Genomic DNA, 71,221 nt, shown 5'->3' with positions numbered 1-71,221 from the left:
ATCTGTACCAGCCGTGATAGGTGTAACTATAGATTTAAGTGAGAAAGAAATAAACTTCTGCCTTGTTTAAGCCACTTTGTTCAGACATTAATTTCATATGCATATAGAGAATATATGCTCCTTATGAGTAGGAAAAATGTTTATGCCATATGGTCATAATGGCTGTTCAGCAATGTAGGATGATGCTGATTATGATGACAATGATGACAAACAGCATGAAATAATAAGTAATGAAAAAAAGTGGTTTAATAGTTGTATATGTTTACTTTATTTAAAGATTCTGCTGCTAATATCATTCAATGTATTTGTATGCCGGTGGGAGTTTTATCAGATGTAGACTAAGAAAGTTTACATTATTTAATGAAAAATACTAGATCAATTTTAAAAAACAGTAAAAATATCATGAGATGGAACTAAGCATCTGTATTACAAAGCAACTGTCCCAGTTGATTTTATGCATAGTAACGATTGAGAATCCCCTGATCTAGATCCAACAGATCTCAACCTTTATAGGTGCTATCAAGGAAGCACCTAAGGAAGACAATTTTCCTGACTATATCCATACCTCCAGTTAGTAATAGATCTAGAGATCTAGAACCCAAATCCAGACCTCTTGCTTCCATGTGCAGTGGTCTTTCGCTGTTCTGTTTTGTTCCACTTGGTGAAGAGGATTTGAGAATAAATGGCCGCATGATTCAACTCCCTCCTCTGCTCTGAGGAATATAACCTTGTCCTAGCAAGCAAGAAGCTCATACAGTAGTGGAAGAGGCAAATATACATTCACTAATCTAACATACAAGGCAGTAAGCACTGTAACATCAACAAAGCACTTCGGGGTTTCAGACCAGGAGCAAGTGGGGTGATTAATTCTTAGCAAGGCTAGTAAAGTCTGGGAAGTGTTCACTAACAAAATGTCTGGTCATTAACGAAAGCAACTGGTTTCTCAACACAGTCTAATTTATTGTAACAATATAAATGGTTGTTTGTTCATAAACTTTCATCTTTTGCCAAAATGTTTGTAGCTTATGTTCCCATTTAACAAGGTTTTCTGGCCAAAACTGTGCATCCACATCAGTGCTCCCATGAAAGCAATTGTGCATGCATAGAACACCTCTATCTATGAATATCCCCAATGAGGTACAGAAAGGCTCTTCTTGTCCAAACAGAGACATTCCACTGGTGCTAGAGAGCCATGGACGGAAGTTTTCTCTGCCTCCTAGAAATGAAGCCAAACTTTCTTCTTTCTTCAGCCATGAGGATTCCTGTCCTCCTCTTCACCATTTTCTTCTTTATGAGCCAAGTCCTACCAGGTAATAAAATAAACTTGGTAAGAATGGAGCGCCTGACACCTTACAGGGATTCAGAGCAATCACCATCATCTATGACCAGATAGGGGATCTCATAGGAAATCTGGAAGACACATCAGTCTCTGGCTCCCTGGTTAGGCCCAGTTCTGTCCAACCCACCTATAGAGGCCACACACAGCCAGTGCCCACCAGGTCCTGTCAGCCAGGAGGACCCGTGCTCATCTCCTGAAGTATCCGTGGGAGCCTGCATCCCACAGGGACCCACATCTCGGGGCCAACCTCTATGGGGGCCTCTTGGTTATGGTGGCGGGGGAGGGTAGTTGACCTCCAGCCCTCCCATCCTGGACACTGTATTTTGTGGGGATCATTCAGTCCTGGAAATTTCCTGGGGACCCCAGAAGGTAGAGAACAGGGTGGTCATGGCAGCCTCAGCTCCAGGCTCTGGGCCAGAAGTTGATAACGACCAATTGAGAGCAACCACTGAATTCGATCCTCTTACAGATACACGAGAAGTTGGCGAAAAACTGAATGTCGACCATTCTATGGTCATCCAGCATTTGAAACCAATTGGAAAGCTGAAAAATCTTGATAAGTGGGTGCCTCATGAGCTGACCAAATATTTTAAAAATCATCCTTTTGAAGTGTCATCTTCTCTTATTCTATGAAACAACAATGAACCATTTCTCGATCAGATTGTGACATGTATAAAATCGAGAAAAGTGGATTTTATACAACAGCCAGCTCACAGGTTGGACTGAGAAGAAGCTCCAAACCACTTCCCAAAGTCAAACTTGTACCAAAAAAGGGTCATGGTCACGGTTTGGTGGTCAGCTGCCGGTCTTCTGATCCACTACACTTTTTGAATCCTGGTGAAATCATTACATCTGAGAAGTATGCCAAGTTGATCGATGAGATGCATGGAAAACTGCAGCACCTGGAGCTGGCACTGGTCAACATGAAGGGCCCAGTTCTCCACAACGCGTGACCACATGTCATACAACCAGGACTTCAAAAGTTGAATAAACTGGGCTATGAAGTTTTGTCTCATCTGCCATATTCACCTGAACTCTCACTAACCAACTACCACTTCTTTAAGCATCTTGACAACTTTTTGCAGGGAAAACACTTACACAACCAGCAGGGTGCAGAAAATGCTTTCCAAGAGTTCATCGAACCCTGAAAGCATGGAATAAACAAGTTTATTTCTCATTGGCAAAAATGTATTCAATGTAATGGTTTCTTCTTTTCTTTTTTAAGACCTAGTCTCACTCTGCCGCCCAGGCCAGAGTGCAAAGGTGCAATCTTGGCTCACTGCAACCTCTGCCTCCTGGGTTCAAGAGATTCTCCTACCTCAGCCTCTTGAGTAGCTGGGATTACAGGCACTTGCCACCACACAGGCTACTTTTTGTAATTTTAGTAGAGACGGGATTTCACCACGTTGGTCAGGCTGGTCTCAAACTCCTGACCTCCTGATTCACCCGACTCAGTCTCCCAAAGTGCTGGGATTACAGGCGTAAGCCACTGTGCCCAGTCCATTGTAATGGGTTCTATTTTGATTAATAAAGATGTGCTGCAGCCTAGTTATAAAAATTTAAAATTCACGGTCCAAAACCACAATTACTTTGGCACCAACCTAATAATAGAAGAATTAAAAGAGGCCTTTATATTAAAGAGCCCATGGATCATAAAATAATAAAGAATATTACAATCTCCATAACCCACAAACTTGGCAAGTTAGACCAACTGGATGAATTAAAAGACACAATCTGTTAATACTAAAACATAGGAGAAATAGGTAATCTAAAAATATTGATATCTACTTTAAAAATGGAATCAATACCTAATAACCTTACAGAAAACCTATATATTCCAAAAACCTGACATTCTGTCATGTTATTCTAACTGGTGGTATTTGGGGATTTCCATTTTGATAAGAACATAGGTGAGTCGCACACAATTACTTTTAGTGCTCATTGGTCAGGAAACCTATGTCCACTATAGGATACTGCAGAGTGATGCGTTTTGGAGAATTTAGGCAAGATAATATTATTTACAGAGTTAAAGGAAGACAACCTGTTTTATGTACAGTAATTCCTCATAATATCACAGGGGATACCATATTTAAACTTTGGGGTATCCCCAGGTATAATGCTTATTTGAGCCACATGTGAATTTCAGATACGGAGGCTTCCCGACTTTGGTGGCTTTCAACAGATGTAGAAGTTAATTCACAACCTACTTTGTGGAGGCATAAAATTCAATGAGCACTCATTTAGCATTTTATTTTAAATATTATTTTTGTAAACTTTGCATTTCCAATTAGGTGAAATTTTAAACCTGCTTCAGTTCTTATCCACTTTTTTTTTTTTTTCCCTGAGACAGAGTCTTGCCCTCTCACCCAGACTGGAGTGCAGTGCCATGGTCTTGACTCACTTCAACCTCCACCTCCCAGGTTCAAGCAATTCTCCTGCCTCAGCCTCCCAAGTAGCTAGGATTACAGGTGCCCACCACCACGCCCGGTTAATTTTTGTATTTTTAGTAGAGATGTGGCTTCCCCATGTTGGTCAGGCTGGTCTTGAACCCCTGATCTTGTGATCTGCCCCCTCGGCCTCCCAAAGTGCTCGGATTACAGGCCTGAGCCACCGTGCCTGCCCTCTCCACTCTTTTTAGGCAGAGGGGAGTAAGGTTTGCTTTAAGTTAGGAGGGACTCCCGTGTACCCAATCCATTTGTGTAAATTTCTTCCTTCAGAGTTCTTCAAATCAGCATCACCATTGTTGAAGGCCTCCCACATGGTAATAATTGTGCTACAGGGTTTTTCGAACATGAAGTTTATGTTTGGCTGAATTAACCTCCTTGCTGTGGTACAAGGGGGGCCATAGGTGTTTTCACCAATTATGAAGCGGGTTCACTGTGTAATGGCTACCAACTTTTCTGAGTACAATGAGACCAAACACATTCATACATAAATTCCATAAAGTGAATTTATTACTTACAAATAGCAAACAAAAGACAACAGAAGCCTAGGATTCAATATGAACCGCTACCACAAGATCAGGAAGGCTACCCAGAGCAGATGGATGGAGTTTTGACTGTAAATGCTTCACTTGCACTACAACTGAGGGACCCCAGAAAGCAGCCCACCTTGGGTTTTCTCCCACGATGTGGTTTGCTGGACACAAACGTTAAAGGCCACTCTGTTTCGAGCAGGGACTCTAACAGAGCCTGGGCTGTTCTGACCAATGTCACCTGATTATCAGGATATTGCCTTCCCAGCATATCATACAGTTATCTTGAGAACTACCAGTAGGAAAGGGAGGAAAATGGCCCTGCACCCTTCAAACTGAAGGATCAGGATATTTGTTGTGACAGAGGCACAGACAGTAGTGACAGAGTGTTCTTGTGAGCCATCTACTAGCTCTCTTGAACCATGAGGCACCATGGATGTACACCTCATCAGGAGGGTGTAGGGGACAGCGGCAAGGGGAGCAGCAGCACAAGAAACAAACAAGGCCACTACATCTGCCTACATAATTACTATTGTCTTGGAGTGTACAGTAATTGATAATGTTCACATGGCTGCCCTCAGCATACAGAGATGGTGACCAGAGTAGATGCAGGGACTACAGAAATACAGCCTGATTCTTGCTAATTAGGACTGAAGTGTCGGCTTATGTGCTGTGCTTCTGTGCATTAATAATCCAGGGCCTCAAAACTGCCTGTTAAGCACAGGTCAAATGTCATGCTGGGGTGCAATTAAACATTCATGTCTAGGAGATGAGAGCATTTTAGTGTGGGAGAAGATGACAACACCTGAAGACCACAAAACACTGTGCAGAACAAAGGGAAGGCCCATCGTCAGCTCATGGTTCTGACTCAGGTGACTGCTGATGTGTTACGGAACCATCAGCCGACAGCAGGTAGGTCAAGTTGAGCAGGTGTCCTGCATGAGGGCTGGTCCATTCCATTCATGTTGCGTTGCCAATTGTTTCAATAGCGTCTCATGCACCCCACTGGTGAGGAAGGAATGAGCACCCTACGTTTACTGGCACCGTTAAACACGTATCTATTACTAAACAGATAAGCCAGACATCAGTTATTAATTACATACAGAAAGATGGCATAAGCTCCCACAGGCCCAAACAGGGATTAACTTGGGAGCAGGGAGTGGTATCACATTAAAAAAGTGAGGATGTTCCTTTTTTTTTTTTTCCTTTTTTTTGAGACAGAATCTTGCTCTATCACCCTTGCTGGAGTGCAGTGGTGTGATCTCGGCTCACTGCAAGCTCCATCTCCCATGTTCATGCCATTCTCCTGCCTCAGCCTCCCTAGAAGCTGGGACTACAGGTGCCCACCACCATGCGTGGCTGATTTTTGTAGTTTTAGTAGAGACGGGGTTTCACCGTGTTAGCCAGGATGGTCTCAATCTCCTGACCTCGTGATCCGCCCGCCTCGACCTCCCTAAGTGCTGGGATTACAGGCGTGAGTCACTGTGCCCGGTCGAGGATGTTCCTTTGTTCCTACAGGAGTACGTGATTGGTTTGTCTGTTGGCTGGTAGGGAACTGAATCATGTGACACTTACTGGTAAGACTGTAATACTCTAAAATACAATATATAAACTATCATACCTTAATGGTGTAATACGATCTACTACAATACCAAAGACATCGATGAAAAGCCCAACGCTATCATATGTGACTGAGAGACTGAATGCTTCCTCCCTCAGATTGGTTACAACGTATCGTCCTATGACAGTCCTCTCTCCTTCATTCAAAGTGAACGATCCAAATAACAGACAGAAATAATAAAGAATAAAGGGCAACAGATGCAAAGAACTCACGAGATGATACTCCATGATAAACTTTATGTACTTAGGAATTAATACCAACTCAGTATTAGCAAAAAATAAACATCTTTACATCAAGAGTAATTTTACCTTTAATAAAGAAAGGTGGAATGTGTATAATGAACAAGGTATAATCGAAGTTTACCAAATGAGGCTAGTAAGACTATCTCAACAATTCATAATCATTATTCACTGGTCTATTAATCACAGGGCAATACATACAAATGAAACTTACCTGGCCGGGCACGGTGGCTCATGTCTGTAATCCCAGCACATTAGGAGGCCGAGGCAGGCAAACCATGAGGTCAGAAGTTCAAGACCAGCCTAGCTAACATGGCGAAACCCTGTCTCTACTAAAAAGACAGAGAATTAGCTGGATGTAGTGGCGGGCGCTTGTAGTCTCAAGTACTCAGGAGGCTGAGGCAGGAGAATCGCTTAAACCTAGGAGGTGGAGGTTGCTGTGAGCCGAGATTGCACCACTGCCCTCCAGCCTGGGCAACAGAGTGAGACTCCATCTCAAAAAAAGATAATAATGAAATAAAAAAATTGAACTTACCTACATATTAGAAAAACATCAAACTTCAACCATGAATCCAGCAAATTATCAAATGAATAGACAAAAATTCTACCAACAAACTTAATATCATTATCTATGAAACTCAAGTACTACTGCTTAAAGAGCATCTACAGAACTCTCACCTCAAGATTTCCCTGCAAAACAACGTGAAATGCATACTCAAGAATCTTTAAGAATGAGTCACTGATAAAAACAATATATTTGTAACTTGTGTAACATTTCATACACTTTTTTCAAACACTGCACGATAATTAATTTGCATCAGGCTTTCCAAATTAGAAAAGCTTCACTTATAGAGCTTCTTTCCCATGGGAGTTTTCACATGACTTTTCAAGTAAATGTGAAAACTGAAAATATTCTTGCAGTTTCTAAACTATTAGAGTTTTAATCCTGTGTACGTTCTTGTATTTACAAGGTCCAGCCAGCTACAGTGTGCATTTTCATATGTCCTTGAGTGGGGATGAGAGAAATGAAACATTCCCACATTCTGGACATTCATAGGGTTTTTCTCAGGAATGAGCTGATGTCTTCAAATGGAACTAACACAACTGAAGGCCTTACCACAAATTTAAATTCAAAAGGCTTTTCTCCACTCTGAGTCCTCCCAAATCTTCCAAAACAGGAAAATCTGAAGGCTTGACCACATTTCCTACATTCTTAAGGTTTCTCTGCAGTGTGAGCCTTTTCATGTTTATGAGAGAATGGGAAAGAGTAAATGTCTTACCACATTTCTTACATTCAAGGGGCTTTATTTATTTATTTGTTTGTTTATTGATTTATTTATTTAGAGATGGAGTCTCACTCTGTCACCAGGCTGGAGTGCAGTGGCACAGTCTCGGCTCACTGAAACCTCCGCCTCCTGGGTTCAAGTGATTCTCCTGCCTCAGCCTCCTGAGTAGCTGGGATTACAACCATATGCTACCACACCCAGCTACTTTTTGTATTTTTAGTAGAGACAAGGTTTCACCATGTTGGCCAGGATGGTCTCGATCTCCTGACCTGGTGATCCGCATGCACAGGGCTTTCCCCCAACCCTCTGTTGCTTTTTATGTCCTTGTAAAGGAACTAAGACCACTGAAATGTGCCACCATGCCCAGCTAATTATTTTTATTTATTTATTTATTTATTTGTTTGTTTTGAGACAGAGTCTCGCTGTGTCGCCCAGGCTGGAGTGCACTGGTGCGATCTCGGCTCACTGCAAGCTCCGCCTCCTGGGTTTACGTCATTCTCCTGCCTCAGCCTCTCGAGTAGCTGGCGTGAGCCACCGCGCCTGGCATTATTTTATTTTTTGTAGAGACAGGGTTTCACCATGATGCCCAGGTTGTTTCACATTGTTTTAATCCAAGCTGGTTATAAACTCCTGGGCTCAAGCAATACACACTCCTTGGCCTCCCAAAGTGCTGGGATTATAGGCTGAGTCACTACACCCAGCCTCTATATCATGACTTCTTTCATGGCGAGTAAGGTGACTGGAACGAATGTAGGCTTTACCGCATCTCTGACATTCATAGAGTTTTTCTTCAGTATGAATTCTTTCATGGAGGTGAAGGGAACTGAGGCGACTGAAGGCTTGGTCACATGGTTTACATTCATAGGCTTTCTCTCCAGTATGAGTACTTCCATGGTTACAAAGGGAACTCAAAAGACTAAAGGCTTTGCCATGTTGTTTACATTCATAAGGTCTCTCTCCAGTATGAATGCTTCCATGGTCACGAAGGGAAGTGGAACAGCTGAAGGCTTTATCACATTTGGTACATGTATAGGGTCTTTCTCCAGTGTGAGTCCTTTCATGCGTCTTAAAGGAACAAGAAAATCTGAATGTTTTTCTACATTCCTTACATTCGTGGGGTTTCTCTCTAGTGTGAGTTCGTTCATCTATTAGACAACAACCGGAAACAGTGAACGCTTTACCACATTGTTTACGTTTATAGGATTTTTCTCCTGTGTGAGTTCTCTGATGTCTTTCAATTGAATTGAGAACATAAAAAGCTTTCCCACATATAGCAAATGTATAACTGGATTTCCACTGTGCATTATCAGGTGTCTTCTAACACCTGGAACAGAAACGAAGAGTTTCCCACACTGTTCACATTTATATTGCTTCTCTCCATATAGTTTGTATCCTGAGTGAGCTAGGATGTGCCTATTAAGGAGGGAATGACGCACAAAGACTTTTCCACAAATACTTCATTCACATTGTTTTAATCCAGGAGAAATGCTCTCATTCAGATCAAGCTTTGGAATTTGGCTGACAACTGTCCATACTGACTACCTTCTTTGCTTTCACACAGTCTCTGTATCATATGATTTCTGTAAAAAAAAAATGACAAGCACATTATTATTGCTTGGTTTAATAACTTTCTACTTATTAATAGGTCTTTGACTTACACTGCTACCAATACCAAGGAAAATGCTTTTTTTTGTTGTTGCCATGACTGAATTATTTGAAAGTAAATGGGTTACTACTGAAAACACAGCTACCACCTGCATGGCTATGACCAAATTAGGAACATTCATGTACACAATTTTGTAGTACTATTTTCAAGTAAACTGTTTTCCAAACACTGACTGCTACGCTGAAGTACATTACATTTTGGGTGAAATTTTTCTAAAAAGAAATAAATTTCAAGTGACTCTTATTTGTTTTGATCGCTTGTTTTTAAGTTCATGACAAGCTAAGATTCCTTCAGAGGACTTTATTTCCTCTTCTCAGTGCAAATTATCTTATCTCTTTCCCAGATTTTTCAAAGTGATCTTCAAATTTCTGGCCTTTCCATTTGCTTCCTAAAATACAGACCCACAAAATTATCACAAATTATTACAAACTATAGAAACATTACTAGATTTCATGTTCATTGTACATAGTGCCCATGCCTGATTTCTTCACCAAATCATTCCCTTGCCACATTCCAAATCACAAATAGCACTGATGATAGGGAAATAATTCTGTAATTAAGTGAAATGTGTTGTCATTCTCACCTACAGAAACCAGGTTCCTGCAAGTGTCCTGCATCACTTCTCTGCAGAGAATCTTCTGAGAAGAATCTAGCAAAGCCCATTCCTCCTGGGTAAAGTTCACAGCCACATCCTCAAAAGCCACGGAGTCCTAGAACATCCCACACATGTGGATAGAAGGATGGGTGGGACTGACAGCACTGGGAATCTATAGTCAATCCATAAGCTGTTTACATGATTCTAAAATTTCCAAGCATTTATTCTGTGACTTGATTGTCACAACTCTTACTCTGTTCACACATACTCCCTCCCACACAGCAGTACTAATGCTAGAATTGAACTATTCAAAAAGGCAACAGCAAAGTAGAAACACCCATCTTATTAGAGAATCCAGGAAGTAAGATGTGCTGCTAGGAGTTACCTTTTAACTTCACTTTGTACATTTCTAGTATCTGTCATAATAAAGTCCTACCTGATGTGCATAACGGAGTTAATATTATCAGTCCTGAGACTACTTATTCTTAAAAACGCCTGCTCACAAAGTTTCATCTTTGTTTGTATTAGTAACTTACATTTTGAAAGGGATTCCACCAACCCAAGTAATAAGAATGACTCACTGCATCTAAATGGCTTATGCAATATATTTGCTAAAACTTTTTCTGCTGAAGGTCCATTATATTGTGTCACTGCAGTGGTGCTTAGGGAACCAGACACCAAAACACAGTCTGAACACTAAGTGTTCAATGAGTTTCCCTGGTAGACAATATTTTACACGTGCTGTCACTTGTTAACTGAGGAATTGAGCCCATTCCATGTGATTACACCAAGACAGAGTAGGCTCACTAAATTTAACTGAGTAGTAAATTAAACCAATAATTGATATTTGGTAATACTAATGCCACAATTTTAAAAATTTCCATTGCACAATATCAAGGTAGAAAAGAATAAGAGGAAATGTGACTCATGTTTTTTAAAATGACATTTATATCACCACTTCCAGATGTTATTCCTATGAAATCACATAAATTCCCAACTCAGGTTGTTTTTAGGCAAGAAAAACTACTTTTTCTTACGTAGTAAAAATGACAAATGTCTAATGATTTTTAGTCATCTAAAAAAAGAGTGATGGCTTGTCTAACATACTTCTAAGATTTTCAAACGAAAATATTCAGGACAGCACAGTATTAGCAGAGAGATGAGCAAGCAGATCAAAGGGAAAAAAAGTGTTAATGACCCAGCATTCATATGGAAAGTTGATGAATGATAGAGTAGGCACTATAGAAGAGAAAAAGAAATCACATGCGTTTTAAAATATGAGACAAACCAGGCTGGCATCTACTTGGGAAAATGCATTGCATTCTTCTCTATTCCATGAACCATAATCAACTTATTATATATTCAAATATGAAAAATAAAACCAGAACACTTTCAGAAGTCACAGGAAGATTTTTTTTTTTTTACGAAGGATTAGGAAGAATTTCTTTTATGTAAGAAAACAGTAATAAAGGAACAGACAAACTCAAACATATTAAAATTTAGGGAATAAAAAGAAAATAGAGTGGGCAGGGCATGGTGGCTCACGCCTGTAATCCCAGCAGCTTGGGAGGCTGAGGAGGGCGATCACCTGCGGTCCGGAGGTTGAGACCAGCCTGACCAACATATGAAAACCCTGTCATTTTGTTGTTTGTTCGTTTGTTTGTTTTTTGAGACGGAGTCTCACATTGTCGCTTGGGCTGGGGTGCAGTGGCAACATCTTGGCTCACTGCAACCTCCACCTCCCGAGTTCAAGCAATTCTCTTGCCTCAGCCTCCCGAGTAGCTGGGATTACAGGTGCCTGCCACCAGGTTCAGCTAATTTTTTTGTATTTTTAATAGAGACAGGGTTTCATCATGTTGGTCAGGCTGCTGTGGAACTCCTGACCTCATGATCGGCCCACCTTGGCCTCCCAAAGTGCTGGGATTACAGACCTGAGCCACTGTGCCAGGCCTAATACCCCGTGTTTACTAAAAATACAAAAATTAGCTGGGTGTGGTGGTGGCTGCCTATAATCCCAGTTAATCGGGAGGCTGACACAGGAGAATCACTTGAACCTGGGAGGCGGAGGTTGCAGTAAGCAGAGATGGCGCCGTTGCACTCCAGTTGAGCTACAGAGCAAGACAGTGTCTCCAAAAAAAAAAACAACAACAACAACAAAACAAAACCCTCAGATATCCAGAGAAGAGGATACAGATGTGTCCACTGTCATTAATTCTTCACCATGCTAAAGAGGGAAACTGACATTTTGGTGAATCTTTGTAAATCATCAATTTATCTATCACACTTTTATTTCACCGGTAGCATTGACAAAGCTAAGTCTTACAATTCCATTTGAAATCACCCTTGAGGCCGGGCGCGGTGGCTCAAGCCTGTAATCCCAGCACTTTGGGAGGCCGAGACGGGCGGATCACGAGGTCAGGAGATCGAGACCATCCTGGCTAACACAGTGAAACCCCGTCTCTACAAAAATACAAAAACTTAGCCCGGCGAGGTGGCAGGCGCCTGTAGTCCCAGCTACTCGGGAGGCTGAGGCAGGAGAATGGCGTGAACCCGGGAGGCGGAGCTTGCAGTGAGCTGAGATCCGGCCACTGCACTCCAGCCTGGGCGACAGAGCGAGACTCCGTCTCAAAAAAAAAAAAAAAAAAAAAAAGAAATCACCCTTGAAAAGAACAGACCTTTAAAACTTACTACACTCACTCCGGGGAAGAAATAAATACGAATTTTTAGAAAATAAAATACATCATTTTACTTTGCCTCTTTGGAAATAGTATGTTTATCTTTCAAGCTGTACAAGTAAAATGTATCTTACAGTCAATGAAAAACTGAAACTCAAATCAGCGGACAAGCCTTTTCAAGGTAACAAATTCAGGGAGAGGCAGTGCTGACTCCAACACAGACCTTTGTAAGTGTCACGGCAGGCCATTCTATCCCTCGGGATACCCATCCTGTTCAGTAAAGTACTCAGTGACCACCTAGGAGGCACTGGCACTGCTCTTTGTCCTCCTGTGTGCCTTCAGTGCATTTTCATGTTCAAGTTGTTGCACATCCTCTCTGTTGTGGGTTTTCCTTGTCCTTTGGGACAGTTTTTCTCTCTTCACAAGTCTGAGACAATCTAGAGAGCAGAAATCATTTCTGCCTTTTCCTCTCAATATCAGCATCCCATTGGCAGACCATCAATGTGTCTCCGAGGAATAAAAACTCTGGCTGGAGGAACAGTTTTAATGACCTAGCTTTAATGACATTACGTTGTATTGTCCATTAATTTTAAGGTCCTAAAATTTTAATAACCCTAAGGGGTCACCATTTTAGATGAAATTATACCAGGAGATTCCTCTAAGGCCAAGAGCATCCAGCTACTCCCCTGAGAGACTCTACCCCCTACCTCAGGCTGTCCTTGGCGATGAGATGACCCCGGGGCTGATAGTCACTAGACCCTCCAATAGACATGGCCACTGTGGGTATCCTGGGTCATCCCCAGACAGTTCTAAAATACCAGGACTAGGAAAAGACAGGAGGGTGGCTGAGAACACAGCACCCTGTAAAGTTTTCACAGGGGGACCTCAACCTAAAGACACTTTGGTAATATGTACACTTAGGAAAGATGAAAAGAAGAGAGGCACAAAGATTTTTTTTTTTACAGTAGAGTGTCAGATGATTTATTCTCCGCTTTCCTCTCCTGTAAAGTGCTTGGAAACAGAAAAATATTTTGGCCAAGGTGGTTCGTGCCTGTATTCCCAGCACTTTGTGAGGCCGAGGTGGGAGATAAATTAAAGTCAGGAGTTCGAAACCCACCTAGCCAACATGGCAAAACCCTGTCTCTACTAAAAATACAAAAATTAGTTGGACGTGGTGGTGGAAGCCTATAAGCCCAGCTACTTGGGAAGCTGAGGCAGGAGAATCGCTTGAACCCGGGAGTTAGAGGTTGCAGTGATCTGAGACTGCGTCATTGCACTCCAGCCTGGCTACAGGGCGAGACTCCGTCTCAAAAAAGAAAAAAAAAAATATATATATATATATATATAAAAATATACATTTAAAAGTATTACATGTAGATAGTATTTGAAGTTATGGGACTGACTGTAGGTAGAAACAAGAGAAGGCAAGGAAAGTTTTTATATTTATATTTATATATAATTATATAAAATTAATATACATAATTATAATATATAAATATATCATATAGGCTGGGCACAGTGGCTTACACCTGTAATCCCAGCAATTTGGGAGGCCGAGGTGGGCAGATCACTTGAGGTCAGGAGTTCGAGACTAGCCTGACCAACATGGAGAAACCCCATCTCTACTAAAGATACAAAAATTAGCCAGGCATGGTGGTGTGTGCCTGTAATCCCAGCTACTCAGGAGACTGAGGCAGGAAAATCACTTGAACCCGGAAGGTGGAGGTTGTGGTGAGCCCAGATTGCGTCATTGCACTCCAGCCTGGGTGACAAGGGTTAAACTCCGTCTCAAAATAAATGAATAAATAAAACAAGAAATATATATTTACATCTAAATATATAATTGTAATACATAAATGTATATATAAATATACATTTATTATAAATTTATTGATATATGAAATATGTTTATTTCTGAGATAGTGTCTGGCTCTGTCACCCAGGCTGGAGTGCAGTGGCACTATCATAGCTCATTGGAGCCTTGAACAGATGGCTGAAGCGATCCTCCCACCTCAGCCTCCTGAGTGGCTAGGATTGCATGCACACACCACCATGCGTAGCTAATTTTAAAATTTTTTGTGGAGACAGGGTCTTCCTTTTTTGCCTAAGCTGGTCTTGAACTCCTGAGCTCAAGTGATCTTCCTGCCTCAGGCTTCCAATGTGTTAGATGTGGGCCACTGCATCTGGTCTAATGCATTTTTTAATTTGCGAGTTTATATTATTTGATATTTTGAAGTATTGAATGTGTTGAACAACCAACTTGCAGAATTCTCGAACAATGGATGGTCAGCTCTCATGTCCTGGTTCAAATCGCCCCAGCACACCATGGCTAGAAACCTTTCAGCCAACTTCCACTTATGTGTCCTGGGGCAGGACAATGTCACTTGGCCAATCCCCACTAAGAGGGACTCCAGAAAGGCAAGAAACTATTCTGTTCTCTATAATGGAACCTGACCAGGGAGAAGGCAGCTGGGAGGGCCAGCTGGGTCCTCCAACCAGCAGCGTCCACCATCGACCCACTGCCCTAGAACTACACCGTGCTGGGCATTTGGGGCGCTGTTATGAGCAAGAGTTTCCATTTTTCTTCTCATGGGACCTTCATGCTAGTGGCAAGAGACAATTTTTTTTTTTTTTGAGAGAGAGTTTTGTTCTTGTCACTCAGGCTGGAGTGCAATGGTGTCATCTCGGCTCGCTGCAACCTCTGCCTTCTGGATTCAAGCAATTCTCCTGCTTCAGCCTTCAGAGTAGCTGGGATTACAGGATTGCACCACCACGTCTAGCTAATTTTTGTATTTTTAGTAGAGATGGGGTTTCACCATGTTGGCCAGGCTGGTCTGGAACTCCTGAGCCACTGCACCCAGTCAAGAGGGAGATTTTCAATCAATAACTATAATTGTGATGAATGCCAGAAAGAAGAATGTGTGTGATGGGGAAGGGACCTAAGTTATTGTCTCATATTTTAACACTTTCACAGGCAATAACTAAAAACTTAGAAGCTTAAAACAACACACACTTTTAAGCCAATTTTGGCAAACTAGGAGTTGAGCATATTTTAGTGGGTCCTGTGCTTGGGATCTCACGCTAAGCAGCTGGGCTGCATCCTCATCTGAGGCTCCACCAGGGCAGAATCCATTTCCTGGGACCCAGTTGACAAGGGCCCAGCTTTTTGCTTCCTTGCCTACCGGGCCCCTCTAAAGGTCTTTTCTCAGCACATTATCTCCCTTCGGCAGCGCCTGCAGGCGGAACATTTCTCTCAAGTGTGAGAAGATGACGCACTGTGACAGTGACATCCGATTGCTTTTGCCAGGCTCTATGGGTTAGAAGCCAGTCACCGGTTTTGCTCGTACCCAAGGTCAGGAAGACTATACAAGGGCATAGGTTATTGGGGGGTCAGCCACTTTAGGGTGTGGCTGCCACCACAGAACTTGGTGAGAATTTAAGGGTTGGTAGGAGCTGGCCAGGTACAGGGGTGAGGGTGTGTCAGGCAGGAGTGAGGGCATGGAGGGGGATGCAGAGGCCTGCACCCTGGAATGTCCTTTCACTCCCTGAGGTTTTGTTCTCCTGATCTCTGAGTACATCCCAGAACACGGTGGGGCCCTAGCAGGGGAGAGGTAGGGAAGCATGTGTTGTTCATCTGGGGAGCTTGTTAGGCAAATCAGATTAGGGGCCAGGCTTTCAGTGGTGGGTGCGAGCGTGGGAGTGATGAGTGTTCAGGTGTGTGTGGGAAGAGCGATGGGGATAGGGTCAGCCCCAGCCACCATGAAGACCTTAACTGTGCATCCACCCATCCCAGCAGCATCCCTGAGTGAGTGCCTTCAGGGTGCAGGTCCTGTTTTACACAGGTCCCAGTAGCTGGGACCACAAGTATGCGCCACCACGATCGACTAAGTTTTTGTATTTTTAGCAGAGAAGGGGTTTCATCTTGTTGGCCAGGCTGGTTTCGAACTCCTGGCGTCAAGTGATCCACCTGCCTCGGCCCCACAAAGTACTGGGATTACAGGCGCGAGCCACCGCGCCCGGCCCTTCTTCAGTCCTAACGCCCACCATACGTGCTTCCAAATGTTTGCTGAATGACAATGGAACGAGTGAATGGGACTACGTGACTTTGGGCAGCAGGCAATCCTATTCCCTGGACCTCAGTTTCACTTTTTGTAAAGCAAGCCTGTCTCTCGCTCTCTGCCCTAAAAGCCTGAGTTCTGGGCTTGAGATGAACGCGTCCTGTAGAGCAGACTGCAGGTGGACGTTGAGCTGGGTCTTCTAGGAGGCCAGGATCCGGCCAGCTCTTGGGTCCGGTCCTCCCGCGGAACCCTGTACGCCCAATCGCAGCGCCGCCCCGCCCAGCCTCCATTTGTTCCCCTAGGCCCCGCCCTCTCCGCGCGGCTCGCTCCGCATTGGCCGGGGGACGGGCCCTGGGCGCCAGGCTCCGCTGGAGGCGGTGCGGCGGGCGGCAGGCGGGGCCCTGTTCCCCAGCGTAGTGTGTGTTCCGGCCGCAGCCTCGCGCCAGCTGCAGCTCCTTGATCCGAGCCGGATCCTGAGCGTGGAACACGGGCTGAACCCGCGGCAGCGGCCCCGCCCCGGCTCTCCATTGTTGAGGCTGCCACGGCTCTGTCGGCTGCTCAGCTGCGCTCCAGTCGGCGCAGGCGCCGCGGCTAGGAGCGAGCACTCGGAGGCGGCGGTCTGAGGTGAAAACGGGTAACGAGGTCTCTGGACCGGGCGGCGGTCTCTGCCCCGGGCGTGGCGGCTCAGAACTGGGCTCCGCAGGGTCCGAGGTCGGGATCCGGGGTCCTTGCGCCTGGGCTTTGTCTCGGCCTCGGGTGGCATCGGGGGCTTTGCCCCTGCTACGATACCACGTGGGCCTGCGCGGGGGTCCCGGTCGCCCTGCCGGTAGGGGCCGGTCCCCACTGCTCCCCGGCTCCCCGCGTCTGCCGCGGAGGGGGCTGCATGGATCCGGGTGCTGGCTTCTGAGCCGAGATGACGTCACTGCACTCCAGCGTGGGCGACCGAGTGAAACTCTGTCTCGGAAAAAAAAAAACCTGGTCAAGTGTTTTACCCAGCCTAGGTACGTGTGGTAGAGCCGAATGAAAGCTTAGAAAAAGATGACTTGAGAACTAGCCCAGCAGAGGAATCAGGCGGGATGTGTTGTTACTAAGTGAAATTTGCACCTGTTTTCTCCCAGGCCTCGTTGAGTTGTGTACAACAGAGAGCTCAGGTGTTGGGGGCAGTTGACCGGTTGAAGAATGCATTGCTATTATGTGAGGAACACTGGCCTTTGAAAAAGCAGAACTGGATCCACGTTCTTGCCTGGTAACTCGAACTATCATCTAGTTTGTAAAGGGGAATGCAGTTCACTGAAAAATTCTTAGGACAGTGGGGAAAGGATTGGTGTGTCTGCATTGGTTTGTGTAATATAGGTCATATGAAAGAGCTTTTAGGCTGGAGAGAGACTTTTCACCTCTCTAACTTTACTTTCACAGGACAATTCCATCATGATTTGAAGATTTTTGAGTGAAAACTACATTGTTCTGCTATGTGTTTCGGGGCAAATTTATACATACAATTTGCTTAAATATTTCAGATGATACAAGAATATATGTGTGGGGTAAAAAGCTGAAATTTGCATTCCCCCTTCTCTAGAAGTAACCATTGTGAATAGTTAAGTCTGTTTTCCAGCTATTTTGTATACTATACATACACTGTGAACATTTGAGTGTATATAGACATGTATGTTACACACAGTTTTAGAGATGGAATATTTCTCTGTTGCCCATGCTAGTCTCAAACTCCTGGGCTCAAGTGACCCTCTCGCCTCAGCCTCCCAAAGTTTTGGAATAACAGGCATGAGCCACCGCGCCTGGCCTGCATGAGTATATTTAGTAATTGCTAAGTTACTCTGTTCAGTACGTGTCTATTGAAGTCCCCCATGTACCAAGCATTATTCTGAATACCTTATATGCACCAATTGACTTAATTTTTAGAGCAGCTCTATTATTGTGGCCCTTTTACAGTGAGGAAACTGAACCACAGAGAGGCTGGGGACGTTGTCTAACATCACACAGCCGGTGCTGTTGGAATTGAGGTTTGAACCCAGACAGCTGGCTTCAGATCTCTTTTCTGTTATCATAGATGGCACACCCAAACCGTAGGGCCGCCTCCCAAGCCTTGCCTGAGCTCTGTCTGAGCTCTGCCTGAGCTCTGCGAGAGCAGTGTATGTGAGGTTTCTTTCCTCTTTAAGAACACAAGTCTTGGAATTGTCCCAGACCCTGGTAGGACCTCTTGAGGACCAAAAACAGGGATTCTTCAAGCCTGCCCCAAGGGCTAGATCTCTGATTTAGCTACTTGGAAGGTAGATGTAGAAGAGAGTAATTTTACCAGAACAAAAAGTCAGGATGGCTGGGCTGACTCGGCCAGATGCAGTGGCTCATGCCTGTAATCCCAGCACTTTGGGAGGCCGAGACAGGTGGATCACCTGAGGTCGGGAGTTCGAGAGCAGCCTGACCAACAAGTTGAAACTATGTCTCTACTGAAAATATGAAAATTAGCTGGGCGTTTTGGCGGGTGCCTGTAATCCCAGGTACTTGGGAGGCTGAGGCAAGAGAACTGCCTGAACCCGGGATGCAGAGGTGGCAGTGAGCTAAGAATATGCCACCACTCCAGCTTGGGTGACAGAGCGAGACTTCGTCTCAAAAAAACAGAAGGAAGGGCAAGGGGAATGCCTAGGCTGACTCACAGGGAAGAGGCCCTACAGCAGCCGTAGGACCTTGGCCACTTGGGTGGAAAAGAAAGAAGGAAGAGCTTCACCCATGGCGGTGACCTGGACTGCAGAAACCACACTAAACAGTCCACATCCTGGAGCCTGGCCACCCCATTTGCTTCTCTTCTTGGGTAGAGGGCGTGGGGAGCTTTCTTGCCCGGAGGCTGAGCAGCGCAGCTTCTAACCAGGGTAGGTGTTTGTCTGTCCCTGGGAATACAGACAGCATTCTCATAAGCAGCCCAAATCCTCCTGAACAGCTTTTTGTAGGGTGCGGCGGGGCGGGGCAGAGGGTCATTTTGACTCCTAGGTACCTTTTCCACTTTCACTGCTGATAACTGTGTTACAGATTAAAGTTTTGTTTTTGACACTGAAGAGGGCTTAAGAGAGTGAGCTATTATGGCACATCTAAGTCTGCTAAAATAGAACCACGGGGTAGTGTAGGAAAATCTCTTCTAAATTATGGATCATATATGGTGAACGTTAGAAGCCATGTGTACCTAAGTTGAAAAATCAAAACATGTCTTCTATTTGGGTGACCCCGGTAAGTCTGGATGTCACTGCGCCTTGTGTGAACACAGGATGCTGAGGTGTAGGGATCAACAGGCTTTTTCTGGACATCTTGCGCTTGTCCCTTGGGGTAAAGTGGGGCGGCAGTAGCAGCGCACAGCTGTTGGGGCCCTGATATTTGTCAGTTGGTTTACATGTGGGATTCCATTTAATGCAATCTTGGAGGTAAAATTATGTTATTGAAGATGAAGATAGAGGCTTAGAGAAGTTAAGAAAATTGTTCAAGGTCACATCATTTGTTTTGTTTCGTTTTGTTTTTGAGATAGTTTTGCTCTTCTTGCCCAGGCTGGAGTGCAATGGTGCGATCTCGGCTCACCACAACCTCTGCTTCCCAGGTTCAAGTGATTCTCCTGCCTCAGCCTCCCGAGTAGCTGGGATGACAGACATGCGCCACCATACCAGGCTGATTTTGTATTTTTAGTAGGGATGGGGTTTTTCCATGTTGGTTACGCTGGCCTTGAACTCGCAACTTTGGGTGATCCACCCAACTCAGCCTCCCCAAGTGCTGGGATTACAGATGTGAGCCACCACGCCTGGCCAAGGCCATGTAATTTCTTAAGTTGAAAGATGAAGTACTGGATGAACTCAGAAGTTTGACTTCAAGGCCCTCGATCTTTCCATAACACTTGGTTCTTTCCCTGGTTGGTGGGAGTGACTGAAGAAGTGAAGGAATCTGTGTTTTTGGAAAGAGGACCTGAGGGGTGTATGGTCTTTCCAGGCTTGGAATCTGCCATGCTGGGCTTCTGAATTGTATAGCTTGACCATATAGAGAAGCCCCTCATTTAAGACTTATTCTTTGGGGAAAATGAAGGAAAGCCGCCCACATGAGACAGGCAGAGGCGACTTTCTCAGAGCTGCTGTGGCAAGAGAGTCGGCACCGTCACTTGCGTGTGGCAGAGACTGACGTGCAAGTGAGTGGCGGATGAGGAGTGGGGAAGCTTCAGGATGGAAAGAACGGCCCCCAGTGGAGGCTGTTGTGGGGGCTGGAGGCGGCTGTACAGAAGTGGGGTGTCCTATGTGATTGGGTAGGGGCATATTTGGCTTTCTCTGAATGATCCTAACTGGAAACACTGGGCCAAAATTAGGGTGTCTGTCAGTTTTAAGTCAAGTCCTGGTCACCTGGGACAGAGTTGTGGTTTAGTCTCTGGGTTGTGGAGAGAGAGCAGTCTGGCTTCCTGTCTGATGTGCTAGCCTGGCTGGCCTCCTGGCTGTTGACTGTAGATAGGGGATTGGTTTCCTGGGTGGGCAGCTACAGGTTGTGATCTGAGTTCTGTCTTTCTACATATGATCAGGCATGGTCTGTTTGTATATTCAGTCCCTCATTTTTCTTGTCAGTAAAAATATCAAGTGACAAATTGGATACATTGGGAAGATTTTAGATGTCTGTGTCCCCTGGAGGAAGTTTTCACATTCACATTGAATCAGAATGAATATAAACAATGGGGCCATTTATCTTGAAGATTTAAAAGAGGAAATCTTCAACAATACTACCTCGGCGTCTATCGTTAGGGAATGTGTTTTTATGCACCGCCAGCTCATCGTCCACCAGTTTGTGGTTGATCCAGTTCTCTATACGTCTTACCTTGTGTGTATCTCATTGTTTGCTAGTGTTACCTTTCCTCTTCGTCAGTGTAGTTTATTTGTGTAGCGTCTGTTGGTAGGAAGTTATTAGTGGAATTTGTGAATGGAAGGGACCTTGGAGGTCTGCTAAGTCAACCAAGTGATTTTAGAGATAAACGGAAATACAGGGAAATGTTCCAGCTTTTTTGGTGGCAAAACCAGGAATAGAAAGCAGTGTTCTTTGTGCCACAATGTCATTGGAAGACAGCTCAATGTGGGCCTAAAATGCAGAGTAACTAACTTTCATTTATCTCTGCTTCTGACTCTTGTTATCAGACATTTTAAATTGACCTAAATGTGTTAGCAGAAATATGAAAAGTCCTGAGTTGTTTACATATAAGGTACTTTGTCGCCTACTCATTTGGTTGTTTTTTTCAACAGGATTGAAAAGACATTGTTATAAACTGAATGTTTATGTCTCCCCCAGATTCTTGTACTGGAGCTCTAACTGCCTGTGTGATGGTATTAGGGGGTAGGACCTTTGGGAGGTGATTAGGGTTAGATGAGGTCATGAGCATGGGCCCTGGTCTGACAGGATTAGTGCCCTTAGAAGAAGAGAAACTAGGCCGGGTGTGGTGGCTCACACCTGTAATCCCAGCACTTTGGGAGTCTGAGGTGGGCAGATCACGAGGTCAGGAGATTGAGACCATCCTGAAATCCTGTTTCTACTAAAAATACAAAAATTAGTTGGGTGTGGTGGCATGTGCCTGTAATCCCAGCTACTCGGCAGGCTGAGGCAGGAGAGTTGCTCGAACCAGGGAGTCGGACGTGGCAGTGAGCTGAGATTGTGCCACCGCACTCCAGCCTGGTGACAGAGTGAGACACTTTCTCAAAAATAAAAAGAGAAAGCAGAGAGCTCGCACTGCCCTGGTGTGAGGAAACAAGAAGAAAGGTGGCTGTCTGCAAGCCAGGAAGAGGTCCCTGTCCTGGAACTGAGTTGGCCGACACTTTGATCTTGGACTTCCAGCCTCCAGAGCTGTGAGAAATAAACTAATGTTTAAACCACACAGCCTATGGTGTTTTTGATGGTATTTGCCTACGGTATTATGGCCATCTGATTTGACTGATACAGAGATGGTTCCAGAATACTGTAGCCTGTATCTTAGTTGGTGATGCCATGAAAATAAATGTGGTAGTTCATTCCTTTATATAAAGATAACGCTGTGAGCCCAGGGCCTTTGCTCATGTCTTAGTTGAGCCTTGTTTTCTTATGATAGCTTCCTAATTTCTCTTTTGCCCTTCTAATTTATATTATATATCTGGATTAAATCATATATGGTATGATTTTATACTTTATGTCTATACAAACTTGTAGTGATTTTATTTCATTTTATTTGATTTTTGAGGCATGCCCCTGCTCTGTTGCTCAGGCTGGAATGCAGGCGTGCCATGACAGCTCACTGTAACCCTAAATTCCTGGGCTCAAGTGATCCTCCCGCCTCAGCCTCCTGAGTAGCTGGGACTACAGGTGTGCTATCCTGCCTAGCTAATTTTTAAATTTTTTGTAAGGATAGAGTCTTGCCGTGTTGTCCAGAGTGGTTTCAAACTCCTGGCCTCAAGCAGTCCTCTCGCCTCAGCCTCTCAAAGCACCGGATTACAGGCATGTGCCGCCACACCCGGCCCAGTGATTTTTCATTGTTAAGATCAAGGATGGGTTCCCTGGCTTGGCATTCAAGGCTCATGATCAGGGCGTGATATGCAAGTTTGGGTTTCAGTGGTTCCATTCCCGCCATGAGCCTTGCACTCCAGCTTGTTGCTTAAGCCCTGTTCTGAAGCCCAGCCTGAGAGCTGCACTTAGAATTTATACCTTCTCATCTCTTCATCGTCTTCGCCTATGTTCTTATCTCCATCTGGGCCATGGTCTTCGCCTATGTTCTTATCTCCATCTGGGACATCATCTCCACACTTCTGCCTCTTTAAATCTTCTCCATCCTTCAAGACTTGAAATACTCACTTCCTTTACATGATCCCCGCTCTGACATCCAAGCTAGAATTAATCTTTCTTCCTTTGAACTCTGATAGTGCCTGTTTTTCATCCTTTAATTATACAGCAGTTCTGTGTGTTAGATATTATTTTCCCAGTTTTTCATAGTTACTTTGAAAATATTTGCTGTAGTCATATATTTTGAATATGTAATATGAGCGACATTCAAAACGTACTGGAGAGTGAAAGGCAGTCCTACTCCCATCACTGCCCTGTGACCACTGTTGCCAGTTTTTGTTTGTTTGTTTGTTTTTCCAAGGCAGAGTCTTGCTCTGTCACCAGGCTGGCGTGATCTCGGCTCACTGCAACCTCCGCCTCCCGGGTTCAAGCGATTCTCCTGCCTCAACCTCCTGAGTAGCTGGGACTACAGGTGTGCGCCACCACGCCCAGATAATTTTTGTATTTTCAGTATAGACGAGGTTTCACCATGTTGGCCAGGATGGTTTGGATATCTTGGCCTCGTGATCCACCTGTCTCAGCCTCTCAAAGTGCTGGGATTACACGCATGAGCCACTGTGCCCAGCCTGTGTCTTGTTTTTAAAAACACAGATGTTGGCATAAGATAAACACGGTTCTCCACCAGTTCCCCACTGGTAAGTATTTAGGTTGTTCCCAACCGTTTGGATTAATCAGTGCTGAGTTGTACATAATTCTTGCATATTTGCGTGAATATGTTCATAGGATGCATTGCTAGAAATGGAATTGTGGGATCCAGGGTTCTGCGCATTTTAAATCTTGATGGGTGTTGCCGGATTCCCTTCCGTTAGGGCCATACCGTTATCTCACTGTCAATGTGTAAGGGCGCCTGTTTCTATTTCCTTGCCAACAGTTTCTTCTCAGCTGTTTTCTTTGACACCACACACACACACACACACAAATAGCCCGCTTGTTCCAAAAATATGGGTATTTTACATTTCTACTTAAAGTGTGCGCACACTGACTGAAGCTCTGTGTTGCATTGATGTGTGCTGCTAGGATTGTGGCTCTGTTTCGAATTTGCTAGCCAGGCTATGGCTTTCCAGTCAGGTATTTCTTGTTTTGTTCATGCTGTTGCTGTCCTTGGGCTGTGTGAATTTCCCTCCACTGCCCAGCCAGATTTCCTTTCCGGTGGACGGGCTTAGTGTCTCATCCGGCAGCCCTGTTTCCTAGTGACCTGGGCCGAGTGTCTCATCTGGCAGCCCCGTTTCCTGGTGACCTGGGCCGAGTGTCTCATCCAGCAGCCCTGTTTCCTGGTGATCTGGGCCGAGTGTCTCATCTGGCAGCCCTGTTTCCTGATGACCTGGGCCGAGAGTCTCATCCGGCAGCCCTGTTTCCTGGTGATCTGGGCTGAGTGCCTCCATGAGAACTTGCACCCATCTTCTCCAGTAGGGCATCTTTTCACAGCAAGCAAAACATTTTCATCACTTTTCTAGTGGGAGAGGCACTAGTTCTTTTCTGGGCATCAGAAGACCTGAGTTTGTTCTGGTTCAAGCAACAGCTGATGAGTTACCAAAGAGAAGTCGCATCTGGTCCCTGGTCCTTTGCTTTATAAGCAGAATCACAGTCCGAGTGGACATCACTGCCCTGGTCTCTATGCGGTGCTGAGTGTTGTGGGGATGATGGCTGAGTGTCAGGGTGCATTTCCACCACTAGGGGATTACAGGCCAGCAAAGACACAGGAGGAAAGCTAACAGCCCTGGGCAGGTACACAGAACCAGAGGAGTTTGGAAGGGTGGTTCCAAGCTCCGTGGTGTGATTGATGTGATCACAATAAACATTTTATCTCTGAGTCTTGGGCCATTGGATCAAGAGAAGAGAGAGCTGGTGTTGAGTTGTAGTGAGAGGTGCGTGGTTCGTGTGCCTGCTGAGCCTGGCTTGGACTCAATTCCATTGAGTCCCATTCCATTTTACCTTCTGTTTCCACCTTTTTCATGCTTCTGCTTGTTTCTCCAGAAAAAAATGCAATAAATTCCTTTCAAAAACTTTACAAAAGCCATAGATGCTTATTGAAAATAGTTCAAATGATATGGAAGGCAGAAAGATAGTGTTTTTCTGTTGTGTGTTTGGATGAATGTGTCTTTGGGGTAGTCACTATTAACACTGGGTGTATTTCCTTCCAGATCTTTTCCAGTGTACCTACAAATATATATGTACACGTTGTAAAAAACAAAATAGTACCTGATAAACACTGAGTCCCCCTACTCCCACTGCGCAGTCTACATGGACATCCTTTCATGGTGATACGATGAGACCTGATCGACTCCTTTCGTTCGCTGGAGTGCTAGGTACTAATAGCTACAGATAACTCACCTTCAGTGGACGTTTGCCGTGTGACAGGGTCTGTGCTCCAGGCAGACTACATGAAGTGGATCTTAAGGCTTTTTGCAACAATGCTATGGGTGAACACAGTAATTGTTAACATGTTGCAAATGATAGAATTGCAGTAAAGAGAAGCAAAGCTGCTTGCTCAAACTCATGGCACGATTCCCAACAGAGAGAGAGAACACTTTTAAAACAATTGTTGTTATAGTCAGATGATTTATGATCATTTGAAGAAATAGTGCATTCAGTGAATACATTTCAGGGTCTGGTAGAGTCTGGGAGCTGTTCCTGAAAATGCACTGGGCTAGAGGTAAGCGAGCGGTCCCTTGGCCCTGGGCCCCTAGTGCAAGGAGGGAGGTCTCAGGAAGAGAGGGCATGGAGAGGAGGTCTCTGAACAAACCTTGCAACGTCCATTTCTGCTGAGTCTGGTTCGAGGTGTGGCTCTTCACATGTACACTTTTCAGAGATACTTGGTTTCAATTTTTATCATGGCTCACCTGAGCAGCCATGGTTTCAAACTGCCTGGAGATGTGGTCTGGCAGGCCAGTGCTATGGCCATCCTTCCCGCTCCTGCAGGAGGGGAGTCATCCTGGGACTAGGGGGCTTCGCCTGTAACCAGCTATCTCATAATAAGTGGATTTGATGCTGGTTTTGCTAGGTCAGGAAATTTCCCATTTGGAAGGAAAATGGATACTTGTTTTTGGGTTTTGCTGAGGATCCACAGGGTTTAGAGCAGGGACTGGAAGTTTGTTGAGACACATGTGAGTGCACTCAAACATCTTCCATGAAACATGGAAATAAAGGCAGTGTTCCAGAGAGGTCCTTGGCTTTGGGATATAAATATTTCTGTAACAGAATGGCACTGGATGTCTGCTGTATTTTTTTCTCTGCTATTTTTGCAAGTTTTATTTGGGTGTGTGTCTCCTGTACAGAAAGTATCGCATCAGTTTTTGCCACCAAGTGTTTACAGTCGTTGGTAGCTCCTATGTGGGTCACTTTTGTGCCGTGGTTTCTTTGCGGAAATTGTAGGTCTCCTACCCAAAGCACATTGCCCATTTCAAGGTGCTCCTGGTTTCTGAACACCTGTGGCAGTGCCTTCCACGTGGGTGAAGCCTGCCGAGAAAGTACCCCTCCCCAGGAGGTGGGGACTGGTGATTGCCTGAGTGAGGAGGCCGGGGATGAGCCCTGGACTAGAACTTGTGACCGGCTGCTTTTTCTTCCCCTCGTCTCCCTCCTATTTTTCTACCACCCCCACTCTTTAAAAATTTCTTACTAAAAATTAAGCAAGTATTTTGGTTTCCTTTATTGGCTAGTCCTTGCTAATCGTATGCAGCATGAGCCTGAGAAAGTGGAAAGGAAAGTTGTACTTAGCTTTAGATGATCCTACCAGCCCCGCATTGAGGGGCTTCCGCCAGGTGGCATTGTCAAGTGGTGTTGTGGAGGTTCTCCTTTCAGTCCTCAGCGTTAACCAGCAGAGGCAGATGGCACTTATTCCTGGTTAATGTTGAGGAAGTTGAGCTCAAAGTGGCTAAGGGAACTTCCCAAAGTCAAATAGGAAGTTGCAGAGTAGAACCAAACAGTTTGTCTCTGAATCAGGCAGGTCGCCAGATTCCAAAATGGGCTCTTAATTTTTGGAGGTCAAAAAGCTGAACAGACAAAGATATTTCTTTCTTCTTCCTCTTCTTTTTTTTTTTTTTTTTTTTTTTTTGAGCTAGGGTTTCGCTATGCTGCCTAGGCTGGTCTAAGCTCAAGCTGTCCTCCTGCCTTAGCGTTCTGAGTGCTGGGCTTACAGGTTTGTGTCACCACACCCAACAGAACAGACATTTCTTTAAAGAAGACATATAAATGGCCAAAAAATATGTGAGAAAAATGCTTAGTATCACTTTTAATCAGAGAAATGTAAATCAAAACCACAGTGAGGTATCATCTCACCTGTCAGGATGAGTATTATCAAAAAGACAAAAAATAACAAGTGATGGCGAGGATATGGAGACAAGGAAGCTCTTACACACTGTAGGGGGGTGTACACTAGAGCAGCTGGCTGGGCGTGGGGCGCACGCTGACATCCCAGCACTTTGGGAGGCCAAGGCGGGCAGATCACCTGAGGTCAGGAGTTTGAAACCAGTCTGACCAACATAGTGAAACCCCATCTCTACTAAAAACACAAAAAATTAGCTGGGAGCAGTGGATCACACCTGTAATCCCAGCACTGTTGGGCGGCTGAGGTGGGTGGGTCACTTGAGTCCAGGAGTTCAAGACCAGCCTGGCCAACGTGGTGAAACCCCATCTCTACTAAAAAATACAAAAATTTGCCAGGTGCAGTGGTGGGTGCGCGTAATCCCAGCTACTCAGGAGGCTGAGGCATGAGAACCACTGGAACCCGGGAGGCGGATGCTACAGTGAGCAAGCCGAGATTACACCACTATACTCCAGCCTGGGCAACAGTGAGACTCTGTCTCGAAGAGAAAAAAGAGAAAGAGTAAGAGTAAGCTAAGGCGCCCACTATGGCAAACAGTATGGAGGTTCCTCAGAAAACTGCAAATGAAATTACAGTGTGATCCAGCAGTCCCACTACAGTGTAGATACCCAAAGAAAAGGAAATCAGTGTCAGAGGGGCATCCACACCTCCGTTTCCTACAGCACTGTTCACCATAGCCAAGATATGGAATCAGCCTCGGTGTCCAACAGCAGATGATGGATAGAGAAAATGTGGTCTTTATACACAGTAGCATACTATTCAGCCATAACACAGGATGAAGTCCTGTTATTCTCAGCAATGTGGATGGAACTGGAAGATATTATGAAATAAGCCAGGGACAGATAGTTACACAGCACATGTTCTCTTATGTGGAAGGCAAAAAAGAGTGGATCTCATGGAAGTTGAAAGTAGACAGAGGATCCTAGAGGGTGAGAAGGGTGGGGGAAGAGGGAGATAGGGAGAAATTTGTTAAAGGATACAAAATTATAGCTGGATAGGAATAAGTTCTAGTGTTCTATAACATAGGATGACTATAGTTAACAAGAATATATAGTTTCAGACTGGGAGCGGTGGCTCATGCCTGTAATCCTAGCACTTTGGGAGGCTGAGGTGGGTGGATCACCTGAGGTCAGGAGTTTGAGACCAGTCTGGCCAACGTGTTGAAACCCCGTCTCTACTAAAAATACAAAAATTAGCCGGCATAGTGGTGGGTGCCTGTTATCCCAGCTACCAGGGAGGCCGAGGCAGGAGAATAGCTTGAACCTGGGAAGGAGATGTTGCAGTGAGCTGAGATCACACCACTGCCCTCTAGCCTGGGCAACGGAGCAACACTTTGTCTGAAAAAAAAAAAAAAAAAAAAAAGAAAGAAAAATATAGTTCCAGATAACTGGAGGAAGGGTATTGAACGTTACCAACACAAAGAAATGATAAATGTTTGAGATGGTGGATATGCTAATTATGCTGATCACCTACAATACATGTATTATAACATCACCATGTGTACTCCATACATATGTACAGTACACAATTATGTGTCAATTAAAGAAAAAACTGAACTTAGATTGGAGTGGCTATGAAGTAGCTAGCTTTTCCATATTTTTTATATAGACCCTAGGCATTTATTTTAAGTAAACTACCCTTGGCTTCAGGAAATGTGTAGTATTTGAATTTTAGCTTTGCATTTTATAATACAGAGAAGTAAAACTGTAGGCTTGCTTTAGATACAGTCACAGGGATTTGCCGTGATGACCTTTTTATGTAATAAGAGGGAAATATACCTTAATAGGCATACATGCTCATTTTTCTCCCTCGTACACATTTTTAGTTGTTGTCCCGGCATTGTGATACTTATGTAAACAGTATGTGATATCTTAGGAATCAGAATTTTAAGGTAAGAATACTTAAAGTTATATATTTTTCAAACTTTCAAACTGGATATTTTACATGTCCATTATATAACTGTAATTAAATTATCAGAAAGACAATACCTGTCTTTAATATGGGTGATGCTCTAGCTCTTTTTTTTTTTTTTTTTTTTTTTGAGACAGGGTCTCACTTTCTCCCAGGCTGGAGTGTAGTGGTGCGATCATGGCTCACTGCAGCCTCAGTCTCATAGGCTCGAGAGATCCTCCCACCTCAGCCTCCCAAGTAGCTGGGACCACAGGTGTACAACACCATGCCCAGCTAATGTTTAAAATTTTTTGCAGAGACAGAGCCTCCCTCTGTTGCTCAGGCTGGTCTGGAATTCCTGGATTCAAGTGATTCTCCTGCTTCATCCTCCCAAAGTGCTGTGATTACAGGCATGTGCCAGTGCCTGGCCCCATATAAGTGGGATGATGACTTGAGCCTAGGAGTTCCACACCAGCCTGGGTAACAAGGCACAAGACCCTGTCTCTACAAAAACTAAAAAAATGAACTGGTCATGGTGGCACCTGCCTGTGGTCCCAGCTACTCCAGGAGGCTGAGGCGGGAGGATAACTTGAGCCCAGGAGTCAAGGCTGCAGTGAGCTCTGATCTTGTCATTGCATTCTAGCCTAGGTGACAGAGTGAGACCTTGTCTCTTAAAAAAAGTTACTGACTACCTGATTATTCATAGGAAAAAAACCTGAACTCTGCTCTAAACCTCATACCTAGTACAAAAATTAACTCAAAATGGATCATGGACTAAAATGTAAAATGCAAAATAAAGATGAAAAGAGGAGCTAGAGACTGGGAGAAACTATTTGCAAACCACATGTCTGATAAAGGACTCATATCTATAATATATAAAGAACTATCAAAATTCAGCAGTGAAACCGAAACATCTAGTTTGAAAATGAATAAAAAACCTGAAGAGACATTTCAGATAACATATAAGCACATGAAAAGCTGTTCAACATCATGAGCAATCAGAAAAATGCACACTAAAGCCACGTCACTATACACCTATCAGAATGCCTAAAATAAAAAGTAGTAACAAGACCAATGCTGGTGAGGACGCAGGGAAACGGGATCACTCACACTTGGTTGATGGGAATGGAAGATGGTACAGCCATTCTGGAAAACAGCTTGACAGTTTCTTAAAAATCTCAATGTGCAATTGCCACAGGATGCAGCACTCACATTCATGGGCAGTTATCCCAGAGAAATGAAGACTTATGTTCACACAAAAGCCTATATGTATCTGTTCATAGCAGCATTATTTATAAAGGCTAGAAACTGGAAACAACCTGGAGACTGCTCAGCAGGTGAATGGTTAAACAAACTGGTGCACCCAGGCCCCAGATACCACTCTGTAGTAGTTAATGACATCCCTGTTCATCAGTCTTTCAAACTAGAAACCACCATTGTGTTTACTCCCCTTGTTTCCATCCTGGGTCTGAGTGGACTTCATTTTGCATTTCTTTCCAATGCATTTTCCCTCTGTCCTTTCTGGTTGCACCTCATGCCTCATTTGAACCGTTGTAAGAGCCACTGAATTGTTTCTCTGCCTCATCATGGAATCCTTTCTACACTTCATGCCCTGCATTGCCATTGAGCAATCTTTCCAAAACATGAACAAACTAACTTAAAAGAAATATCCCAGGTAGCCTTCCAAATAAGTATAAGCTTTCTGTTAGAAGTTTGACTTCTTGTCTATAGGGAACCCCAGGACTGTAGAGAGACGGATTTGCTGTCTGCATTTTCAGATCAGGCAGAAATCCCTGGAGCGGCCCATGTGGAATAGTGGCACAAATACCGGTTCTAGAATCAGAAGCCCTCATATCCTGGTTCTAACACTAGCTGGATGTTCTTGGGAAAGTTTTGATTTCATAACCTCAGAAACTCCATTTCTTAAGAAATGGAGATGGGAAAACATACTCGAGGGATCACAAAGTTTGAAAAACTGGGAGGAGCAGATGAGGGGCATGGTGAACATGATGTGTAATCCGTGAAGTACGTCGTATGTGTGAGAAGTGGAACTGTGTGGATAACGGTTCTGGAATCCTTGTATGAAAACGATGGAAAGCACATTCGTAGTTCTGCCTGATGATACCACTGGGCTCCTGTGTTGTACGTGACTGCAACATGGGTGAGGCCCGGGTCAGTACAGCTCACAGTTTGGTTTTCATGCAGTTAGAAAGGCCCGAGAGGACCCTTCCCCCCCCTCCCAGCTGTAGGAAGGAGGCGGCTGTCTCCTGCCTCTATTTGGTGGGATTGTCTGTGGCTCCTTAGGGACAGGAATGCAGGGAGTGGGGGAAGAAAGGCGGCCTGACTGCTAACTGGTCACCCTTCCCCCAGGAAGGAGTGGAGGGGTCATTTCGTGGTAACTTGCCAAGTCTTTCTTAACCCATCTGCTCTTTGAAATGACGAGCATGACAAGTAAAAGACCCGTTAGAGACAGATGGGCTGTGTGTCCCGTGCGTTTATGGCTTTGTGGCCTCAGAGCTGCCAGAAATCGATAGCTTTCTGGGGAATGCTGGGTCAGCCAAGGGGCTGAAAATAGTGAGAGGAAGAAAATCCACCCTCGCTGCTCTGGTCTGGGAGTGATTACTGAGGAGAGCGGCATGGAGGGCCCAGCCGTGGGGTCCCTCTCAAGCACACCCTCACCGCAGTGGGAATGCGGGTCTCAACCTCCCTAGGCCTCCGTGATTTTCGTCTGTCACATACTCACCTCCAGCAGGGACGTCTATGGTGATGAGATGAGGGAGCATCATAGCACATGTGGCACTTAGTAGGCTTGTGGTGAGTGGACGCTGGCGTCAGTGGGACAGGAGACTGGGAGCTGCATGTGGACGCACTCACGTGCTGGTTGCATGAGTGGACAGAGGAGAGAGGGACGCTCTGCCGTTCTCCTTTTGGTCTGTCACCCCCGCTGTTGTGAACAGAATCCGTGAGTGTATTCTGTTGCCCCAGTCAACTTGGTAGGCTGATTGCTCAATTTTTGCTTCCACTTTTGATTTCTTAAGAATGGGAAAAGGAATACTTCAGTTACTTTTCTGGTTGATGGCATAGATTCCTTGATATCACCTTAATGCTTTTTAATTTCGATGTATTTTGGATGCTGGAGCTTGTCTGACATCTGTGTTTTTATGCCTCACCCTCGTGCATAACTGTTGGCCACACCAGGACCAGAGAGAAGTGACCAGACTGATTGGTAGCAGGGCTAGGACTGGAATTCTCCAGCCTTTTGATGCCCAGCAGGCTCTGTTTTCTGTATTGCACTGCTCTTCCCTATTTCGATCCCTGTTAGGACAGTGGATGTGAAATGTAGCTGGGCGCTTTTGGGGGTGTGCTAGGAGTGTGGCAGATGCCTCAAACTGGCATTTTTCCCTGATTCTGAATTCTCGTGGCTCAGAGTCAGTCTCTAGGCTACTGACCAGGAAGATACAGGAAGTTGTTTTGTATGACAAACTATGCCAGGGCATTTTTTTCACCCGGCAATTTGTTTGGTTTGGACTGGAATAAATCTCTGATGTTGGTTTCTTTGCCAATATTATTAGGGAGTGGAGCCTGACTTGTTAACTTGGTCCGATTCATAGTGCTTAGAATCTCAGTGAGTGTGTGTTGAAGTGAACGAAAGTGTGAGAGCATCTTGGACAGTGGTTTGCAAACCTAGCTGCATCTGGGGGGCTGTGAAAAACACATGCATGCTTACTCCAGACCAGTTGAAACAGAATCTGCAGGAATGGAGCCTGGGCAGCTCTAGTGCTGTTAAAAACCCCCAGGTGGTTCTGATATACCCTAAAGGTTGAGTAAAGGTTGAGATCCACTGATCCACAGTGAATTGGAGTCCTGGATCATAGACATGCCTTACGCTTTCAGCAGCTTAGAATGGTTCTTGTGCTTTAGAACTGTTAAAAATGAAACTAGGCCGCATAAAACTTAGAAACTAGGCCTCATAAAAAAGAACTTAAAAAAATTAACACCAGGTGGCTCTGGATAGGGTCCCACCCTGCCTCGATAGGGTCCCACTCTGATAGGGTCCCACCCTGCCAATTCCGGGAAACAACCTCATGGGGTCCCACCCTGCCAATTCCGGGGGTCCCACCCTGCCTCGAAGTTCCCGGAATCAACAACTCCAGGAAAAAAACCTCATAAGGTCCTGCTCTAACCAATTAGAACAAGACAGCTTGCTCAGGCCATAGACAGACCCAATTACCACGCGCCTAAAACTTTGTTTGAATTTCGCGCCCTAAGCTGTGTTTGAACTTGTGTTTGCCTATATAAACAGCCTGTAACAAGCAGTCGGGGTCCCAGGGCCAACTTAGAGCTTGGGACCCTAGTGCGCTAGTAATAAATAACTCTCTGCTGTGAATCTCGTGTTGGTGATCCTTTGCGGTGACCCCTGCCCAGGAGGGAATCGACAATTCGGTTCCAACATTTGGTGCGTTGGCCGGGAAGTGGGGTCGTCCGAGGACCCCCGACCCATCCAGCGGAGACCCATCTGGCCCGGGCCACGGACTGCTGACTGAACGGACCTACCAGGTACTTTCGTTTTGTTCTGTCTTGCCGGCTAACTCTGAACTCTGGGGAGTACTCCTTCTTAATTAAGTGGAGAAGGGGGACAGACGTGTCCGGCACCTTCCCACTTACGCCCCGGGGGATGCCCTGGCGGTAGTCTGGGAGAAGGCTGACGACTCAGTCAGCCTCCTTAAATCTGTAGGCAGGTCGCCCCTGCTGTCTGAGTATTTTATGATCTTGTGGCACCACTCTCTGGCCACGCGGCTTCTCCTTACTTGTCTGGTCTTTGTTTTTGTTACTTTCGTTTTGTCCTTGTTATAGGTGGATGAAATAAGACAGACGTTGACGACTCCTTTGTCTCTGGCCCTGACTCACTTCCCTGACGTTCGGGCTCGAGCCCACAACCTCTCCATAGAAGTCCATAAGGGACGATGGCGAAAATTCTGCTCGTCCGAGTGGCCTACCCTCCATGTTGGGTGGCCCCGGGACGGAACATTTGACCTCCCAATTATCTTACAGGTTAAAGCAACAGTGATGGATCCTGGGCCACATGGACACCCAGACCAGGTGGCCTACATAATTACTTAGGAGGATCTGGTCCGAAACCCTCCCTCTTAGGTGAAACCCTTCCTCCATTCCCCTTCCCCACCCCAGTCTACCCTTCTTGCCTTAGAAGCCCCCCCAAAAAAATCGGAAACCGGACCTGCATAAGCCAGTCCTCCCAGATGAACCCCAGAGGGATTTCCTCCTTCTTGACCCCCTGCCTCCTCCACCTCAAAACCCCCTTCTGAGACCTCCACCTTACGCTTCACCCTTGCCCCCTGTCTTGTCCCCAGCTCTTTCCTCTACTGCCTCGGCCCCTACCCTTTCTCCAACTTCTCCCTCGGCCCCTCCCTCCACCCCGTCTCCTTCTCCAGCCCCGCCCAAACTCACCCCTCGGACGCCGCCACCGACATCTCGTCTCCGCTTGCGGTGGACTGAGGACCCAGATGGCCCTTCCACTTGGCAATCCTCCCTTTTTCCCCTCTGTACCGTCAATCGCACGGTCCAGTACTGGCCCTTCTCTGCCTCTGACCTCTACAACTAGAAAACCCATAATCCTTCCTTTTCCCAAGACCCCCAGGCCCTAACCTCGTTAATAAAATCCATTCTCCTCACTCACCAGCCCACTTGGGATGATTGCCAGCAACTCTTGCAGGTCCTCCTAACCACTGAAGAAAGGCAGCAAGTCCTCCTGGAGGCCCGGAAAAATGTGCCAGGACCAGGAGACCTCCCAACCCAACTTCCAATGAAATAGACGAGGGATTTCCCCTCACCCGCCCAGACTGGGACTATGAAACGGCACCGGGTAAGGAGAGTCTCCAAATCTATCGCCAGGCTCTGTTGGCGGGTCTCAAAGGGGCAGGAAAGCACCCCACAAATTTGGCCAAGGTAAGGACCATAACTCAGGAAAGGAATGAAAGCCCGGCAGCCTTCATGGAAAGGCTTCTGGAAGGGTTCCAAATGTATACCCCATTAGACCCAGAGGCCCTAGAACATAAGGCTACCATAGCTATGGCATTCATAGACCAAGCTGCATTAGATATCAAAGGAAAACTCCAAAGACTAGATGGAATCCAAACCTATGGATTACAGGAATTGGTTAAGGAGGCAGAAAAAGTGTATAATAAGAGAGAAACCCCTGAGGAAAGGGAAGCCAGGTTAGTGAAGGAACAGATGGAGCGAAAGGATCGTAAGGACAGAGTGAGGGATAAGCATTTAACAAAAATCCTGGCGGCAGTTGTGAGAGAAAAAGGACCAGGGAGAGAGGGAGAGAAGTGGAGGCGGCCGGCTGGCCCCCGTGTCTTCGCATCATGGCAGCCACCGCTATGCTGGTCAAGGACTCTGCTAAGTTAACCCTTGGGCAGCCACTAACTATTATTACCCCACATGCTCTAGAGGCCATAGTGCAGCAGCCCCCGGACCGGTGGATAACCAACGCACGCCTAACCCACTACCAGGCCCTCCTACTGGACACGGACCGCGTCCAGTTTGGCCCTCCAGTCACCCTAAACCCTGCTACGCTGCTGCCGGTACCAGAAGACCAACCAAGCCCACACGATTGTCGGCAAGTACTGGCTGAGACCCATGGAACACGGGAAGACCTTAAAGACCAAGAACTCCCAGACGCGGATCACACCTGGTACACAGACGGCAGCAGTTACCTTGACTCAGGTACCCGGAGGGCGGGAGCGGCGGTAGTAGATGGCCACAACACCATTTAAGCACAATCACTACCTCCTGGCATGTCTGCACAGAAGGCTGAGTTAATAGCACTAACCAAGGCCCTAGAGCTGTCCAAGGGAAAGAAAGCTAACATTTATACTGATAGCCGGTATGCCTTTGCAACGGCTCATACTTATGGAAGTATCTATGAAAGAAGAGGTCTCCCAACCTCAGAAGGAAAGGAAATCAAGAACAAAGTTGAAATAATTGCCTTATTAAAAGGCCTTTTTCTTCCTCAAGAAGTGGCTATAATTCACTGCCCCGGGCATCAAAAAGGACAAGATCCAGTCGCAGTAAGAAACAGACAGGCCGACCAAGTGGCCAGGCAAGCCGCCATGGCGGAAGTACTAACCCTAGCCACAGAACCTGACGAAACCAGCCACATAACTATTAAACATACTTAAACCCCGGGAGACCAGGAAGAAGCAAAAGCCATAGGGGCTATAGAGAACAAAGACACTAAAAACTGAGAAAAAGGAGGAAAAATAGTCCTTCCCCAAAAGGAGGCCCTGGCAATGATCCAGCAGATGCATGCCTGGACACACTTGAGTAGTCAAAAAGCTAAAATTACTGATTGAAAAAAAACTGACTTTCTAATCCCAAAGGCAAGTACCCTCGTAGAACAAGTGACATCTGCCTGTAAGGTCTGTCAGCAGCTAAACGCTGGGGCTACCCGAGTGCCAGAAAGGAAACGAACTCGTGGTAATCGCCCAGGAGTCTATTGGGAAATAGACTTCACTGAAGTAAAACCTCACTATGCTGGATATAAGTACTTACTAGTGTTTATAGATATCTTTTCAGGATGGGTAGAAGCCTACCCCACCCGGCAAGAAACGGCACACATAGTAGCCAAGAAAATTCTGGAAGAAATCTTTCCTAGATTCAGACTTCCCAAGGTAATTAGGTCAGATAACGGGCCGGCCTCCGTTTCTCAGGTAAGTCAGGGGCTCGCCAGGATATTGGGGATTAATTGGAAATTACATTGTGCCTATAGACCCCAGAGCTCAGGACAGGTAGAAAGAATGAATAGAACAATAAAAGAGACCCTTACTAAATTGACCTTAGAGACTGGTTTAAAAGATTGGAGACGCCTCCTATCCTTAGCTCTGTTAAGGGCCCGAAATACGCCTAACCGTTTTAGGCTCACTCCATATGAAATCCTCTACGGAGGACCTCCCCCTTTGTCAACCTTGCTTAACTCCTTCTCCCCCTCCGATCCTAAAACTGACCTACAGGCTCGGCTAAAAGGACTCCAAGCAGTACAGGCCCAAATCTGGGCCCCCTTGGCAGAACTGTACCAACCAGGACATCCACAGACCAGTCACCCCTTCCAGGTGGGAGACTCTGTCTACGTTAGACGGCACCGCACTCAAGGACTAGATCCTCGGTGGAAAGGACCCTACATTGTTCTCCTGACCACGCCCACAGCCATAAAGGTTGACGGAATCTCCACTTGGATCCACGCATCCCACGCCAAGGCTGCTCCAGAGACGTCCGGACCAACACCACTTGAGACATGGAAACTCCGACGCTCCGCGGACCCGCTCAAGATAAGACTCTCTCGTATCTAACTCCTTGCTTATTGTTTGCCCTTCTTCCCTGCGCCGTCTCTAGTGTAGTTTTTGACGCTAACCCCCACCGGCCATTTAGCCTGACCTGACAGATAATTAATTTTAATAATCAAGAGGTCTTAAATAAGACCTCCGAGAATACTCCTATAAAGACCTATAAATAGGTTTCCAGACCTCTATTTCAACCTAAAAAAAAAAAAAAAAATAGCAGGAAAGATAAAAAACACAGGCCCCCGGTTTACTGGTCCCACAGGAGTCCTATTAAGGACTCCTCAGGATGGACAAGAATGGAAAGGACAGGCTAGAAAGGTGTCTATCAGCCGGAACAGGTTTTATGCCTGTCCCGGATTCAGGACAGGACAAATAAGAAAAACTTGTGAAAATCTGACTCACTTGTATTGCAAAAGCTGGTCCTGTGTGACTACTAATAATGGAAAGTAAAAATAGGCCACAAAACCTTGGTATATAACCATGTCCTTTGTCCAGCCCTGTACCACAACCCGATATTCGGAAAATTGCAACCTGGTTCGCATCAAGTTTGAAGATGCGGCAAAATCTGATAGCAGATAGATAACAACAAGGTTAATATAGGGTCTCTATTTATACCAGCACAACCCGCCCAAAATTCCCCTCCAAATCAGACTATTAGTCAATCCAGACACTGCCCCTGTTGCAGTAAGGCCAAACCAGGTTTTATTAGAAGCTAGAAAGCCCCCGGTTTCCATATCGGAGAAGCCCCAACTAAAAGCTCCTCAAAGCACCTCCCCGCCCTTAATCTCCCTCACCCTCGCCGACATGTTAGGAATTAAGGTAGCGGCTAGAGTTGAGACCGGGACAGCAGCCCTAGTGCATGGTAACCATCATCTGCAACAACTTAAAGTAGCCATAGATGAAGACCTTAGAGCCATAGAACAATCTATCACAAAACTTGAAGAGTCCTTGACTTCTCTGTCTGAAGTTGTATTACAAAACCGACAAGGACTAGAAATTGTCTTTCTGAAAGAGGGCGGACTCTGTGCAGCCCTGAAAGAGCAATGTTGTTTTTATGCAGATCATTCAGGAATAGTTAAAGATTCTATGGCAAAACTAAGAAAAAGGTTAGACAAGAGAAAAAAAGAGAGAAAATCTCAACAAAATTAGTTTAAAAATTGGTACAACCAATCCCCTTGGCTTAGCACCCTAATCTTCACCATCTTAGGACCCCTCATCCTGCTCACGCTCATCCTGACTTTCGGGTCATGCATACTCAACCGCTTACTCACCCTTATTAAAAATAGATTAAACATAGTACATGCTGTGGTTCTGACCCAACAATACCAGAACCTCAGGACTGAAGAAGAGGCTCAAGATTGAGCCTCTGACACAAAAAGAGGAGGGAATGAAACTAGGCCGCATAAAACTTAGAAACTAGGCCTCATAAAAAAGAACTTAAAAAAATTAACACCAGGTGGCTCTGGATAGGGTCCCACCCTGCCTCGATAGGGTCCCACTCTGATAGGGTCCCACCCTGCCAATTCCGGGAAACAACCTCATGGGGTCCTACCCTGCCAATTCCGGGGGTCCCACCCTGCCTCGAAGTTCCCGGAATCAACAACTCCAGGAAAAAAACCTCATAAGGTCCTGCTCTAACCAATTAGAACAAGACACCTTGCTCAGGCCATAGACAGACCCAATTACCACGCGCCTAAAGCTTTGTTTGAATTTCGCGCCCTAAGCTGTGTTTGAACTTGTGTTTGCCTATATAAACAGCCTGTAACAAGCAGTCGGGGTCCCAGGGCCAACTTAGAGCTTGGGACCCTAGTGCGCTAGTAATAAATAACTCTCTGCTGTGAATCTCGTGTCGGTGATCCTTTGCGGTGACCCCTGCCCAGGAGAGAATCGACAGTTCGGTTCCAACAAAAAGTGTTATGCAAACAAGTGTGAAAATAGCCTAAATGCCACATCCTGTTACTACCTGTCATGAAGTACATTGACCAGTTATTCACTCTGTTCTGATCTCTACCCATTCCACCTTTTCTTCATGGAACAATAATTTGACAGTTGGTTATGCAGAACCAGAGTAAGTCCAGTTTGATTGGCAGGAAACGATTTTGGGTATGAAGAACACTTTAGGCATTTATTGAACTCTTGTTTGTACCACCGCTGTGCTGGACAGTTTATAAATATTACTTCTTTAAACAAGGCCTATGGAGTCAGGCTGCCTGGGTTTTGCTAACTAGCTGTGTCATTTGGGACAAGTTTTTAAGCATATGTAAACCTGACTTTCATCTATGAAATGGGATGACAAGGGGTCATTATCATCTCACAGGATCGTGCAAATGTGTGTGTAAAGTGCCTAGTTTGGTGCCTAACACATAGTAACTACTCAGTAAAGTTATTATTACACCATCATCATCATATTTAAATGTAAATATTAAGAGCTAATAAATTTGTAAAAGGTACTATACCTTTACCCCTTGAATCAAAGACTACTTTAGTTTTAAGCGGTTGGGTGAATTTATCACTTAAATATTGGCCTCTTGAATACCTTGAATTTCAATTAAACGTAGCCAGAGGATTTCATAATTGGACCGTTGCCTCTGGAACTTGGAGCTTTGTTTGTTTGTTTGGTTTCACTTCCTACACTAAACATGTGGCTGTGCACACCTTTATGGTGACTTCTGGTACTGGGGAATCAAAGCTTCGTTTGCTTCTTTGGAGGAGATGATCTTATGCTATATGAAGCACTCAGACTTTGTTAACTGTGTACCATCCAGACAAGACCAGGTGCTTCCCATGGCAGCCTGTCCTTTTCTTAGCTCTCTCATCAATCTAGCCTGTTCCTTCTATTCCTCTTTATACTAGAACTTCTCTTTGAACAAGGAATGTTGTTTTGTCACTACTAGGTCCCCAGCAATTAGTAATGCCTAGCACATACTAGGTGCTTCCTGAATGTTAATAGGTGATAATCTAGCAGAACACAAGATAAATCCGCAGGTTGAGATTTAAGCTGAGTGGTATGAACGCTGCATTGGCAAACTTATTCAATCAATTTTGTTAATGCAAGTTTAACATATCTTAGTAACTGACTTAGTTCAGGAATCATTTACTGAGTGTCTTCTAGGCCAGACATTGGGGACAGAAAGGTAATAATATATGATCCCTGCCTCATGCGCAGGAAGTCTAGTGAGATGGACAGACACGTGTCAATGGCTGCCATGGAATATGGTGAGCATTAAGATAAAGGGGCACCCTGTGTGCCCTTGGAGCATAGAGCAGGGCTTGTGTTCTGGGAACATGGGCTCCATGTGAAAACACAATTTAAATTTTCTTTTTTTTTTTTTTGAGATAGAGTCTTGCTTTGTGGTCCAGGCTGGAGCACAGTGGTGTGATCTCGGCTAACTGCAACGTGCTTCCCTGAAGTTCAAGCGATTCTCGTGCCTCAGCCTCCCGAGTAGCTGGGATAACAGGTGTGCGCCACCATGCCTGGCTAATTTTTGCATTTATAGTAGAGATGGAGTTTCACCATGCTGGTCGGGTTGGTCTTGGACTCCTGACATCAGGTGATCCTCCCGCCTCGGCCTTCCAAAGTTCTGGGATTATAGGCATGTAAGTATTCATCCTTTTAAATATCTGCGGGTAGCACTTAACTTTAAATGGGTACTAATTAAACTATTGAATGACTTTAGTATGGATTGAATGACTTTGCTTGGGCCTCGTTTTTAATTTCCTTCATTAGAGAAAAAAAAAAAAATGCAGGTTGAATATCCCTCATTCAAACTGCTTGGAACCAGAAGTGTCTCAGATTTTTTTACATTTTTGGATTTTTGAATATTTGTATTATACTTGCTGGTTGAGCCTCCTGAATTCAAAAATCCAGAGTCTGAGCTGTTCCAATGAACATTTCGTTGAGCGTCACGTCGGCACTCAAAAGTTGTGGATTTTGGAGTTTCTGGTTAGGGAGACTCATCCTGTATGGGTGCTGGATTGTCGCAGGAGTTCCGGACCAGAGGTTGGGTGACTAGGGTTTGGTTTTCACTTTGTTACTAAACAGGTTGTTTTCTTCCATACGCTCAGCTTTAGATCCCCCGGTTGTCAAAGAAAGGAATGGGCCATCTGATGTTTAAGGCCTCTGTTAGTTCTGATTTGGAGACACCTGGCTTCAGTTCATCTTCCTTAGGAGTGGACAAAGAATATGGGAATTTTGAAATTGTTAGTCAACATCTACAGGGTCGTTGCAGCCTGGTTTTGGGTAAAGGTCATCTTTAGTGAGCCCAGGGAGAAACAGTGGTTTAGCTGTCAGCTGAGAGGGGTAAGTGGTCCTATTAATTTTCCTCTGTGGTAGTGGAAGCATTGTTTAGGGTCACAGCGTCAGTGGAGCTGGCTGGAAAGAGGAGGGGAACTCACTGTTACAGGTTATATTGAATGTGTTTTCAGTCACTAAATGCTTTTTATGATATGTTTTTCAGGATTTCAGTGTTGTATGATTTCTCTGTGTTAAGCACAGGAAATTTAACATCAGCAAAAAAGAATGCTCTTTTTTTCTTTTTTTTTTTTTTTTTTGAGATGGGGTTTCCCTCTTGTCATCCAGTCTGGAGGGCAGTGGCGTGACCTCAGCTCACTGCTACCTCGGCCTCCTGAGTTCAAGCGATTTTCCTGCCTCAGCCTCCTGAGTAGCTGGAATTACAGGTGCCCACCAGCATGCCCGGCTAATTTTTGTAGTTTTAGTACAGATGAGGCTTTGCCATATTGGCCAGGGTGTTCTTGAACTTCTGACCTCAGGTGATCCTCCTGCCTCGCCTTCCCAAATTGCTGGGATTACAGGCATGCGCCGCCAAGCCTGGCCTTGAATGTTCTTTCTGTGGGAATCTACAAAAGCCAGCTTTTGAGTCTAGTGGCAGAAAACCTCTTCTTCATTGTTGAGCTGTGCTGTGAGCTTGGAGGACTTCAAGCCCAGCTGAAAAAGCTGTAGTATTTTATGTCAGTTGGCTGTCTTGGAGAACTTAATGAGCACTGGGCTGGAGTGATACTGTCAGAGTTCATGAGCGGTTTGTGGCTCTCAAAGCCTCGATACTGGGGTTGCCCAAATACATCGGCTGGACTCACTATTTCTCTTGGGAGTCGGGGGGTGGAAAATGCTGTGGTCTTAACTCTGCTCTTAATTTGATGGTGCTGTTATTAATGGTAGGAATGATTTCATATGTTTGCATTTTGCTTTGTAATTCACAGAGAATTTTAAAATCCGTTATCTGATTTTATTCCCGCAGCAGTTCTGTGAAAAAGGTAGAGCACTTTCATATCTTCTGTTTTCCCGTGATTCTCTTGTGGCTCACAGAGGCTAAGAGCCTTCACCAAGGTCATCGGGTGAATGAGTTGCAGAACTGGGAGTAGAGGCTCAGGCTTCTAGTGACCCTGTTTCTTCCTTGATAGCTCGCTCTGGTGGCGCTATGTTCAGGTAACTGCGCATGCTCGGTTTGGTCTTTTGTAAATCCCTGCCCCATTTCGGGGGAGGTTCTTGGGAGGCTTCTCTTCATTTTGGAGCATTTAAGTATCTTGTCCTCTCTCCCTCTTCCCAGATGCACGGGCATTTCTGCAGGCTCCCAGGCTGGCCCTTGTGCGTGGGGGCGTCTCCTGCCTCCACGTTGCTTGCATGCCCCCTTCTGAAGGGGCTCTTCCCCGCATGGAACCCCCTCGTGCCTGCCTCCACACTGCAGGCTGTTCGGTAAATGTTACTGACTGAGCATCGTTGTTTTCTAGAAATGGGACGGGGTACGGATGCCAAGTTCTTTTCTGTGTGAAGTCTGCGATTGTATCATCTTGACTTCCCCGTGTGTGCTCCTTGAGGTTGTCGCTGTGCTGCGGTCATCTGTGTTCCCTAGGGTGCCTCCCTTGGAGTCCCGGCCGTAGCAGACATGCAGTCAGTGTTCATGGCCTAAATGAGAGGAAGGCCAACAGAGCCATTAAATCTGGAAAATGACAAGTGAGGGAAAGGAATTTTTATTTAAGGCGTGTGAAAAAGAAATCTCTTTAGAAAAGTTGACCTGTTTCTCAACTGGAGTTGAATTTCAGCTCAGAAAAGCAGCTGTGTGCCCAGAGGGCTTTGGGATTTCAGTTTGTGACAGATGAATTGAATTTGTTGTTGTATGAATGTGTTATCCTTTTGTGGTTTTATTAGGCCTTTCTCCCAAATGGAATCGATTTTTCTATAAAACTCACACTTCCTTTTTGAGAAGTGTAACACTAATTGTATGGGATGGTCTCCCAAAAGATAACCAGCCAGGAACCAAACACACTGCCTGAGACTCACGGCCCCTGGTTTCTGCCTGTGCAGCTGCAGGGCAGAGAGGCACGCTCGAGCCGAAATCAAGACGCATGTCTGCATCTTCTCTTTCTTGACTGCTGTTTCGTCTCTGAGCTGGCCTGCCTTCAACGTCTAGGAGCTTGGTGGGTGTAGACACATTACGGTATGGAGGAGGGATATGGCGTTGCCACAGCCAGGAGACTCGCTGAAGTCTCTGTTCTCTTCCTGCTCACTGCTCTGACTTTGTATAAGTCACATTTGTAGGGCTGTGCACAGTGGCTTACACCTGTAATCCCAGCACTTTGGGAGGCCGACCTGGGAGGATCTCTTGAGCCCAGAGTTTGGAACCAGTCTGGGCCACATGGTGAAAGCCCATCCCTACAAAAAATAAAAATTAAAAAATTAGCCAGGTGTGGTTGCTCATGCCTGTAATCCCAGCTACTGGAGAGGCTGAGGTGCGAGAATCACTTGAGCCCGGGAAGTAGAGGCTGCAGTGAACCATCATCATGCCAGTGCACTCCAGCCTGGTCAGAGCAAGACCTTGTCTCAAAACAAACAAAAGCAAACAAAAACCCATGTGTAATAGTGGCAGTAGTTAACTTTTGAAAGTTTGAAGAAAACTTCCTAAATCACCTGTGACCATGGACAACTTACTTAGCCTTTCTATGCCTCAGTTTCCTCATCTATGAAAAATGAGAGAATATGTTACTGATCTTGCAGGATTTCAATGAGAACTAAACGAGATCAAACTCAGAGCCTGGCACCTCGTGAGCCCACACTCAGTGTTATTATTTCAACATTTTAGAGGAAAATGAATGCTAATGGGTCATTATGGTTAAACATAGTCTATCACTGGTGTTACTCATGGTATTGGAAGGAACGTGAATTCCATATAGATAGTGTGATGGAGAAAGTATTTTGGGCATTGGCAGTATTGATTCAAAGAACCAAGGACGTGTCTGTCCTGTGTGGAGAGCCGTTTCCGCTTGTTTCTTTAAATGCTATGGGAAAAGCAGTCGACCCTGTGCTCTCTGCCGGACAGCTTCAGTCTCCACGTATTGATTTGGCCAATTGTCGCTTGCTGTCATCATGGCAGCAGCAGTTGAAGGGACAGTTTGTCTTGATTTGCATTTCTGTGTGTTTGTGTTATTTATAGACAATTAAGACATGGAAGCCTGTTTATGGCAAGCTGGCAAATTCAGCAAAACTTGGAGAAACCTGTTAGCACAGTTTGCACGTGTGCGGGCACAGAGCAGCCAAATAAACACACACATTTTCCTGTATTTTAAAACTCTCTGTAAAAAAAAAAAAAAAAAAAGACATTAAACCATTGCCCAGATGGCTTCTAGAGCTAGAGCTTTTTCCTTGAAGTACATGAGTATGGCTGTCAGACATCTGAAACCCGAAGCCATCTTAAAACATCATTTTGATGCTACCCCCATCCGCCTTTTTTTTCTGTTTGTAAGGGACAAGGATCCAGGAAGGAAAGTAACAGCTTACAAAGGCTTTTGTTACAATTAATCGTTCATGTTCTTTCTTTTGGTATCTTATTCTCTGTTTACATTTTTTTTAATTTTTACATTTTTTGAGACAGATCCTTACTCTGTCACCCAGGCTGGAGGGCAGTGGCATGATCTCGGCTCACTCCAACCTCTGCCTCCCAGGTTCAAGTGATTCTTGCGCCTCAGCTTCCTGAGTAACTGAGATTACAGGCATGTGCCACCACGTCCAGCTAATTTTTATGTTTTTAGTAGAGACAGGGTTTCGCCGTTTTGGTCAAGCTGATCTTGAACTCCTGAACTCAGGTGATCTGCCTGCCTCAGTCTCCCAAAGAGCTGAGAGTACAGGTGTGAGCCACCGCGCCCGGCCGCTGTTTCCATTTTGTAACACTAGCGTCACCCCAGTGTAGGGTGGCTAGGGGTATTCTTCTTTCCTGTTTCCTGGTGTATTTTCCTCTACAGTATTGATCACTCTTTAACATACTTTTTGGTTGTCTGTCTCTACCTACAAAAATGTATGTTCCCTGTTATATCACCAGTGCTTGGCACGTAGATAGTTAGTCAATATTTGTTGAATGAATGAATGAATGGGCTGAAAGAACCTTATTCTTCTTTCTTCTGTCACTTTACACCAAATGCTTTTGGAAAATGCTATGTGAACAGGGATCATAAGCAGCAGAGGTTACACACATGGCTGTGGGATAGCCCATCATCCTCAGATACTTGTCTGGAAGGAGGTGGAGTACTTGAGTAGAAATGATACAAGATAACTTCTTCAGAAAATCAGCCAAGTGTCACAGCTTTTCACACAGGCGTGTGATATTTGTGTATGTGTGTATGAAGAGCTGTCGTGGCCTAGAATCACTAGCCTTTAGATCCCTTGTACAGATGGAAAAGTAAAGTCGGAGGCCCAGGAATGCTGTAGGCCACCGAGGTAGAGTCCCTGTCTGCCCTTCTCAGTGCCCAATCACTTCTCACTGCACTCCCCTCTTTACTGCTAAAGTCACCTTCCCTGACTCTGAATGTGTAACCACGAGGGAGAAAATGTCCTCCAGGCTCACAATTTGTGGAGAAAAAGCCCAGCAGCTGAAAATAATGTTCACAAAGTTTGTACTTAGAAAACGTGGCCATTTCTATCATGTCTTTGAATTTCCTTGTTTCTCATACATTTTATAAACAAGACAGTAGAAGGAGATTCGGGAACAGCAACTTTAGAACAAGGGGGAAAAAATCGAACCTAGAGCGGTCCAGTTTCTGTTTTCTTCTCAGTTTAGGGCTGAGGCACTTTAGCTTCCTGTCTAAGGGACTACTCAAATCTGATTAGAAGCCATTGTGGGCTGGTAATTATCCGTAATTTTAGGAAGACAGATGCAGCACCAACTCTGTTCTCTAATAGCAGGCTTATTAATTTTAAATTTGCATGGCAGGAGAAGCAGATGGCGAGGTGGGATAAGCGTTCTGATGCTTGGTCATTGATAGCTTTTTACTTCCATGTATCACATGGGGATTTGGGACCCGGGAAGCCCGCGGAGAACTGATGATTGTCTGTCCCCTAACCAGCTGGGTTCTTTTTCATCCTGAGCTCAGAAAGATTGCTCCTACTGCAGCCAGGGAAGGCAGGTTGTTGACTGGTTAGAAATCATGACAGGTTATTTTCTCCACCCGCAGTTCGCAGTTGGAAAGCAGAGCTATCAAAAAGTTGTATTCTCTGTTGTATTTCAAATCTGGGTGTTTAAAAAATTTTGTAAGCAAATTAAGCATTTCTTTAACGGTAGTTGTGTGTGTTCTTTGAAGGGGTGGCCTGCCCCTCCACACCTGTGGGTGTTTCTCGTTAGGTGGAACGAGAGACTTGAGAAAAGAAATAAGACACAGAGACAAAGTATAGAGAAAGAAAAGCGGGGGCCCAGGGGACCGGCGCTCAGCTTACTGAGGACCCACGCCGGCACCGGTCTCTGAGTTCCCTTAGTATTTATTGATAATTATCTTTACCATCTTAAAGATAAGGGAGTGGCAGGACAATAGGATCATTGTAGGGAGGAAATCGGCAGTAAGACATACGAACAAAAATCTCTGTGACATGAATAAGTTTAAAGGAAAATGCAGTGCCTTGAGATGCATATGCAAACATCTCCATAAACCTTTTAGCATTATTGTTTCAGTCTATCACATGGGGAGAAACCTTGGACAATACCTAGCTTTCCTAGGCAGAGGTCCCTGCGACGTTTGGCCGTGTAGGTGTCCCTGGGTAGTTGAAATTAAGAGAATGGTGATGACTTTTAACCAGCAAGCTGCCTTCAGGCACTTGTTTAACAAAGACACATCCTGCACAGCCCAAAATCCATTAAACCTTGAGTCACCGCAGCACATGTCTCTTGCAAGGACAAGGTTGGGGATAGGGTCACAGATTAACAGTGTCTCAAATACAGAACAAAATGGAGTCTCTTATGTCTACTTCTTTCTATATAGACACAGTAACAGGCTGATCTCTCTTTCTTTTCCCCACAGTTCTTGATGCGAATGAGAGGTGCATTCCCTTGTAAAATCCCTGAGAATTAATAGGAGGATTTGAGCCTTAGAAGAGAAGTTGCTTTTCTAGATGATCACGTAGATATGATGCTGAGCACTAGACAAAGATGTTGATTGAAGCGATTTAAAAAAATTTTGTCTGAGTTCAGATTTTACACCAATATTTAGAAAATCAGCAAAAGAACTTGGAGGAATGTTCTCAGGCATCCAGTTCAGCCCCCTGCGCACATTGTCATAAAATCCGAGTGTGTGTACAGGGAGACGCATTCCTTTCTGTTCTCATCACAGGTCCTTCCCTGGCTCTGCACCTGCCTGTCATGCGCGTCCGTGTGAAGAGACCACCAAACAGGCTTTGTGTGAGCAATAAAGCTTTTTAATCACCTGGGTGCAGGCGGGCTGAGTCCGAAAAAGAGAGTCAGCGAAGGGAGATAAGGGTGGGGTCGTTTTATAGGCTTTGGGTAGGTAAAGGAAAATTACAGTCAAAGGGGGGTTGTTCTCTGGTGGGCAGGAGTGGGGGTCACAAGGTGCTCAGTGTGGGAACTTTTTGAGCCAGGATGAGCCAGGAAAAGGAATTTCACAAGATAATATAATCGCTTAAGGAAAGGACCGGTCATTTTCACTTGTTTTGTGGTGGAATGTCATCAGTTAAGGTGGGACAGGGCATTTGCACTTCTTTTGTGATTCTTCAGTTACTTCAGGCCATCTAGGCGTATAAGTGCAAGTCACAGGGGATGCGATGGCTTGGCTTGGGCTCAGAAGCATGACATTGTCCTCTTCCCGACCTTCCCTACCTTTTCCCTCCTGTGCGGTTCTCTCACAAAGTGAATGGCCTCAGCCACAGCTTCTCTGCAGCTGCATCAGACTGTGGCGACAGGAGTGGTGGCTCCTGCAGGGCCTGCTGTCCCCACTGAGCCCAGTCTTGCTTGCCGCTGCAACCTGGTCACCATTTTGCACAGAAAGTATGTAATTCTACGGAATGAGAGCCAACATGCTGGGAATGGAGGTGTCTTTATCATGGTGCTCTGCATATTTTAATCTTGGGTGGAAAGTATGGAAAAGTATGTGATACCTGTGGTTTGATGTCAGAAGGACGTTGTCAACTTGATATGGACTGAGGATGTTCAGGTGCAGCAGGCACCCCGGCTTCATTAAATGAGACTTCCCCATCTCCCTGCCAGGCATGCACAAGTGTATGGCCACATCTTATGTGTTATCCTTATCTAGAGTGCGCCTTGTCGTCATGCTTAAAGTTACATGATGATATTCTTCCTCATAGAGTAGGTCCCAAGCCGCATTCAATACAGAAATGTACTCTTGCTGTTCTACATAGAAAGTGCTTTCATATACCAAGTGGGAGAGCAGTCCTAAAATCTGGGCTGGAATCACAGAAGGAAGGCTTTGGGAAGCAACAGATTCCCTAGTCCAAAGCTGGGTCTTGATGAACCCAGAAACAGGACCAAGAGAAGTGAATTTGCCTAAGGCCCTGACAGTGTCTCACGGTAGCATTTGAACGTAGCAATTTCTTGACCTATTTCTTTAAATTATTAGTCATGCTTCCTCTGATTCCTATATAAACATATTCCTCATTCATTCTTTTGTTTCAGTGAATTATTGCAGTGCTACCACGTAACACTATTTGAGTCAAAATGTGGCAGTGTTTGTCCCTTTCCAAGGTTTTTAGTTACACAGTTTGTCAAAGTTGTGCTAACAGTTTCTTGTTGGTTGCAAGGTGTCCTTTCAGAAGCCAATTGTGTGGTGTATTTACATTGCTTGTTGGAGGTAGTTTGGTTAGAACCTACTTCGAGTGGCTGGCGTGGGCCTGGGGGACAATGACAGCTGCCTGCTTCATGGGCAGAGATGAAGTAATTGCTTCCTAGGAAGTACCATCCTCCTGGCCACACTCTCCAGCCCATTTCCTTTGTGGTGGTTTCCTCACATCTGCACGTTTCTGTCTTCATGTGAGTGTCATTTATTTTAGCATATGACTTCAGGCTGTGGGGAAGAATGGCCATTTTAGCACAGAGATGCACACAAAGGAACAACTGGCTAAATGTGAGGGAAGACATTCTTAGGGGGGGTTTCATTTCTTTTATTCTGTAACAGGCAGTCTGGGAAGCATTCTGGACATGTGGCCTGTGGCCTGCGCTGTCACAGTTCCTCCCTGCAGGATCGCAGATGTTTGGAGATTGTAGTGATAACTGTTATCATTGAGAATGTCATTCTCACAGGCTCTAATAAGTCAGGATTTATTCAGTGTTAATTTGTTAAAGACAACTGTATTTCTAGCCAAATCCACTTGAGACGTTTCTCCTGGCAGTGTTGCTGGGGGTATTCCCGTGGCTTAGTCTTAGGGAAGCACACGCCTTTGAATACTGCTGAAGCTGTGAGTACCCAAAGCGCACCGGAGTATTTTTGCCATATGGGGTGTTAGTCACTGATACACGTCTCAGTCAGACCTGATGGATTCTTGACCCCTTCCTTTCTTAATTTTTTAATTTTTATTTTTAATTTTTGTTTTTTAAGAGCATAACCTCTCAGGTGGCCACCATGAATTTCTGGTGTTTTCAGTTGGCTGCAGCTTATTTGCCATCTCTGATTCAAACATATTCGAAGCCTGATGATGCTTCCCTTGGTTGTTCTTCTGCTGTGTGACCTCCGTGCCCGCAGGGTTCAAGACTATCAGAGCTGGGAGCCACCTTCACAACTACCAGGGTTTCCGGAACCTCCTTTATCTAGCCCTGGGGATGGAAGAGATGTCATCAGAGGTGAAGGCTTATTAGGTTTACATGCCATTGATAACGAATGAGGAGGTTTTCTTTTATATAAGGGGAGCTTCTTATAACGTGCTTTACTAGGGTAAAGAAGCTTTTGAGGTTTGCTTTCTCTGGAAAGATAATTTGTGATCCTGCTGTTGCTTTCAACAAAAGTATAATTTGCATACCAGTGCATGTTGTATTACTGAGCACTGGCTGACAAATGGTTCTTAACTCATCATTCACTCCGCCACTGTTTCTTGAATGGCATATGTGTGCCAGCTGTAGTAGGAACTTGCTAGAATCTAGGACTAACCCTTATGAAACGGGGGTCCTGGGGGAAGCAAATGCATAAAACTATAAAGGTTTGAGGGGATATCAGAGGGGGCGACTATAGGTGCAAAACTTCATTCATTCATTGTCCCATCTAGGAGGTTTTGTGTCTTAGCAGCGTGTTCCACAGCAACACATCCCTCTATCAAAATATTCATCATATTATTCTGAAATTCTCTGCTTAGGTATGTGTTTTTCTGACTAAGTTTAGAACTGGTTAAGGACAGGCTATGGGGTATGTATTATATATATCTACACACACACATATATTTATATATATACACATTACCATTGTAAATGTACTATATATTTATATATATACTCATATATATATTTCTCCCGCTCTATATATACATAAACACCACACACATATATATACACACACACATATATATGAAATACACACACACACACACACACACACACACACTCACACACACTCTTCTACTGCCAAGCACAGAAAGTGAAAACTAGACAAGAGTTCTTTTAGTGTTCATGAAAAAATAGATGTGTTAGTTGAGAGCGTCCATAAGTTGCCAGGGGAAAGACAGGATGGATTCACAAAGGGAGATAGTGTGTTTTTTATTTTTTTCTTTGTTTAACTCTTGAATTCGAAATAATCCAGACTTATGGAAAAGTTGCAAAAATAGTACAGAGAATTCCCATATACTCTTCCCTCAGATTCCCCAAACATTTCACCCCATTTGTACTTTCTCTGTGGATATAATTTTTTTTTTTTCTGAAATGTTTGAGAGTGGAAGGTAGAATGCAGGGCAGGGTGAAAGGCGGAAGGAGACAGGTGGGTTAGGAGGCTTTTTTTTTTTTTTTTTTTTGACCTTCTGAGATGGAGTTTCACTCTTGTCACCCAGGCTGGAGTGCAATGGCACGATCTCGGCTCACTGTAACCTCTGTCTTCTGAGTTCAAGTGATTCTCCTGCTTCAGCCTCCCGAATAGCTGGGATTACAGGCGCCCACCACCATGCTTGGCTAATTTTTTGTATTTTTAGTAGAGGGGTTTCACCATGTTGGTCAGGCTGGTCTTGAGCTCCTGATCTCTGATGATCCACCTGCCTTGGCCTACCAAAGTGCTGGGATTACAGGTGTGAGCCACTGTGCCTGGCGATTGGGAGGCTTTTGCAGTAACCCAGAGCACTGTGATGAGGGCTGGACCTGGTTGGAAATGATGAGAAAGGTGAGAAGTGGTTAGGTCTGGCATATATTCTGAAAGGAGAGTTTAAATGGGTTGGATGACAAGAGAGAGAAAAAGAAGTTTTAAGGATGATGTCAAGGATTTTGGCCTGAGTAACTGGAAGACTAGAGATGCTGTTATTGGGATCGGGAAGACTCCGGGAGGAGTGGGTTATAACAGGGGGAATCAAAAGTGTGTTTTCGGTATGCTAAATTTGAGGTCCAAAAAGGGATGTCAAGAAGTGTTGGCTGGGGGCGGTGTCTCACGCCTGTAATTCCAGCACTTTGGGAGACTGAGGCAGGCAGATCACCTGAAGTCAAGAGTTCGAGACCAGCCTGATAATTATTAAAATCGATCATTGATGTTTACTAATTAATCATATTATTGCTGCTAATACTGCAGGGGGTGTATACCTACCTGTGATGTTGTTCCTAATATCCAGGGACAGAGAGCATGATTTTAGTTTTAATATCACAGTAGGTGTACACGCACCCTGTTAAACTGATCCTAATATCCAGGGGGGTAGAATATGACATGACTCCCAACATAGCAATGAATGGACATCCACCCTGTGATATTGCTCCTAATATTCACAGAAGAAGCGTATGATATTACTCCCAATATCCCAGGGAGGGTACAGCTCTTCTGTGATATGGTTCCTAGTATCTGGAGGGAGAGAGGATGATAATAATTCCAGTATCGCAGGCTGTGTTCACCCACCCTGTGATATTGTTATTAATATTCTGGAAGGGAGAGGATGATATGATTCCCCATGGAGCAGGAGGCATCCACCCAGCCTGGGATATTGTTCCTAATATCCATGGAGAGGAGAGGCTGATGTTACTTCCAATATGGCAGGGGGTGTACATCCACCCTGTGATATTCTTCTTAATATTCCAAGGCTGAGAGGTTGATATTACTCCCAGTATCACAGACACCGTACACCGCCGTGTGATACTCTTCCTGATATCTGGAAGGGGAGATGGTATTAATCCCCATATCGCAGGAGGTGAACACCCACTCTGATATCTTTCCTAGTATGCAGGGAGAGAGAGGATAATATTATTCCCAATATTGCAGAAGATGTACACGGCCCCCCCCATGATATTGTCCTTAATATTCCTAGGCACAGAAGACGATGTTACTCCCAATATCGCAGAAGGTGTACACCCCCCAGTGATGTTGTTCCCATGATCCAGGAGGGAAGAGGATGATGTGACTTTCAACCCCTGCACCCTGCAATGCTCTCACCCTGCAACACCGACACCAGCTCAACCTGACATGGGAGCAGAGGTGCTGGCTGGGGGTGTTCATTGCTTCTCTTTTCTCCCTTGGCAGACTCAGTAGAGGAAGCCGAGACCGAGCAGCCGCAGGAAAAAGGTGGGTTTTGCCAGTGGCTCAGGCTTCCTCTGGTTATGAGCTGGGCCTTGGAGTAACACCGGGGGAGGGGACAGAGCTGAGTATGGTGGGCATTGGATGCGGCTGTCACACCTCTGTGGTGTGGGTCGGGGACTTGAGGGACATCGCCTGAGGTGGGCCTGAACCTCCCATCTACTCTGGCACTGGAGGCTGTGGGGTCCCACACTTCTTCCAATGAACATGCTGGCCCCCGCCTGGTCCCCGACCGAGGTGGGGCATCCTTTCCACTGCTGGGGCCCACATGTAGCTGTGGGTTCCTTCTTCATGACCTGGAGAAGCTGCAGTTCACCCTGTGCTCTGCCTCAGAGATGGGAGGTCACACAGCCCTCAGCGGGTAGCAGAATTCAGAGCCTTAGGTTGCAGGGGCCTCAACTGAGGTCCCTGAAGGGTCTGCTCCTTCCTGAGGGGAGCCAGTGGGGAAGGGAAGGCTGTTGTAGGTTTGCCTCGGGGAGGGGGTGGTTCCACCCTCTGCCAAAGTCTCTGGAGCAAAGGCACGTGGCTCTCCAGCTGCCCCGGAGGCCAGGGTAGTGGCTGGGAGGGGCTGTGGGCCTCTGCCGGGTGGGGGAGATTTCTTAGCTCATCTAGTGTAGTCAAGTCACATTAGCCTCTAAATCATATTTATTTATTTTTTTAATTCCAAGGCTTTACAGATGAATTAGGAGGCAGTTTGTATAGAAAATACTTTTTACATGTGAGCTTGAAACAGAGAGTCTGTTTCAATCTAGGTTTTTCCCTTCCCAGTAATGCCTCCTTTCATCCCAGGTTTTCCAACAGGAAATACGCTTGTTTGCTCACCTCTGGGAGGGGGCTTTGGCTAGGAATCCACCAAAGCCAGCAGGCACCAGTGGGCTGCTGGAGCAGTCTGGCCTTTGTTAACCCTTTAGGAACTGAGGGCTTCAGGTTTTCAGACCATCCAAGGTGAAGGTGGCCACAGGGGCCTGGAAGCTTTCCCATCCTTCCTGCAGGGATGGTCCGTTTCCCTGCACGGAGCTGGGTACATGGGTACAACACCCCTGTCCTGTGCCGTCGGTGGCTTTACCAATTTTGCATAGCAGCTTTTGAGCTGATCCATAGCTCTGATTGGCTGTTGAGGATTTCATGGATTCCTGTACCCCACCGGGGGGCCCAATATGCTGACAAAAGTTACATTTGTAGTTGTAGTGCTGCATATACATGGGTCCAGTTAGAAGGCTTTGATTCTTTCTAAAGGGAAAGGCATCTCTGAGGGATCACTGAGCTGACATAGTCTCCTAAAACCTTGCTGTCAGGTGGGTGACAAAGCAGGACAGGAGGGTGATTTTGTAGGAGAGTCGGGCCACGGGCCTGCGTGTTCTCTCTGTCCTCATAGTGCCGGAGTTTCTACGTGCTCCAGGCCCCGAGTTTGCATTGCACATAATTCTCAAGGGCTCGTGGCAAGCTGCGCCAGGGTCGGGGATGTGTGGGGACTCTGCCCCCAGTGGACCAAGGACTCACATCTGTCTAGGTGTTTTTGTGACTTGCAGAAATACCTCCACCTTGCCTGGGCCTGGAGCCACAGGAGACCCTGCCGAAGGTGAAGAATGTTCTGGAACAATGCAAGACCTGCCCAGGCTGCCCCCTGGAGCCAGCGTCCTGGGGTCTCTGTGCGTCATCCAGCAACGTGAGCTTGCAGGACCCCGAGGAGCCCTCCTTCTTCTTGGAAGCTGAGGACGACTGGGAGGACCCAGAGGCCCTGAGCTCACTGCTGCTGTTCCTGAACGCCCCCGGGTCCAAGGCCAGCTTCCGTGGCCTGTATGACGTGGCGCTACCATGGCTGAGTGGCATGTTCTGCAGCTTTAGCGACGAGGAGGAGCTGACTGGGCGCCGGGCACAGGCCCGAGGGGCGGCCAAGAAAGCTGGCCTCCTCATGGCCGGAGTCCGTGCCATCGTGGACCACCTGGTGGCCCTGGCCTGGCTTCACGTGCTTCATGGACAGAGCCTGGTGAACCTGAACATCCTGCAGTCTGTCCAGGATGCAGTGGTGGCCAGCGAGGACCAGCAGGGTGTGATTGCCAAAATGTTGGCCATGGCTCTGAAGAGGACAGGCCAGATGAGGCAGGCAGCCGAGGGCTACTACTGTGCCTTATGGGCGCCTTGGGACCTGGGCCTGTGGAGGAACCAGGCAGTGGTGCTGGCCAACTTTGGGACCCTGTGCCTGCACACGAGTGTCAGCAGGCTGGCCCAGCACTACCTCCTGGAGGCCGTGTGGCTGTTCTCAAGGCTGCCCTGCGGGGAGTGTGGCTGGGACTTCACCCACGTGCTCCTGTAGCTGGGCCACCTCTGCACCCGCCAGGGCCCGGCCCAGCAGGGCAAGGGCTACTATGAGTGGGCCCTTCTGGTGGCCTTGGAGATGGGCCACGTGGAAAGTGAGTGCCCCAGTTCCTCCTGTGCACCTTCTGGGGCCACTCGGGTCAGGGCACACCTGGGGTTTGTGATTCGGAAACAAGTGGTGGGTTTTCCACCATCAAAAGTGCTGAGTCATGGCCAGCAGCAGATGTTGGCAAGCGCCCTGGAGACAGGCAGTTCCCATGCAGGGCCAGGCCCTCTGTGGCCTATTGAGGCAGCCAGCTCTTCCTGGTTTGCCCAGGGACCATCCTGCCTTGAGCACTGAAAGTCCTGCATGCTGGGAATTCCTAGACATAACCCTGGGATCAAGGCAGGCTCCGCTGAGCTGGGACTTCGGGCCCCTCCATGAGCCAAGCCCTGAACACCAGTTCTTGTGCCCGTGTTATCTGCTTGGTATGTTGGCAGCCTGCGTACCTGTCATCCCACTTCACAGAGGACACGGGGGCGGGTGATTGCCCAAAGCTGCAGAGCAGTGCATGCAAAAGCAGCTCGTTGTGCAGAGTGTGCCAGGCCCCACCCACAAATGGGGCTTGTGGGGTCCTCGGGTAGCAGGGACTGAGCGTGGGAATGTGAGCTTCAGGCCACAGAAGCCACAAAAGGGTGAGTGGCGTGATGGCGGGGCAGCGCTTGGCCCTGGGTTAGGGAAGCCTCTTTAGTCTAGAACCAGAGGGTTGAGAGGATTTAGTCAAGTAATAGTTGGTGGATGAGGGGTTGGTGGTGGAGGAGAGGCTGGTGGTGTAGCCTGTGTGAAGGCCTAGGGGTGAGAGAGTGGGGGTGAGAGAGTGGGGGTGAGTGAGCGGGGATGAGTGGGGTGTGAGTAGTGGTGAGTGAGCGGGGATGAGTGGGGTGTGAGTGGTGGTGAGTGAGCGGAGGTGTGATGGGGTGAGCGGGAGTGAGCGGGGATGAGTGGGGGTGAGTGAGTGGGGGGGTGTGGGGATGAGTGGGGTGTGATGGGGGTGAGTGAGCGGGAGTGTGAGTGAGGATGAGTGGGGTGTGAGTGGTGGTGAGTGAGCGGGAGTGTGAGTGGGGATGAGTGTGGTGTGAGTGGGGGTGAGTGAACGGGAGTGGGAGAGGGGATGGGTGGGGTGTGAGTGGGGGTGAGTGAGCAGGGCTTATGCAGGGAGGTGCAGAGTTGGGAGGGGGTGGGTTGGGTGCTGGATGGTGAGAAGCTCTTCTGGAGAGCTAAGCAGAGCCTGGGGCCTCAGGCTGTGGCTTGGCCTTTTCCCCAAGAGCACTGGGGAGCCATGGAGTGCTACGGAACAGTCACTGCAGACTGAGCAGTGAACGGACAGTAGGTGGGCAGGGCTGTCCGAAATCTAGGCCACAGAGGATAGATGAGGAAGTTGAGTGCAGGGAAATGGCTGAGACAAGGGATACTGTTGTGGGTCCCCTCTGCCTTGCAGCGCTTTGTCATGGCATAGTGAGACCGCTCAGAGGTGCCTCCTATGACCTGGACCAGAGCTGCAGGGGCTGTGACCAAACCTGCCCATTTCCAGCACAGGCCTGGCACCCACTCCTGGCCCTAGGAGTGATGAGATTTTGGAAAGGACCGTGTGAAGGGGCCCCGGTCCCACACATCTGCCCAGGGAGGGCAGGGGTTGGGGGGTTCAGACCCAGGCTTCTTCCCCAGGGACATTCTCTGACTGGAAGGAGACCCTCCAGGAACCCAGCGCCCCAGCCCCTACTGCAGCCTCCAGTGGCTCTTGGCACAATAGCCTGTGGTACCTCCTCCTACGAGGCCCTCCCCTGGGTGCTGGGGGATTCAGACTTGGAAATGCAGACCAGGGAACGGGGATCATGCTTCCCTGTCTCCCCACCCTGCGCTGAACGGTCGGGGAGACCGAGGGCGGGGCTGATACCCCACATGCTTCCTTGGGGTCATTTTTGAGTCACTTTCGGTAGTTTGTGTCCTTCTACGAGTTTGGCTGTTGTGTCTAGATGGTCTGGTTTCTTGGTGTACAATTGTTCGTAGTGTTTTCATGGAATCCTTTTATTTCTGTCAGGTCGGCAATCATGTTTCCTCTTTCATTTCTGATTTGAGAAACTTGGGTTTGTAATTTTTTATTTCTTCATTTTTATTAGAGATGGGGTCTCATCATGTTCCCCCAGGCTGGTCTTGAATGCTGGCCTCAGCGATCCTTCCCCCTCGGCCTCACAAAGTGCTGGGATGACAGGCGTGAGCCACGGTGCTCAGTCTCTGATTTTAGTCATTTGTGTCCCGTCTTTCTTTTCTTGGTCAGTCTAGTGAAAGATTTGTCAATTGTGTTATTTTCAAAAAACCCACCTTCGGTTCTCTTGATTATCTCTTTTGTTTTTCCATTCTCTGTATTTTTAATTCCCATTTCCACTCTCACGTTTATTATTTTCTTCCTTTTTTTAATTCACTTTGGGTTTAGTTCTTTTTCTAGTTTCTCAAGGTGGAAGGTTAGGTTTTTGATTTGAGATTTTTCTTCTTTCTTTGAATGTAGACATTTACAGTTATAAATTTCCCTTTCAGCACTGCCTTAGCTGCATCTTGAAATTTTTGATATGTTGTGCTATTTTTTATTTTTAAAGACAGAGTTTTGCTCTATTGCCCAGGCTGGGGTGCAGTGGTGCAATCTTGGCTCACTGCAACTTCTACTCAGGTTCGAGCCATTCTCATGCCTCAGCCTCCCGAGTAGCTGGAATTACAGATGTGCACCACCACACCCGGCTAATTTTTGTATTTTTTTTATAGAGACAGGGTTTCACCATGTTTCCCAGGCTGATCTCAAACTCCTGGACTCAAGCGATCCTCCCGCCTCGGCCTCCCACAGTGCTGGGATGAGAGGCGTGAGCCACCGTGCTGGCCCGGGCTGTGCATTTGTTTGCATTCTTCTCAAATTAGTTTTCGGTTTCCCTGATGGTCTCTTTGACTCACTGGTTGTTTAGGAGTGTGTAGTTTTCGCATATTTTGGAATTTCCCACGTTTCCTTCACTGTCGATTTCCAGTTTCGTGCCAGTACAGCTGAAGAACACCTCTGCTTTGGTCTCAGTCCTTCTCCCTTCACTGAGGCTCATTTTGTGGTCTGGCACATGGTCTGTCATGGGCAATGTCCCATGGGTGCTCAAGAGGACTGCGTATTCGGCTGTTGTTGGGTGGCGTGTGTGACAGATGTCCATTCGGCGTACCTGGTTTCCTATGTTAATCTCTGGAATGTTTCTGACACTAGAAAATCAGGCTTTGGGAGAGGCCAGTGAGCCTGTGGCTTGGGAGCCTGGTTGCATGAGAGAAGCATGTGTGGGAACGCCAGAGGCCGGCTTTGAATCCCATTCCCCCAACATGATGCCGTGTGTGGCAGACGTGAGCTTGGCTTTGCTCTCTCAGGGTTCCATCTGTGACAGGGGCCACTTGTGCCCCTGGCCTCATCAGCTCAGGCTGAAGGCAGCCCTGGTCCTGGCCAGAGGGGCTTTCTGAAGCAGAAATAGATGGCCTGGTGCAGGGGCCGAGCCCCTGCTGTTCACTCTGTGTCCATCCACAACCTCAGCCCTGGGAGTTGTAAAGAAGGCCGGCCTGTACCATGAGCATCTGCACCAAGATGTGCCCATGTCACAGTGTGCTCGGCGTCTGCCCTGGCACAGGTGCATGGCCTGTCTGCGCTCAGGTGCCCCGCCTATGGAGCCCAGGCTCACAGAGGTGTGAAGGAGGCAAGCAGGGGCCTCCGAGCGCAGCCAGCCTCACTTCGATGCTGGGAGACTAACGTCTTCCATTTTGTCTTCTGCCCAGGCCAACTGCGGGCCGTCCAGTGGCTGTGCTACTTCTACAGCGCCGTCATGCCCAGGGAGGCCCAGTATGTCATCTACCACGATCTCCAGCTCTCCCTGGCCTGCAAGGTGGCCGACAAGGTGCTGGAGGGGCAGCTCCTGGAGACCATCAGTCAGGTCTACCTGTCCCTGGGGACGGAGCGGTAAGGGCTGGCTTTGCAGTGGTGGAGGTGGGGGCGGGCAGGGAGAGGGGCACAGGGAAGCTGGCCCAGGGCCCAGCAGCCCCTCTCCTTTTGATCATTTGGTGCTTTGGCATCAGATGCTTTGAGATGGCCGGCCTGGGGTCATCCCAGGGCTGCTGCTGGCCCGTGAGTCCCAGCTTGAGCCTCCCTTGTTGGGTCAAAGGTCATCTCAACCCCAGCAGAGGCAGTACATGCACTCTGGGCTGTTCTTCCTACTATGGTGGCTTTTGTCATCTTACCTGTGCCTGCCCCGAATCTTCACTCCTGGCCTCCATCTGTCCCCTTAAATGTGACCATAGTAGCCACCTGTGGCTTCTCTCCCACAGAAGACAGAACCAGTTGTGTCACCTACTTCCCTGGGGCAGGGTTTCAAGGTCTCACATCCCATATTTGGCCTAGTCAGCTTCCTCCAAGCATCGTGACCTGGTGGGGTGACCTGGTGGGGTAACCATGGCCCTGGCCACCCCACCCATAGGGCCCAGTGACATTGCTGCAGTCACAGCCCCTTGAGTGTTAGACTTACTGAGAGAGCAGAGGAGCCGCCAGATTCCATAGGGACCTGGGAGACTGACTCCAGTCTTGGCCTCAGGTTCACAGAAGGAAAATGGGCCAGTGTGCTAGAGCCATACTTCTCAAAGTGTAGTCCCTGGACCAGTAGAGCAGCATCCATGTCACCTAGGAGTTTGTGGCAAGTGGGAGTTCTAGGGCCTACCCCAGGCCTGTGGAGCCGGAAGCTCTGGGGGCAGGGCCAGCAAGCTATAAGGACAGGCCTCCGGGTGACTGTGATGGCTGCACACCTTGAGAACCATCGGCCAAGATAACCTCTGAACACTAACGGCTCCTGGTGCGTCTGGAGAAGACACCGGCCATGTCTGGGAGGCAGGGGAGATGGACTAGCACACTCCTCCTGCCACAGGGCAGCATGATGCTCGATTCCCTCGGAAGGATGTCCTTCATCTTTTCCATGCCGTGTGTGTTCACCCTGGCCCTCCCAGCAGCCTGGGAAGGGCAGAACACTGCACACACAAGAGGGCCGTTCCCAGTCCCCACATTCCAGATTCATCTGTCACCAGACCCACGGGAGGAGGCAGACTGGTTCCAGGAGGATGAGAGCCCTTGTTCTGACACCTGTGTCTGATTCCAGTGATTCCAGGGCCTACAAATCCTCTCTGGACTACACCAAACGAAGTCTGGGGATTTTCATTGACCTCCAGAGGAAAGAGAAGGAGGCACATGCCTGGCTGCAAGCAGGGAAGATCTATTAACTCCTGCGGCAGAGCGAGCTGGTGGACCTGTACATCCAGGTGAGTGGCAAGGGATGCAGGACGACCCCTGTGCTGTTCACTCTCTGTCCATCCACCCATCCATTCATCCTTCCATCACCTATTTACTTGTTCATTCTTCCATCCATCCATTCGCCTGCTCATCCTTCGATCCATCCATCCATTCACCTGTTCATCCATCCATCCCTTTATCATCCATTCATTCAGCCACCATTCATCCATCTGTTCGTCCGTTCATCCTTCCATCATCCATCCATTTACCTGTTCATCTTTCTAGCCATCATCCATCCTTCTGTCCATTCATCCATCTGTCCTTTTATCATCCATCCATTCACCCGTTCATCCATCCATCCATCCATTCATCCTTCTGTCAACCATCCATCCTTCCATCCATCCATGATTCATCCATCTATCCATCCATCCTTCCATTCATCTGTCCATCCATCCATTCATCCATCCTTTTATCTATCCATTCACTTGTTGTTCCATTCATCTGTCCATCATCCATCCATTCACCTGTTCATCCATCCATCATCCATCCTTCCATCATCCATCTACCTATTGATCCTTCCATTCATCCATCCTCTCACCCATCCATCCATTCACCGTTCGTCCATCCATCAATCATTCATCCATCCATCCACCCACCCACCAATCTACCTATTAATGCATCCCTCCATTCATCTCTCTGTCCATTTGTTTATCCATACATTCGTCTATCCACCATCTATCCATCCACATGTACATACATCATCTACCCTCCACCCATCCATACATTATCTACCCACGCATACATACATCCAGACATACACACATCATTCCACCCACCCATCCATCCACCCACCCACCCGTCCGTCCATCCACCCGTCCGTCCATCCATCCCAGCATTAATCTATCCACACACCCATCCATCCATCCATGTGTCTACATCTCCTCATCCATTCATCCATCCATCCACTCATTCCTAAGCCACTGCTGAGCACCTGTTGTGTGCCTTTTCCGTCCCTCCAACTGGTTCCCTCACATCCTCCCCCGGTGGCCAGCATCTTCTCCCTGAAGGCAGAGGCGCGGCCCCTCACAGTGCACAGCACTTGCTGGTATACAGCACATGCTCAAATAATGTGACCACTCAATTAACACACAGAAGAACTTGCTCCAAGCGACACGTGGCACATCTCCTTACAAAAGGAATCTATCATAGTGGCTGTTTTCAGAGGCTTTCCCAAACACAGTGTGATCTGGAACAAATTGTGAAGCCCACGAGCCTGGTGAAGGTTTCATTATTGAGCACCTGCTGTACACCTCCTTGAGCTGAGGTGAGGGATGAAGAGCTCATGGCCAAGAGGGGACCAGGCCCACCCACAAACACTGCTGATGTGGCAGGGATGTGGCAACGCAGAAAGGAGCCAGGGGCTGGGCTCCCAGCAATCTGGGGGCCACGGAGACTGGTTTGAGTGCAGGGGGAGTGGGCTAGGGCTAGCCCTGTTGGTAGGATTCACAGGTGTCGGGCTCCTGGGCTGCAGCTGCTCAGTCACCTCCTGGCACTCAGGAGCATCAGTTCATTGTCCTCATGCCAGTGGTGGGGGCAGCCCTCATGCACAGGGTCTGAAAAATGCTCAAGTGTACCTGTAGTGTGTGAGAGGAAGGAGCCTGGCAAAGGTGCGCGTAGCCACCTCACTAGGTGTGGGTCTTGAGGGAACTTCTGTCTCCTTTCAGGTGGCACAGAATGTGGCCCTGTACACAGGCGACCCCAACCTGGGGCTGGAGCTGTTTGAGGCAGCTAGAGACATCTTCTTCAATGGGGCCTGGGAGCGGGAGGAAGGCCTGTCCTTCTACCGGGTGAGCTGGCCTGTGGGCTGATGTGGGTGGGCCTCAGTGGGGCACCTGGAGGGCTGAGGCACAGGTGTGGCAGGGTAGAGGCCTCCCAAATGGAGGCAGGGCCACCCATGCACATGATTAATTTCCAAGTGGTCTCACCGGGAATGATATTGACCATGCCCCTGCCTGGGACAAACGCTTGGGGCCTGGACGTGACAATGGCTCTACCCTTGTACCTGATGACCTCAAGCAACCCTGAGTGGGAAGTCCTGTCCCCATCTTCCAGATGAGGAAACTGAGGCTCAGAGAGGCACAGGGACATGCCAAAGGACACACAGCATATCAGTGGGAGACCCAGGTCTGCATGCACCCCGAAGTGGGACGGCTTCTCCCTTCCTCTGAGCTCACGGTGTGGCTCAGCCCTGGGCACAGATCAATGTGGTGTTTTTAGAGCAGAGAGGAGTGCTGGCTCCCCCCAGTCAGACCCCCGGTGCCCAGGTGGGAGAGGCTGGTCTGAGGCTATCGGGTGTAGCTGGATGGGCCTCAGGTGACTCTTCAGCCCCCAACTTGGATGTCTGAACTGTGTGTTATCCCAGAGCACAGAGCTGTGTCGAGGTGCAGGGGTAGCTGGGGTGTGGGAAGCTCCAAGCACATGTTTGAGCTCTGAGGAGGGCGCTGGGCAAGGTGGGTGCTGCGGGAAACCTGACCCCACCTGCCTGTGTGGTAGGACCGGGCCCTGCCCCTGACAGTGACTACGGGCAACCGCAAGGTGGAGCTGCAGCTACAGCTGTGCAACAAGCTGGTGTCACTGCTGGCCACACTGGAGGAGCCCCAGGAGGACTTGGAGTTTGCCTACATGGCCCTAGCACTCAGCATCACTGTGGGTGCGTCCCCTGAGCCCCCGCCCTGCCAGGACCCACACTTTGCCAGAGCCCAGCCTCCAGGTCTGCAGGCCAGGAGCTGAAACAGCTACTGGATTTTCCTGGTCTCCTGTCCAGGCAGGCAGCTCTGCCCAACTGGCTTCCCCGTCCGGCTGTGGGGCACAGCCCGAGGTCTCTCAGGCAGTGCAGAGCTCCCTGTCTGACTGAGCTCTGCTTCCTCTGCCTGTTCCCGCTGCTGACCACAAGGGCCGCCCAGTGTGCCCTCTGCCTTCCAGACATCCCAGGCATCTCGTTGGTCCCTGTATGTGTCAGGCTGAGTGGCACATTCCCTTTCTCTTGTGCCCTTCCCACCGTCATCAACCACACGGCTCTCTGGCTGATAAAATCCCAGTTCCCCTTCCAGCAGTCTGCCCCTTAAGGCCGTGCATCCCCTGGTGCTGTGCCAGAGTCGTCTGTCCCCCTGCAGAGACAGGGAACCCTAGGCAGGCCACATGCCCCAGCGCCTTGTGCCCCGTGGCCCAGTACACAGTAGGTGTGCAGCTGACTCCCCAAGGTAGGGGGCTCTGATCATGACACACCCAGGAGGAGTCGGATGTCACGTCTGTGGGTTGCCTGGAGCTGGGGAGCCCGGGAGCACCTGCACTGCATGGCTTTTGGGCTCCCCTGGTTAAAACCAGTGAGCAAAGGCAGGTGGCTATGTGTAGGCACAGAACTGGGCCATCCAAGTCCGACTTTGCCAAAGCCTCTCAGTAGACAGGGGCAGGCCTTATTAGTTCTGCTTTGCAGATGGAAAAGTGAGTCTGGGAACCTGGAAGGGAATGGCCAGAGATGCCCAGGTGACCACAGGTGCCTGGAGACAAGCCACGTGTGCTGCCTGGGGGTCTGTATACCTGCTCCTGAGGGGCATGTTCCCTCCCTGCCCCAGAGAGCCACATCCTCACACCTGCCCCTTTGGCCTGCACCCCAGGGGACCGGCCGAACGAGCGTGTGGCCTACCACCGGCTGGCCGCCCTGCACCACCGGCTGGGCCATGGCAAGCTGGGGGAGCACTTCTACCTCAAGGCCGTTTAGCTCTGCAACTCGCCGCTGGAGTTCGACGAGGAGACCCTCTACTACGTGAAGGTGTACCTGGTGCTCGGTGACATCATCTTCTACGACCTGAAGGTGGGTGGGGAGGGGCAGGGCTCGGGGTGTTCCTGGCCCCCTTGGAGTGGGATCTCCATCCGGACCCCAGAGGCCTGGGTTCCAGCCTTTCTTAGGAATGGCCCAGTGGCCTCCCTGGAGCTCTACACCCAGCTGGAGGAGCCGGCAAGGTTATCAGGTAAAACCCAGCTCCCCAGATGGCCAGGCCCCACCCTCAAGAACTCAGTCTCAGCCAGGGAGGCTGACACATGAGTGGGCAATGGTGGCCTCTGGGTAAAGAAGGGGGATTGTAGTCAGGGGGCCCTCCTGGAGGAGGTGACACCAAAGCTGACTCTTGACAGTCAAGTGTCAAGGTGCATTTAACAAAGAAAACAGGGTCGGGAGAGTGACATTTCAGAGGACGCCATCATCCTCACGTTGAATCCACGTTGCAAGATCCAACCCAAATCTTGGCGCCTCCTCTAGGAAGCCTGCCCAGGGTGCCAGCCTGCACTGAGCAACTCCTTCCTGGAGTCCCGAGACACCTTGAATCTTCCCATCACTCAGGAAGGGTGGGGTGGGACCAGTGTCTTACCATTGAGTTCACAGACAGGGAAACCCCAGCTCAGGGCAGGTGCAGTGGGGCGGGGCCCCAGCCAGCCAGGCTGAGGCCTTGTTAGGTCGGGTGTGTCTCGAGGGGAGGTGCTGTGCTCCCTCTGCCCCCAGCCCTGCAGGGGTGGAGAGCTGGGATTGGCAGACTGAGACCTGTGGTATCTCCACCCATCTGCCCAGCGGGCACCGCCCCTCCTTAGCATCACACCAGCCTCGTGTCAGTGCTCCTTACGGGCTGAGGGGCCAGGGCACTCCAGTCCAGGGGCCGAGATCTTGGGGGCCTTAGAACAACATGAGGAGCTGGGGCGGACCTAAGACCCTGCCCCGTATACCCCACCGCAGGCCTGGGGCTGCCCGCGAGGCCCCCGCCCAGTACTGGCGACACCTGGTGGTCAGACGTGGTTTCTGTGGCCTCCCAAGTCCCAGCCAGATAGGGAGGTGCCAAGTATCAGGCCCAGGGGGACGCTGTTCACGGCTCAGGGGCACGCCTGGGACCCAGGGGGACGGGCGTCCCAGAAGAGGCCTTTATCTCTCTTGGTCAAGCCTGCCGCCCACTCCGCCTGTCCAGGAGAAAGGAAAGCGCCAAGTAGCACATTCCTCCTTCCCATGCACAGCCCTGCTTCCCATGCACAGTCCTCCTTCCCATGCGCAGCCCTCCTTCCCATGCACAGCCCTCCTTCCCATGTACAGCCCTCCTTCCCATGCACAGTCCTCCTTCCCATGCACAGTCCTCCTTCCCATGCACAGTCCTCCTTCCCATGCACAGTCCTCCTTCCCATGTACAGCCCTCCTTCCCATGCACAGTCCTCCTTCCCATGCACAGCCCTCCTTCCCATGAACAGCCCTCCTTCCCATGCACAGCCTTCCTTCCCATGCACAGTCCTCCTTCCCATGCACAGTCCTCCTTCCCATGCACAGTCCTCCTTCCCATGCACAGTCCTCCTTCCCATGCACAGCCCTCCTTCCCATGCACAGCCCTCCTTCCCATGCACAGCCCTCTGGGCCTCATCGTGACTATGCTGTCAGCACAGGCCAGCTTCCCACAGGGAGGCCCCCTTGGAATTCCCCAAGGGCGGTGTCTTTCCAAGGCTACACCCTCTTCCATGTATAGGAGGCTCTGGACCCAGGGCCCAGAGGAGTGGGAGAAGAAGCCAGGCTGTATGGGACCTGGAAGGCTGGCAGAGAAGCAGGAGTAAATGGGCATCTATGCCAATTGCCTCTAAAATGGGGTCCCTTTTACTCTACACATGAGAGTGAGCCCTGGAATAGGGTGGATTAGGTGTTTACTGGCTCAGGCTGTCACTCACTACAGGCACATGGAAATGCACACGCAAATGCGCACAGGCACAGGCACACGCACACACAGGCGCGCACACACAGACGTGCACACAGAGGCATGCACACAGGCACACACACAGGGACATGCACGCACAGGAACACAAACACGCACATTCACATGCACAGGCACACGCAGAGACATATGCATTGGCTGGCTCCTTCCTGTTTAGTTGGGAAGCCCCCAACCCTTCAGGAAGCCTTTGCCTTCCACCCCCGGCTGAGTCTGGGGCCTCCTGGGCTTCCCTCTGCCACAGCCCGGGCCACCCTGTGTGGTCAGTGTTCACTCCCGGGTCCCTCAGACTGGAAGCAAGGACGTTAGGCTCAACCATGCACCCAGCACAGAGTCCAGTGTTCGGCTGGGCCAGGGGGCATTGGATGAGCAGTGGCGGTGACACGGGGCCTTCTCACGTCCCTGCTCCGTGTGTGGGGCGGGGCAGTGAGGGAATGGACTGCTGCATCTTGGACTCTGTCATTGGCCCTGGGAGCCATCTTGAGATGGTAAAGAGGGACAGGCCAGGCATGGGTCTTAGAGAGGTCCCTTGGGTGACCCCCATGTGGAGGAGGTGCCTGGGGAGAAGCCGGGTGGGGGATGGGAGGGTCAAGGAGGAGGTCTGGGAGGCGGCATCCCAACCCAGGGATGGTGAGTTTGAGCCAAAGACTCATTGAAAATGGGAGTGGATGTCTGGGGAGTCACACTCCATCAATATTTCAGGGAACATTGCCAGAGAGGACACCTGTGACATGGTTTTGTACCTGGCCTGTCCCGTGGAGGGCCTGGAAATGGTCAGCATGGACAGGGGCCAGAGGGGAGCCTGGGTCACTCAACGCAGTGCCCCTGCTGTGACTTGGAGCCACGGGTCCTGCATGGAACTCTCAGAGCAGGCAGGATCTGCCCTGACCTCAGCCCATGGGGAAAGCAGCCACTGCCTGCAGAGAGGGTGGCACTGGGGCAGGAGGCTTGGGGTGAGTGGGGCGTAGGGACAGTCAGGAAGGCTTCCAGGGGTGTCAGGGTCGTCCCCACCTCCTGCAGCTGAGACCACAGCAGTGTCACAGGCTTCGGGGCTCATGGGGTGAGCCAGCATCGGATGGACATGTGGAATGACCTGGAGACAGGAACGGTCTCTGGGTAGACGGGCTCCGAGTCCCCCTTTTGCTGACCATGACCTGTCCCCTTCAGGACCCGTTTGATGCAGCCGGGTACTACCAGCTGGCACTGGCAGCTGCCGTGGACCTGGGCAACAAGAAGGCACAGCTGAAGATCTACACGCGGCCAGCCACCATCTCCCACAACTTCCTCCTGGACTGCGAGAAGTGGCTCTTCTTCTACCAGAAGGCCAGGACCTTCGCCACAGAGCTCAGCGTCCACAGGGTCAACCTACCTCCTCTGCCACTCTGCGGGTGGGCCCCCTGGTTGGCCTCCAGCCACCCTCGCTGAGGACAGTATCCGAGGGAGTGGGTTTTGTGCAAGGAGGATGATCTCCTGCCTCTCCTGGTGTCTCCCGTAGCTCATTTTCTGGGTAATGGAAGCATAAAAGCAGGGTTCAAATAGCAATAAATGTTTTTTTTTTTTTTGCAAAAACATACCCAAGTCCCAATGGCATCCTTCCCTGTGTGCTTCCTGGGCTGCGTCTAGGGGACAGCTCCTTCCCTGGTGGCAGCCCTCTGATCTTGGGGATGAGAAGGACCATGAGTCCAACAGACCTGGGCCAGGTCACCATGAGCCTCGGTTTCCTCGGCGGCCAGAGGGGAGATGGTGATTGAACTCTGGGCAGCTCCCTGCTCTCCCTGCTCAGAGTTCTTGCTGTAGGTCTCGAGCCGCCCTTGCCTTTAACCTTCAGGCCACTGTGCCCGGATGTGGGGGCTGCTAGTGTCCCTGTTCGCCATTGAAGAAATAGAGGCACAGAGAGGTTAGGAGTCTGGCCCACCGTCACACAGCAGGTAGGGGCGGACACGCAGAGCCCAGTACACTGACCACCACACCACCCTGCCAGCCTGCAGCCAGGAAGGTGTCCCCCATTAGGACCCAAGGTCAGCTCCTGGAGCTCTCTCGTGGTGTCAGGAGAGCCGCAGGCCAGTGAGGGTGGCCCTGGGGATCCCTCACTCAGTGTCCTTTGTTCCCAGACTTGGTTGGGCCGAGCCTGGCCAGTCCCACCTCTGGCCACTGGTCAGCCCTGCGGGAAATGAGATGCAGGGATCTCCGCCTGTGTAGACGCTGCTACCCAGTATTGAAAACCTTATCTGGGCTGCCCCCCAGCTCTCCCCACCCACCCCCTCCCCTTCCGGCCCCGGCCCTCATCCCAGTCCCAGGAATCCCAGGTTTCCCTTCTTGGAATCTCTTGGCCCCAGGGAATACAGTTCACACAGTCTCTTTGCCAGTTTACGCAAGGAAACTGACGTTCAGAGACTGTGGGTGTCCCACGTGATTCTCACATACACTGCACTCTCCCAGACCCCTCTTTTAAACACTTTAAATGAGGTGACTTTCACATCGCATGCAATTAACTATTTCAACGCAAATAATGTGGTGGCATTTGTACATTCACAGTCCTGTGCAACCACCCCCGCCATCTAGTTTCAAAATGTATTCATCTCCCCAGAAGAAACCTCCCATCCTCACTAAGCAGTTACCCCTCCTTGGTATCCCGAAGCCTCTCGTTTAATGGAAGGGGAAGCTGAGGCCCGGAGAGAGACTTGCCAGTGGACGGAGCTCTGATAATAAGGAATCAGGCAACCATCTGCTGCTTCAGCCCTGGGTTGATTTTCCACCCAGCAGAGGTGACAGAGCCAGGAGGTTCTGGGAGCGCCACAGGTGTCACTGGTTCAGTCCTGGGTTGGTTTTCCACCCAGCAGAAGTGACAGAGCCAGGAGGTTCTGGGACCCCATGCTTGCAGCCAGAGCCCTACCCTAAGCCTCCCCACCAGGGGGCAGCAGAGAGCTTTCCAGAACCGGCCGCGGGGCTGGCGGGAAGCAGCGGGTCAGAGCTGCTGACAAACCTCACGTGGACCCCAGATCGCTGTCTCTGTGGGTTGGGTTTGGGAATTGGAGAGGAGGCCGCATGATTGGAAACGTGAAGACAGCACGGCCTGGCTGGAGCAGCCGGAAGTGCCGTCACGTTGACTGAGGACACAGACCTCCTGCCCGCTGGGCCGGGCCTGAAGCCATTCTTCTCGGGGTGGGGCCCGTAGGTCCGGGTTGCTCTTGGTCCCTGACCTGCTTCAGAGTCCGGGGGGCTTTGGAACTCTGCCTCCCCATCTACGCCCACCCTGGCTGGTGCCATGAGGGGCCTGGATCCTGGGATCCTGTTCCTCTTGGGCAGCAGAGTCTGGGGGACCAGAGGAGATGATGGGTCTTCAAGCCCCACATTCAAACCCCAGCCTACCACTGACAGTCTGGGGGTTCGGGATGAGGGAGTTGATGTCTCTGAGCCCCAGTTTTGTCACCACTAAAATGAGGCCGATATAATGGGGCAGAGTGCCAGCCCCCGGGCTAACAGAGGCCTGTTTCCTACTGACAATACCTCTTACTCCTAGGAACAGCTCCAACCACCACACACTAGGGAACACTCAACCCAGGCCAACTTGTCAGAGGCACGTGAACTAGAGCGACTCCATCTTGAATGGGGGCTGGGTAAAGGGAGGCTGAGACCTGCTGGGCCGCATTCCCAGGAGGCTGGGCATTCTTAGTCACAGGATAAGATAGGAGGTCGGTACAAGATACAGGTCATAAAGACCTTACTGATAAAGCGGGTTGCAGTAAAGTCGGCCAAAGCCCACCAAACCCAAGATGGCCATAAGAGTGACCTCTGATTGTCCTCACGGCTCATTATGTGCTAATTATAACGCATTAACTACTACAAGACACTCCCACCAGCACCGCGACAGTTTACAGATGCCATGGCAACATCTGGAGGTTTCCCTACATGGTCTCAGAAGGGAGGGCAGAAACTCTCATTTCTGGGAATTGCCCACCCCTTTCCTAGAA

At 48.0% G+C, this 71,221-nt stretch overlaps 2 protein-coding genes across 2 annotated transcripts; both read left to right on the top strand.

The window, feature by feature from the left end:
- The first annotated feature begins 34,177 nt into the window (after positions 1-34,177).
- LOC144334830 (uncharacterized) lies at positions 34,178-38,591 on the top strand. Its single transcript, XM_077966594.1, has 2 exons — positions 34,178-36,233; positions 37,520-38,591. The coding sequence occupies exons 1-2, from the start codon at positions 35,873-35,875 to the stop codon at positions 37,639-37,641; spliced, it is 483 nt and encodes a 160-aa protein (XP_077822720.1). The 5' UTR covers positions 34,178-35,872; the 3' UTR covers positions 37,642-38,591.
- A 59-nt stretch (positions 38,592-38,650) lies between these two features.
- Positions 38,651-68,820, top strand: LOC144334769 (SH3 domain and tetratricopeptide repeat-containing protein 1-like). Its single transcript, XM_077966397.1, has 8 exons — positions 38,651-38,708; positions 53,774-53,815; positions 55,357-56,238; positions 59,967-60,147; positions 61,331-61,490; positions 63,186-63,308; positions 65,136-65,332; positions 68,418-68,820. Exons 1-3 carry the CDS (start codon positions 38,651-38,653, stop codon positions 56,139-56,141), a joined length of 885 nt encoding a protein of 294 aa, XP_077822523.1. The 3' UTR covers positions 56,142-56,238; positions 59,967-60,147; positions 61,331-61,490; positions 63,186-63,308; positions 65,136-65,332; positions 68,418-68,820.
- Positions 68,821-71,221: the final 2,401 nt, after the last annotated feature.

Source organism: Macaca mulatta, chromosome 15, assembly GCF_049350105.2.
Source record: "Macaca mulatta isolate MMU2019108-1 chromosome 15, T2T-MMU8v2.0, whole genome shotgun sequence".
NCBI classification, from domain to species: domain Eukaryota; kingdom Metazoa; phylum Chordata; class Mammalia; order Primates; family Cercopithecidae; genus Macaca; species Macaca mulatta.
Note: the sequence above shows the minus strand (reverse complement) of the source record. Positions and strands in the feature narration are given on the sequence as shown.

Excerpts from the sequence above, each read along its gene's own strand:
- LOC144334830 (XM_077966594.1), top strand. The coding sequence starts at position 35,873 with ATGGCAGCCACCGCTATGCTGGTCAAGGACTCTGCTAAGTTAACCCTT. Across the intron at positions 36,234-37,519 it reads CAGCAGTTACCTTGACTCAG|GCTCGGCTAAAAGGACTCCA; the intron begins GTACCCGGAGGG and ends ACTGACCTACAG.
- LOC144334769 (XM_077966397.1), top strand. The coding sequence starts at position 38,651 with ATGTTAGGAATTAAGGTAGCGGCTAGAGTTGAGACCGGGACAGCAGCC. Across the intron at positions 38,709-53,773 it reads GACAGCAGCCCTAGTGCATG|ACTCAGTAGAGGAAGCCGAG; the intron begins GTAACCATCATC and ends CTCCCTTGGCAG. Across the intron at positions 53,816-55,356 it reads CGAGCAGCCGCAGGAAAAAG|AAATACCTCCACCTTGCCTG; the intron begins GTGGGTTTTGCC and ends TGTGACTTGCAG.